Source organism: Castor canadensis, chromosome 2 (assembly GCF_047511655.1).
Source record: "Castor canadensis chromosome 2, mCasCan1.hap1v2, whole genome shotgun sequence".
NCBI classification, from domain to species: domain Eukaryota; kingdom Metazoa; phylum Chordata; class Mammalia; order Rodentia; family Castoridae; genus Castor; species Castor canadensis.
The window spans coordinates 171,975,003-172,047,091 of NC_133387.1; the positions used below are offsets into that span (position 1 = coordinate 171,975,003).

Sequence of the window (72,089 nt, forward strand, 5' to 3'; positions counted from 1 at the left end):
CTAAGCACGGAGGGAGCTCGAGGAGTCACCCATCTCATCTTTGAGGATGAGTCTCTTCCTTGTTTTCTTCTTTAATCTTAGTCAGCTCTCTACCTGGGGACTCCCAGGCCTTGGACTTTGATTCATGTATGAGCACTAAACGAGCAGGAAGTGTTGTTACCTAAACTGTGGTTTTCCATACTTATTATTCTTGTGCAGACCTGGAGTCCCAATGACCTATTAACCCCTAGATCAAGGTGAACTATCTTTGACCTAGCAGAAGGTCTGAGCATCAAAGGGGCAAATGTAGCAAGAAGGCAGGAAGGGGGAAGGGAGATAATGAGAGATAATGAGTGCTACAGTGAAAAAAGAAAAACCAGATTTGGGGAATGTCACCCGGTGTGAGACCAGAAAAGGGTCACCTACCTCTAGGGGTCACATGAAATAACATGTGACCATGTATGGGACAAGGTGTACCCCCCCATTTCTTTAACCTGCTCTAAATGGTATGTGTATAAGAAAGGCCCCCTTTGTTCTCGAGTCTACTGAGTTGCTGTCGGCCTGTTTAATAAACTTGGTTCCTAAAATCTTTGGTGCCCTGTCTCTCTGTCTGAGTCGTCCTACAACAGTAAAGCAATGAGAAAAATGGGTTGTGTTTTCTCATATATTTTATCATTTCTGCTGACCAAAATATCTTTAAGATCTTTCTTTTCAGCATGACTAAACTTCAGACCGGTTTCTTCCTGATTCTTGGTCCCTGACTTTCTTTCTTAGAACATTTACTGATAAAAATTTGTCATTGTATATCCTTTCCTTGCCCCTTTTCAGATGTAAATATTTTTTAAAGCTTCTTTTCCAATTTAAACTCTCAAATCCGTAGAACTATCTCTTTGAAATGTAAACTTTAAGAAAGAGAGCATCCCTAATTCCTTCTCTCTGTGGGAATATAGAAGCCTAACTGTAATAGCTACAAATCAGCAAACACAACTATAAGACTTCTACCTCTATTCCAGCTCTTCAGAACCCTCCAGTCTTTTGTTCAGCCAAGTGAGTGCAAACTGAGTTATGATTGAGGAGTTGCCTCTCTTCTAATATATGCTCTTCAATAAAATCTTCCTTATTTTCTGAAAAAAATAAAAAGCTCTCTTCGAAAACAGTACTCTAGAAAGTGACATTTGCATTTCAACTCATCTGGGAGGTCCTATTGCAGTGCTAATTCCTTTACAACTTCAATGCAAAAGTGAGGTAGGAATAATGCCACAGAAAATAGTGACTTGTTTCCAGAGGCAGGAAAGACTTCCCAGGACTCTTTTGGAGATGGAAGATTTCCCTACACTGCCACCCACACGAAGATCCTCCACCTCCTTTGTTTGCCTCTCCCTCAGCAATTTTGAAGAATTCACTTCCAATATACTCCTTGTTTTCAGTGGGAGAGGAATTCTACTCCCTTTAAGTTGTCCTTTATAATAGAGGAGGGTCTCTCACTCTGATGTGTGTGCACATGAATGCAGATACCAACTCTGTAAAGCTGTGAACCTGTGTCTGTGGATCCTAGCCTTGGGAATAATTCTGGTGAATAATTTTTGAAGCCTTAAGTTTGGCACCCACATGAAGCAAAATAGATAAGGGACCCTTCTTTCTTTCTTTCTGTTTTCGTCCCAAGCCAACCCTTTCTACCTTTGCAAGTAAAATTGGTCTGGAAAGAGAGATCAGATGCTGTGAATGGAGAGGGTGTCATTAATTTTTTTCTTCTGCACCTAAGGCACAGAGGTGTAGGCCAGAAAACTAAAACAACAATAAAGCAAGATTATGAATAAAAAAAATTCATCTTGTACAAAGTAGCTGCCAGTGTCCCAGAGTCAGGCTCTCAGTGTCCTAGAGCCAGGTGCTGTCAGAGGCTCAGAGCCAGGCACTGTCAGTGTCCCAGAGTCAAGGGCTGTCAATGCAGGCGCTGTCAGTGTCCTGAAGCCAGGCTATGTCAGTGTTCCACAGCCAGGGGTTGTCAGAGTCCTGTCCTGGTTGACAGGTGCTGTCATGTCACTAGTCGGAGGGACCCTTTCACCCACAAGAGCAGGAGGGAACCCAACAGCAGCTCGTTCAGGCCCAGCAGGCTGCCCCGCTCCAGGCCGCGGCCCTTGAGCTCGACTTTGATGCACACTGCCAGATGGGGCACCTACTCCTCGCTGAGGCCATCGAAGCAGAAGTCCTGGTCCAAGGCGGCCTGGTGGCTGCGCCCCAGACCCGCGCTGCGAGACGTGCGGTCGGCACCCGGCGCCTGCAGCACCAGGTTGAGGCGGCAGCCGAGGACGCGGGGTTCCAGGGCGCCTGTGGCCGGGTTCTCAGCGCGCAGCAGCCTGAGACAGAGGCGTCCAGTGCTCCGACAGTACTCGGCGGCCAGTCTCAAGGCACCACAGGCGCGGCCCAGAGACACGATGCCCTCGGCCTGCAGGCGCTCCGGCCACGGATGCGGGGCTGGCGACCCGCACGCGGGAGCCCGGACCGTGGGCCCCGGGGTGGTGCCGCGCTCGTCCTCGTCGTCCTCCCTGGACACGGAGCGGGCGCGGGTCAGACAGGTACTCGCGCGCGGCTCAGCAGCCAGTCGGGGACGCGCAGGAGGCGGCGGCGGCCGCGGAGCGCGGGGACAACAGCGTCCCGGGGCAACTGTGGGCTGGCGGGGGTCGCTCCCTTAGCTGTCCGGGACTCGAGGCAGGCACCGTCACCTTGTCCTCCATCGCCGTCCCCACTATAGGAGTGGGCCCTAGGCCGAGGGGCGGGCGGCCACAACAGCGTGGTGGCGCCGGGGTCCCCGAGAAGGAGTGACTCCTTGCTGCCCGTGTGCCGGCTCTCCACCAACGCGCAGAAGCCATAGGCTGTGCGCGCGCGGCGCAGGTACAGCAGCGAGAACGCGGCCTGCGGGCGCTGGTCCCAGTCAGTGCGGTCCGTGGTCCCCTCCGCCGCGCACGGCCACAGATCCGGTTCGGCTGCATAACGCCGAGGCAGGGCGCGGGCCAGGGGTGAAGATTCCGACTGATATGGCCAGGGCAGCCTTGGCGGGATGCAGAACTCGGGGATGCGGGCCGGGGTGAGCACATTGGAGCAGGCGGGCTCCGGGGCCAAGGAGCGCAGTTTTCCCGGGAGCCGCATCCTGGGGCGCTGGGCGGGAAGTGGTGTGAAGAAGGGCTTCTTTGGGGAAGAGAAACCGCTGAGTTTAGGCGACTGGAGCTGCTGGACTGAGCGGGACAGACTGGATCCCTCCTGCAGACCCACTGACAGTACCCACAAATTTAGTATCCCGTCTAGGTCGCAGCCACCTGCGCGCCCTCAGACCACCCTGCGGTCCACTTACCGATGCTGAATACACACACACATATATAGATAGATACCAGACCTCCTCCTCTTCAGTCTCATTACCTCTGGCTGCAGTTACAGAGCTGGTGATCTCCTGGTGTGACTGGAGCGCCAGCTTCAGCACTACAGCTGGGACAGTGGCACTCCTTTCTTATACCATGGCAAGAGTCCTGCCCCCCTGCCTGGAGCCCAACCCCCAGAGACAATGGACCTCCCCTCAGCCAACCCTCTCTACCCTGCCAGGAGCTTCTGCACTGGGTGCTCAGAGCTGAGCATAGTGTCGCTGGAGCAGGCACCTTCTGGCAAGCTCCAAGTACAAGCCTAGGGAAAACCTGCAGGTGAAGAGGGGGTGCCCGGTCATCCTTCCAAAGAATTGGCTTCTGAAAGTATCTGTGGCCTCTTGGAGAAGGTGAAGCAGGATGAGGAAACAGGAAATTCCATTTGGCTAGACACTGTGCATGTGTCCTTTATGTAAGTCCTAGGGACTACTATTTTTCTCTCCCCTCAAGGGCTAACGGAGTGGCTAGAGTGATAGAGCGCCTACCTAACAAGCTTGAAGCCTTGAGTTCAAACCCGAAACCCCAGTACTGCCAAAAAAAAAAAAAAAAAACAAAAAACAAAACTCAATTTTGGATTGGTGGAGCGGCTCAAGTGGTAGAGTGCCTGCCTAGCAAGCATGAGACTCTGAGTTCAATATCCAGTGCCACCTATAAATAAATAATGTAAATAAAAAAGTCATAAAGACTGTGCAGAAAATCAAATCATAATTAAGAGCTTTGACCTCTTCTAGAATATATTGGCTATACCATCAATCATCCTTACTTCAGCTTTTTACAAATAATATTTCATTATTTTGAAGCTGCAAGTGTGTGTACATGTGCATGTGTTGTCTAGTAGGGAAGACAGAGTATCATACTTTTAATATACTTGAAGTTTAAGTCTACCCAAAGATCATGCAGAAGACAATGAACAAAATATACACATACTTCTTTAATTTCAAACATGCCTAGAAGATTAATGAGCTCCTCCTTGGGAACTGCTGATCCTTTGAAGGTTTTAGCTCAAAGTCTCCATCTTCAGCATCAAAAAACTCTTCATCAGATTCTAAAGGAAAAAGACATTCATTTGAGAAAATTCCATTGAAAACTTGCAAGAAACACTCAAACCTAAATCTCCCCAAAACAAAATTGATTGATTAGATATAACCTTTATATCCAAACTTAAAATAGTTTCAATGCTTCTTTAACATAACCAGGCATGTGATAATAAAATTCAAATCAAACAGCACCACTATCTTCACTTCAATAACTCTGGGGTTTTTTGCCTTAGTTCCTTCATTCGATATTCAATAAAATATATTATTTGACATCATCTATCATGTGTTAGAATGTGTCAGTCACTAAAAACACTCCAGTGGCCAAGTCTTGTCCCTTGGTCTTGAGCAGCATCTGATGGAAGTAAACTCAAGTAAGAGCTTAATGCAATGATCCAGGTAAGAGATGATGGTGACTTTGCCAGTACAGTAACAGTGGAAGAAAAGAGTGATCGCCTGAATACATTGGAAAATAGGAGTCAAGAGATTTCCTGATATTGTGGATCAAAGTATGAGACAAGGGAGAAGCCAAAGAAGGATAAAGGTAGAAAGAACATCTCTTTAAACAAATACCAGGAATACCTAGATTTGTACAAAAAATTCAAGCCTGATATTTATGATATTTTAGAACAGGCTCTTACTTTGACATAAATGCATCCAACAAGGATCATCTCTACTTTTTATCTTTTGTGTTTTATTATCAAAGTAACAAAAATTCATTATAGAAAATTCAAAATATAAGGAAAAGTAAACTGACAAAATGAAAAACTAATCCCACCAACCCAGAGATGAACACTGTCCCTTATCAAAGAATGCATATACATCTAATTTTAAATGGAATCATTATGCCCTATTATTGTAATCTCTTTACCCCAAATAAATAATTCATTATAGATGTGTTTTGAGGGGTTTTTTGCCTACATGACTTTAAAAGCCTATAAAAACACGTTGGAAATTTAGATTACTTATACTATTCCAATTCATAAACATGACAAGGTAGCTAGTGTTATTTGCTCAAGATCCAAACCCTTATTTGATTGAAAGAATTCCGCCACTGCATTATGGCTTTCTATAAAATAATTATAAAATGTAAAAGTTATATATAATTCTTTCTCCACTATAAACTTAAAGGGTTCACCTCAATTCTAAACAACTGTGGCTTTGAACTGAGAAAGGAATCCAAAATATATTGTATCCTACTGCATCTCTCTGGGTGAGAGAACCTTGAGAAGGGAATAGCCAAGTACACTCTCTGGAGAGACAGCAGGCGTGTGCCCATTGTAACAGAAGCAGAGACAATCTAGAGTGATATATGGAAGGAGCAATAGCCATTCCTTTTAGTTTGGCCTGGGCACCCAAATATCTCAGTGACCAGGAGCACAAGCTCTAAGTTTAAAAACTTATTATTTCAGTTTTTATTTGTAATTATGATTCAGGGCAAAATTGTAGGGTGTTATTCAGCATCAAAAACTGAGTTAGTAATAGCTCTTCTTTGATTTCTTTTCTTTGTGTATGCCAAGATAGTCTTTTTATATTTTATTTTATTATGGAACTATATAATTCAGCATTTATTCTACCCTTGGTCCTTTATTTATAATCTCTGTACTGTGAAAGCTATGTATACTATGCATATGTGCTGTAAGTTTCTGTTTTCAAGATGTTTATACTGTAGTTGATCAGAGAGGACATTCAGAAAGTTAATAGTTCAAGAACTATGTGGCATATTGTATAACTCAAAGTGAGAAGGTACTGTGACATTAAAAATCTCATGGTGCCACGTAGGCTCAGTTGTGGGAGAGAATAAGCCCAGAGGGAGGAGGAGAGGCATGAGAGTGACATGAAAATGAGGACATGTGGTCATCTGTGTCACACGAGCTTTTATGCCTATAGCAGTGATCAGAACTTCTGTAGAGTTCTGAGCTTGGCTAAACTGGGTTTTCAAGTGGCTGGTGAGAAGTTAATAACAGCAGTAACAGCAGCAAAAACAGATTTTGTGGCTAAATGAATGTCATGCTCAGGGAAATAAATTTTAACTTTGAGTAATGGGTTATGTCTGGCTCTCAAAGGAGTTCTTAAAGGAAAACTTGTGATTTAACCCATTCCATTATAAAGGATATCATTGCTTCCCCTTTCTTAATTGGATCAGAGAGTAGAAGCAAAATTAGAACATTGGTATCCTTTTTGCATATTTTCCCTTTGCGTTCAATGTTTGGATTCAACTTAAAAAGCCTTAGGAGTGAGGAATTTCATAATTCACATGGGGGAAAAAAGCATGAGCACTTAGATGCTACTGAAAATGCTGACTCAAGTTCTGTAGCTGTGACTTTACCTTTGATTCATCCTGTCTTCACTCCAACCCAGTTAGTCAGCAAGGAGGGTGTGACTCACTACTCATTGCATTAGTTGTAGGCGGGCCCCACTGTCACTGATTTTTACTTTACAGTTTAGAGCTGGACTTACGTTGTCTGACATATATGAGGCCCTGAATTCAATTCCTAGCACTGCAAAAAGAAAAAGAAAACCAAGTTGATGGTCTTACTTTGAAACTATAATAATCAAAACGGGGGTGAGGGGGAGATTACCATAAGCATAGAGAAGAGTTCAATTAAAGAGAATCCTACAATATACCAGCACTTACAGAGTCAAATTATCTCCAAGCAGGGGGCTAATCCAATTCAACAAGAAAAATAGAAAAGCCTGACAAATACTGTTCAAGGAACTGAATGGGCATAGGGAAAAATAAGCCTTGTCCTTGATGCTATTCTAAATAACAAAATGAATTTAAGATGGATAAAAGACTAAAAATAAAATCCAGAATGGCATAAAATTTCTAGAAAGAAAACACAGGACAGTATCTTTGTGATTTTGAGGTAAACAAAGATTTATTGAACAGATCTAATGTTAGTGTTGTGGGCTGGTGTTGAGGGTTCTTGCCTTCACAGGTCAGAGAACTGGCTTGTGAGACAGCTGATTGACTTGTAGACAAGGCTGGTACACAAAGTAGCATTTATTAGAGAGAAAGGAAAGTCTACAGCTAGAGCAGTGCAGTGGAGCCCGGAAACCAGTGGCTCCCTGCTCAGGTGAAAGCTAGGGCTTTTTGTGGACACTTTAATCTGGGTTAGGGTAAGGGGTAGGTGGGCTCTTATCATTGGCTGCCGATTCCCACATGTGGGCTCTCTTAGATGAGCTGTCTGTTTGCCCCTTATTGGGGGGGAACAACCTTGAGAGCATCCTATCTATCAGCCCCATGGCAGATTTATGAGACCATGTATCTCCTCCTCAGAGTGCAGGGCCCATAGTGCTCTCCATGGGGGATGGGATACTGACTCATTCATCTGTCCTTTATGTTCCCAGACACATTAATACTAACCATAAGAGCAACCATCAAAATCCATTTTTCTCATAAAAAACCACAATTAAGAAAATCAATAGGCAAGTCACACACTGAGGAGTATATGTGTATAAATGACAATATTACGTAACTATACACATATATACATATGACAAGACTTATAAGCAGAATACGGAAAGAACTCCCACAAATAACAATAAAAAGACAAACAACACAATTTTTAAGTGGACAACAAATACTGTACTAGACATTGTGCAAATGAACATACAGAGATGTCAATAAGACATGAAAAAATGTGTTGCAGAAAAGGTACAGAAAGTATAACCGAGCAGCGAGAATAAGACTCAAACACTGGTGTCCACAGCTGTGGACAAAGGCCATCCATGGGTTTCTAACGAGATAGCTGGATGCAGGGTCCCCAGCTAAGGGGAAGGGCTTTATTCTTTGTTTCTTTTCCCAGCTTTGATCTTGCTCTGGCTTTCCTTATCATTCCCATCTATTCTCCATCATAATCCCTTATGACTATTTTGGGGAAGTCATCTAGGGGCAGTCTTTGGTACTGTCTCACTAACTGTAATTTAACAGTGTTTATCCAGTTGCTAATGAACCTGGTGAGGAGGTTTATCATACAAGGCCTAGGAGCAGTGGTAAGACTAACACAGTGAGTTGGCCTACCAGGGGGGCTACCCATGGGGCCCAGTTTTACCCTGCAAAAGACTTTGTGTAGAATCTCCTCACAGGAGTGGAGGTGTTCCCCCTCCTCTTCTGGCAAATACCTATTACCCAGGTTACTTTGGAAAGTTGGCATGAGGCATTACCATTTGAAATGGGAACTCAGGATAGAAACAACCAAAACCAATATCACATCCTGTTAGTAGGAGAGAAAGATTGTCAGAAAAAAGCCTCTTGATTTAGGCTCTGTCCTGTCGGGGCAGTTACTGTTATTGTTACTGACCAAAACAAGTTTATAATACCAAAGAGAGATAGGCAAGGGATGGCAGAACTCAAACATCACCATAGAGCATTGCCCATGAGAAACGACAGTGCATTAACTGTCTGTCCAGTTGACTTCTCAAGCTTCTGCCATGCGTAGACTAGTCAGCTTCCAGTTTGAGACTAGAGCAAGTCTAAGGTTCCCTCCCCAGGGTCAGTTTGAGCAGATGCTAGAGTCCTGGTTTGGGAAGGAGTCCCTGTTTGGGGTTATTTTTGGCATATGTTTGACATTGTTTACAAATATTGTTGGCTGGACTGGAGAGGCTCCTGGTTACTGAGATCAGGGCGGCTTAAGAAGACCTTATTAATCACCTCGACCTAGTCATGGTCTAGAGGCCCCCCAGTCAACAGGAGGACGGTCGCTGGGTTTAAAGTCTAGACAACTTTTAGCTTTACTTGTGGATTTTTACATAGCATACTCTGGTATCTGACTATCCTGGCATTTGTCAGCCAGTACTGTCCCTTGTATTTTATTAGAGTCACTACTGAATGTGGGACCCTAACAGTTATTTTTTCCCGAGTGTTAACTTTTTTTTCTGATATCAGGAAGTCTGTGGCTGCAAGAGCTCACAAGCAGGGAAGCCATCCCTTTGCCGTTGAATCCAACTGTTTGGAGAGATAAGCCACCTGCTGATGTCATGAGCCTAGGAATTGGGTCAGGACTCCAGTTGTTATGTCATTTCTTCCATGTACGTAGAGGAAGAAAGGCTTTTTACATCTGGAGTCCCAGAGCAGGGGCACTAACTAATGTCTCCTTGATGACATGAAGGAGAACATGAAGGATGACAAAAGATGGGCTCCCTTTTGTCCCCCCATCTTTGTAGCTTTATATAAAAGCTTTGTTAGCAGTGAGAAATTAGGTATCCAAATTTGGCAGAACCCAGCCATTTGTAAGAACTCACAGATTTGTCTTCTTGAAGTTGGAGTCAGTATTAAACAGGCAGCTTGTTTTTTTGAGTGTTCAGGTTTTTTTGGCCTTGGGAGATGTGAAACCCCAAATACTTGACTCGTCTTGACAGATCTGAGCCTTTTTAAAGATACTTTGTATCCAGCTTTTTATAAGAGACAGAGTGGGAGCTCTGTCCTTTTAAGACAGTTTTGGTGGTTAGTTAGCTGCTGCAAGGAGATAAAAGTGTGCAACAAGGTTCTTCTGCTGGGTATGTTTGTAAATCTGATGTCAGAGTAGTTTTAAAGATGGTTGGGGAGTTCTTGAAACCTGTGAGAGGCAGGTCCAGGTTAACTGTTGTTGTCCCCCTGACTGGGGGTCCTCCCCATTGGAAAGCAAAGATGGGTTTGCTCACAGGTGCCAACTGGATGCAGAAGAATGCATCTTTTGAGTCCAAGCATGAGAAGCAGTTTGTCTCTGCTGGTGTCAGGGCCAGCAAGGTGTATGGGTTAGGAACCACAGAGTGTAGAGCCACTGCTGCTTGATTGACTGCCCAGAGATTCTGTACTGGGAAGTAATCATTGGTGTCCATCTTCTGAACTGGCAGCAAAGAAGTGTTTCAGGTAGATTGACAAGGTCTCAGGATTCCATATTTTAAAGTCTCTCACCTGACTGACAAAATCAGGCCCATTGTGTGACCCAATGCTGCTAGGTACCCCAGACCAGTGAATGATTTCTTTGGCTAGTGCTCTTGATACCTCTGTAGCCTTTTCCATGTAGGTGGGGGTGGGCTTCCACCCAGCCTGTAAAAGTGCAGACAACCACCAGAAGGTACTGATAAGTTTTGCTTGATTGGATCTCAGTGAAGTCTATTTCCAGGTGTTGGAATGGGTAGACTTCTTTTTTTCTGGATGAGTAGCTGGGGCTTGGGCCCCTGTCCTGGGTTGTGTTGGGAGCAGTGCAGGCAAGCCTTGCTGACCAGCTGAGTTAGAGTCACCAATCGAGGAATGACCAGATATTTTTGTAACAGAAAAGAGAGGTTTTACCCAAATGGGTGATGTTGTGTCATCATTCCTGTCCTCTTTGACATTGTGGCCATTAGACTCAGTTTTAAGGGGCTATTTTTCCAGCCCTTCCTTCTTGGCTTTGTCTGTCATGGTGGCCAGGGCCAAGAACTCTCAGGGACTGTCTCCTTTATCCAGGTTCTCCTGGGTGGTGCACTTCTTAACGAGCTCCTTGGCTGCAGCCTGGAGCGTGGCATACAGACCTCTGGTGTTTGTCTACAGTCAAGTCCTCTGCATGGATCTCCTCTATCAGGATACCCAAGCCATTATCTGAAGAGTCCCCAGACTCACTCATCATAGACTGCCCTCCATGGCCCCTCTTTTTGTATTTTTGGGCCACCCTATGGCCTCTGGCTCTGTGTCTGCCTCTTCCACAGCCCTGGGGAGCTTTACCAAGGATGCCAGACTTCCCAGCCTCCTGCCCTAGCCTCTGTGCCTGGCTTTTTATATCCCCAGAGGCCTGGCTGAGCCTTTTATCCAGCAACAGGTTCCTCGGTTATTTCAGGACCTGTGTATCCTGTGCTTTGGTCTCATACAGAACCCTCCATACCCTGTCCTTGCCCAGGATCTCCCTGGGGATGGCCGCCAGATCCATGTCCTATACAAAGTCCACCAGGTCAGCCTTGGCCTTTCTTGGCTCATGGTACTCACCACCAGAAGCCTGAATTGACCCAGGGGCAGCAAGGTTGGCTGCAGGATGGCTTTGATGTCCACCAGTTTTAAGTCCTCTGGGATTCTGGTGACCAGCAGGGCCCTGTGTTCGTCCACATCCAGCTCTCTGCACCAATTCTATAAAAGGCTAACGGCTATTTTGCTGTCCATGGGATGTCAGTCTGGGGGCAGGGGTGGACTGCAGCTCATGCATTGTGCTAGTAGCACCTTAGAAGGCTAGCCTCTGGTTAGAGGTCAAGTTCAAGTGACTGAAGCAAGACTCGGTGATCTGGCTGCCTACTGGCCAGATGGACACAGTGACCTTCCCCCCTCTAGGTCCCTTCCCGATGATCTGTCTGCAGTCTGAGGATCTGTAAAGGCCTTATGTGTCTGCTCTTCCACCAGGCCAGGCTGTTCTCTTCCTTTGTTTTGAGTCCTGATCTATTTAATAATTATCAATTTGGTTTTGTCAGATGCTCTCTTTGACAACTGTGTTTTTAATTTTATGAAAACCAGTGAGATCATGGTAGTGTTGTAATGACAACACAGCATCACCTAACAACAGCAACCTAGAAAGGCAGAACAAAGAGCCCAGACATCTTAAAAATATCGAGCTGAAAGGTGTTGGATAACTTAGAGTCATCATCCATGAGCCCTGTAAAACCATCAATGGCACGTGTGACACAGCCTTTTGTCACTGATGTGTAAGCTGAGCTTGTCAGTGAACCATAGTCACATGGGGAGGAGCAGAAGCCAGGTCCACCCTGCATGGATACACCACCTTTAAAGTTTTTTTAGGTCCATCACATGACTCTGCTCCACCATCTGTGCATAGTACATTTGTCAGAGGCACAGTGAGCAGCAGCTTGGCCACATCTGTCATCTCCTCCTCCCCCTTGCCATTCTCCTGCCTTTGCTTCTGTTCCCTCCTCTTTTTCGGCTGGGGGTCAGCGCCCGAGAAGGGGTAACGCACAAGGCTGGAAGAGCTCAGCAGGGAAGGCATCTAGGCAGTTGCGGGGGAGGTTGAGGCTCTGTAGGCGTGGGGTGCAGCGCGCCAGGTTGGCAGGCTGCTTTTGTAGCTGGTTGTCGCTGAGATTGAGACTTTGTAGCTGTGGGAAGCCAGGTAGCTCAGCGGGGCCCAGCCCCTCTCCTGGAGTCAAGGCCCCTAGTGTAATTGCCCCATAGTTCAAGGACACATAGGGCAGGCAGTGGCCCTTACTTGGGGCTCAGACCCGGTCCTAATGTGTTGCACTGCAGCATGAGGCTGTGCAGCTGCAGCAGGCCCTGTGTCAAGCTACCGGAGAAAGTCTCAAGTGGCAGCCCTGGAGCTTGACAGATGGGGCGTGGCGCTGCTGTTGGGGCCCCTACTTTTTATTGTCAGCCTCTCAGAATTTGGTGACTTTTTTAATGGTTTATCTCTTCCTTTGAGGTCGCTGGAGGCAAAGGAGGGGTGTAATGAGGGAACTGCTGGATGACATGGGTAGGGGTCCAGGCCCGATGTTTTCTCTTTTTGATTGGAATCCCCTGTATTGGACTCAGATCTCTGGGAGGCTGGAGTGGGCTGGTGCAGGCAATAATAGCCAAATCTAGAGTGCCCTCTGCTGGCCACGCTGCGTTAAAGACAGACCATTTCAATTTACAGAATCTTGGAAGCTTGGCCAGTTTTGTTTTAACCCCACAGTCACCAGAAAGCCTTTTCTAAAAGTTAGCAAGCATAGTCTGGAGCACCGTCAGGCGCTTTGACCTAGAGGAGCCAATTTGTTAATAGACCCCTATACTGCAAGAGAGAATTTAATTCCAGATTGTATTTATGGCAGAATGAAACATGTGAAGGTCATTTTTTTAATTATCCAAATTTTAACATTTTTGTTGCAGACACCCTTTCTTTTTTTTTTTTTTTCTCCTCTGGTCTGAGCTGTAGTGTTAACCTCTGAATGCCTGTATCCTAGTGAGACCCAATTGAAATATGTTTGAAAACCTGTCTTCCCAAAAAGTAACAGCAGAACAGAGCAACAATTTCCATACTGACTCTACAATAAGAACTGCCCCAAGATGTTCACACATTCATGTGCAAAAAGCCCAAGTACTCCACAACAGAGATCTCCAAACCAAATACCCTGTTTTTTTTTTACCTTGAGTATCATATTAACCTTATAGCAGCATTTTAAGAACCATTTTGAAGATGTTTACATATACACACACATTGTGAGCACACCATTAGATGGGTGTATAATCTGACCAGCCAATGGCAAGGGAAACATAAGCATCTCATGACTGTCTCAATATCAGACCAAGCTTCCTACATCAACCTTTTGGAACAGTTTTTTACTGGCAACAGTCAAAGTTGGGTTTTTTTCTTTTTACCCCCTTTTTTATATTCATAACCCTTTTGTAGTATTTTTTTCTTTAAATTAGACCAAATCTTATGTATCAGTGCAAGTCCATCCTTTATGTGTTAATTTTTGTAAGAACTCAGTTAGTGTTGAGCTTTAGTCCTCCTTCAGGATGTTTATTTTATATGTGCCTGATAATTGCCGATGTCACAAGACAGACAAAGGAGAGGGGTGCCTCTCAGTGAGGCTGCACAGATGCTTGCCTGGTTGTAACCCCAGACCATAACGTCAGGTGTGACTTAGCTAGAGTGGGATCAGCCCAACAAGGTGACTTACGATTAGACGCTAGTCCAATCCCACTATAGACCATATTTCAATCACCGTGACTCAGATGGAGCCCACTCAGACTCTGTAGCCTCAGGGGACTTTGAGGGTGCCCAGCCATGGAGCCACAGATTTGAGCTTGAATCACCAGTGAGTCAAGCTGCTCATTCACACTTTAACCAAGTTGGCCAGAAACTGGAATCACATTGGCCCCTAAACCAGTAGTCCAGAATCACATTGGCCCCCAATGACTGGAATCACATCGGTGCCAGAGGAAGGGGATGCATCACCCTGGAATCAAATCAGGGCTCAGTTGGTCCCCTGCTGGGATCAATCTGCGCTGGCTCCTATACTGACTACCCCCGGGCTCCTACCTGGTCCAGATGTCTTTAGCAGGTCTCCATCTTACTCCACCAGTCCGAGGTCCCAGTCCTTGGCTCTGCAGCCTCCTTCAGTTCTCTAGAAGGAGATGCAGGAATCACATTGGGGATACACACTTCCCGGTTCCAGGAACCTCCGCAGGCTACAGGGTCAGGGAGCGGGGACCTGCTGCCCAACTGGGCATGGTGGTCTTATCTCGCTGGGGCCTCCAAAATATTGCAGGAGAGCATTTTATTTATCAGTCCCGTGGCAGATTTATGAGACCATGTATCTCCTCCTCAGGGGGCAGGGCCCATAGGCTCTCCATGGGGGATGGGATACTGACTCATTCATCTGGTCCTTTATGTTCCCAGACACAACATTAGTACTAACCATAAGAACAACCATCAAAATCCATTTTTCTCATAAAAAATCTGCAACTAAGAAAATCAATAGGCAAGGCACACACTGAGGAATATATATGTGTACAAATGACAATATTACATAACTCTACATGTACATACATATGACAAGACTTATAAGCAGAATATGGAAAGAACTACCACAAATAACAATAAAAGGACAAACAACACAATTTTTAAGTGGGCAACAAATACTATACTAGACATTGTGCAAATGAACATATAGCAATGTCAATAAGACATGAAAAAATGTGTTGCAGGAACAATACAGAAAGTATGACTGAGCAGCGAGAATAAGACTCAAACACAGGTGGTTGCAGGAAAGGAAGGTTTATTATGCTAGTGGGCCAGCACCTGGATATCTCTAAAATGGCGCAGGCCCTGAGACCAGGGTGGCTGAGGTTTTTATACTGAGAAAAGCAGCAGCAAGCAAGCAGGGAGTGCAGAAGCAGACTTGGCAGTTAGCCATTCAAGGTTACAATATATCATGTCAGCACAGCTGTGGACGAAGGCCATCCATGGTTTCTAATAAGATAGCTGGATGCAGGGTCCCCAGCTAAGGGGAAGAGCTTTACTCATCTTTCTCTGGGTTTCCTTATCAAATGTCCAGCATTATTAGTCATCAGGAAAATGCAAATAAGACCTAGAGGAGAATAGCATGTTGTCCCTACAAGAATGTCTAAAAGTAGACTTCCTGAAAATACCAAATGCAGTAAGAAAGCTGGGAACTGGAATAAGTGGTAGGAATATAAAACATGACAACTTGTTTCTGAAGAATTATTTGCCATCTTCTTAAAAAGTTACACATATACCTACCCTATCACACAGCAATTCTTTCCTAGTTATTTACACATCAGAATGGAAATGTATGTACACAAAAAATTTATACAAGACATATATGAAATAGGACAAAAATGTCTTGCAACTGTTCTAAGTGGAACTGGATGAGGCTGGGGGAAGAATGGTGGAGGTAATTTTATCAATATACAATGTAAGGCTATTCAGAATTTGATACAATGAATCCCCCCTGTACAATGAATATTTGCTAATAAAAGTGAAAAAGATCATACAAGAATGTTCACAATAGTCTTATTAATAGCCAAAACTTGAAACAGCAGAAATTTTTATATACAGTAGATGGATGACAAGTTATTGTATTTTCACACAATGAAATATGATTCTGAACTAAAAGTAAGAATTTACTGAAGCACACAAAACATTTGGTTGAATATCCAGAACATTACTTTATGAACAAAGAAAGTATAAACAGGAAAAAGTTCACAGTGGTGATGAAGTGGTTGCTTTTGAAAAACAGGAAAAGAAAAATGACTGGAAAAGGTCACGTGGGAACTTTTGGGGAGGATGGAAATGTTCTTTGTCAAAATTACCTTACGATCTGTAATGTTTATTGTATGTAAATTCTACCTCAATCAAATTACAAAGATACCATTTATAATAAAAGAGATTCAACTTCTACAGAGAAAACTACAAGACTTTACTGAGAATTCTGGAAAAGGCAAATAAAGAGAGGTGTATGCTATGTTTACAGCTTAAAAGACATAAAACATCAATTCTCTCTCAAATTAATTTATACATTCAACAAAATCCCAATGAAAATCTCACTATTTTTATAGAAACTGACCAGTTGATTCTAAAATTTAAATGGAAATTTAAAGAGAAGAAATAATGCAATCATAAAGAAGACCAGAATTGAAGGACTTAGGCAGCTTGTTCATAGGACTAATTACAAACTTATGGTAACAAAGAGAGTGCATACAAAGACAGACAAATGGTAAGTGTAATAGAACAGAGATTCTAAAAGTATTTGGATCCTTTATTTATGATAAAGGGTTAATTAGAGAGCAATGGAGAGAACATGGACATTTCAGTAGTGGGTGACAAGTCAAGTAGACAGCCATAAAGATGACCATAAATCTAAATATATAAATTAAAATAATATAAAGCTTCTGGAAGAAGAATAGTTTCACAGCCTTGTAGTGATGAAAGACTTTTTAAACAGGGCACAGAAAGGCAGTAGATATAAAGGAAAAGATTAATGAATAAAGTAATGTGAAAAATATCTATTCATCAAAAGATACCACTAAGAGAATGAAAATGAGATTAGGTCAGTGGTAGAGTACTTGCTTAACATGTATAAGGTCTTGGGTTCCACCCTTAGCACTGAAAAAAAAAAGGTGTGAAAACATGCATGGTGTTTCTGGAAAAGATGCAAAACAACTAAAATTAAAAAGGCAAGTCACATTGTACTGGAAAATATTAACAGTACATCTGATAGCAAAGGCCTCATGTCCAGAACAACATACACAATTCCAACAAAGTATTAAGAAAAAGACAACCTCATAGTACAGAAGAGATTCAAAAGCCACCTCTCAAAAAAGGATATTAAAAAAGCCAACCAATAGATGAAAAAGTGCAAATCCTGTTTAGTCATCTAGTAAATACAAATTAAAACCATAATGAAATACTATTACATACTTAGACCACTAAGAATGGCTAAAATTTAAAAGACTGATAGGGTTGGGAGCGCAGCTCCATGGTACAAGGCTTGCCTAAAAGACTGATGATGCACTGGGTATGGTGGTGGATGCCTGTCATTCCAGCACTCTGTAAGCTGAGGCAGGAGGATCACAAATTCTAAGCTGGCCGGGGTACACAGTGAGACCTTGTTTCAAGAAGAGAATGATGATATCAAGTATTGGTGAAGATATACAGCAAGAAGAACTCTCAAACTCTGTCGATGGAAATGTTTCTCCACATTCAATATTAAATGTACTTATATCCTATAAACTAGCAATTTTACTTTTAAGTAGATATTGTTTGGAAATTTGTACATATGAGCACTAAAAGATACTTGTAAGAAGTTCATAGCAGCATTATTCATAATAACCAAAAAGCAGAAATAACCTCAATATTCATAAACAAGTGCAAGTTCATCCCCTCCATCATTCTCCTCCCCCTCCCATTCCTGGAAGAGTTTCAACAAGTATCATTTTTCCATTTACGTACATGTGTACACAGTATTTGCACCATATTCACCCTCCTTCACTTTCCCACTGGTACCAGTCTCCCAGACAGGACCTGTTCAAATTCTGTGATGAATGTTAGTGGAATTTAGATGAGAATTGCATTGAATATGCAGAATATTGATGTATTTTAATTATTTTTCATCTATATTGTGTGTTTTTATACATATTTTGTTCTGTGCATTTTTCTGGGATTTTTGAAAACATTTTATTATTATGTCTGTTTTAACCTCATAACAACTTTATTCCAATTGCATGCATACTTAATACTTTGCCTTCCCTGGTTGTCAGAATGATGTCAGATTTATTCTTTCTATATTATATTTCAATGATGAAGTGCATGTGGCTACAGTTATTATTACTACTTTGCCTTCTAATTTATACAGTTGTGTTAAAAGTGATTAGCATGCCACCATTCCAGGATTATATTCCCTGATATGGTACATTTAATTCCAGCATTTTCATTTTTACTTTTATATGCTTTTTTGTGTTATTTATCATCATTTTGCTTCAACTTAAAAAACTCTCTTTTGCTCTTTTAGATAGGTCTCATGATGATGATCTCCCTCAGTGTGTCTAGAAAGGTCTTTATTTCCCATTCATTCTTTTTTAAAAAATTTATTTATTTTTTAAAATTTTTTCTTTTATTCATATGTTCCCATTTATTCTTAAAGTGAAGTTGCATTGGATGAATTATTCTTGTTTGGCATTTTTCAGTCAGTATTTTGAATTTATCACCAAATTCTCTCTTGTTCTGTAAGTTTTCCACTGAGAAAATTGCTTTTAATCTTACAGAGTCCCTTTTATATGTGACAAGTCACTTTTGTCTATTCTTCAAATTTCTGGCTTTGGTATTTCATAATTTAATTTTAATTTTTGTTGGTGTATACCTATTTAGCTTTTGACTCCTTTGTCTTTCTGTTCTTTTCCTGGTATTCCCAGAATGCCTGTGCTAGTTTTCTTGAGGATGCCCCATCAGTCACATTGCCATTAAAATTTGTTCCATTCCCACGTACCCATGTCTTTCCAATTAGGCTTTTGTTGTCTTTATTTAGCCTGGTAGGTAATAAGTCACTCAGGGAATATTTAACACCATATCTCCTCTCCCTTGGAGTTCACCTTTTCACTCTTGCTCTCCTGCTACTCTTAGCAATTGAATTTGCTTCATCACAATTCATCATTCATTGATGCCAATCTTGGTACTGTTTTATATAGGAAATAACAAATTTAAACCTGATGCTGGAGAAAATGAAGAGGAAAACGGAAAAAGGAAATTTTGATTCCTATAATACACAATGTATCAGATTTTAAGCGCATTGCCCTGAAGACAAGGTTCTGAATTGCAAATGCCTTAGCAAAGGATTTAAAGATCTTAAATTTAAGGCGTGAGACCTTACTCCAGTATATAGCCGATCTCTTTATTTTTAGTCCTACAAAATCGTATGCTGATAATAACATTATTAAATTCCTTAATTTCTTAGAGTTTGAGGGTTAGAAGGTCTTTTCACAAATGGCATAGATCTCCTAATGAAAGGTAAAGTGTTGAGGCCCATTTTAATTTCAGAGAAATAAACTCATGCTCCTAAGGAAAAAAAGAGATCCCATTAAAACTAAGGCCACCTCACACAAAGAAACAGATAAGTCTTCTGGGGATGACTGAGTTCCATAGGAACTGGATCCCTGGCTTTTGGTTAATAGCTAGTCCCCTTTGCGAGACAATGCAAGGATCTGATTGTGAACACCAGGAGTGGTAGGAAACAATGGGAAGCCTTTCCAAAACTTACTCAATGATATACAGGTATCCTCTCTAGCCCATATTTAGATAAGCCTTTCAATTTTATATATAGCTAACTTGCAGGGTATGTCGTGAGGAATTCTTATTTAAAAGTTGAATGAAATTCCTCGGGTTGTGGCACATTTTCCAAACCAGTTCATTACCACATGAAATAGACAACAGATGAATTTAGCTGCAGGAATAGGATTCCTTGTTTTTGGCCTGGGGAGAAATGGGTAGAAATTTCCAGTCAGGAAAAAAACCAGAATGATATTGTCTGCAGGCTTCAAAGGTTGACAAAGTATTACAAAAATTCTCTGAAAAATTAGGTTGGACCATTTTAAGCAGGCATGCATTAGATTTTCTACTTGCACACTGTAGTGGAGTTTGTATAGTCACCTTTGAAGAATGCTGCATTCATGTTAAAGATTTAAAAATATATATAACTAAGATCATTGACTAAATAAAAGTTGATGAAGGGAGGTTTTGAGGACCAAGATTTGGGATAGACATATGTTCTATTGTCATGAGTTGGTTGTTAGGGCTCGTCATCTGTACAATATCCCTCAATGTACTATACTGTGGATGACAATTTTTACAACAGATTTTACGTTCCCTTAATTTTTTTTATTCTTCAGTCACTAATCAAACAGGTATTCCTGTTATCTTCTGGTCCTGATCCTGACAGCTCATCAACTGAATTTCCTTTCTCTCCCATTGGCTTAGATGGAAAAACAGCTTTTGGCTCATCATGCTATACAAGATCAATGTCCAATCTAACAAGAAATACACTTAGAAAATGGATTTTTGTCACTTTCAAGCCTTTTTTTGGATTAAAAGGAACCAAAGTCATTCAGGGAGTAAATGAAGCAAGATGCATAGGGCTATAAGTTGACATAAAAATCCTTTAAAAATTTTTTAAAAGGTCAGAGTCAGAAACTAAGACAAAATCAGCAAGAAATGCTGAAAATCACTAGAACAGCAAGGAATTGAGTGTACTTCTATTACTTCCATACACCTCCCTTTCTTTAGCTGCTAAGTGAGTTGCAATCTCCCTAAATGGGTGATTTAGTATAAGAATACAGGTAAATCTTTGACCAGAATGGAAAACTCATGATCACAAAAAGCAGATGTCCATGTCATTACACTCATTACCTCTGTGTCTGTATGATAGTGAACCAATCCCAACCCAATTGTCCCCACTTTAAGAGGAAAGTGATTCTAAACTCACTGTCTCCATGTTTGATTGATAACATCAAAACAGAAATTTAGCAAAATGATTGAGGCTTTAAACTGCCTTTCCCAGCTTAGTGTAGAGGAAATAAATACACCTGGAACAAATAAAGAGCCTTTTTGCTCCCACCTGCTGCATGTCAGGAGGTGCTCATCTTCCCTTTTCTGTTCTTCTTTCTTTTGTACTGCTTTAATAAATAAATCTGCTGGACTTCTACTTGGTGGACTTGCTTTTTTTGTGTGTGAACTTCTTCAAAATGATTTTTGTTATAAATTTCAAGAGCTTCTTGTTAATGTGTGAGTCGGGAGAGTGAGTCAAAGATTTTTCTTTTCTCTTTTAATCAGAGATCCTCTTTGTCCCATTCCTTTCTCAAGTGACAAGTCACATAACACCTCCTTACTCTTTACCTGCACAGAGCCCTGTTTTGGCTACAATCTGTCAGAGAAACCAGACTCAAACTTCAACTATACAAGGTCATAGTGTTGAAGTCACCATTAATACTGATCAGAAGATTTTTGGTTCTTGCACTTTGATGAAGAAGAATCCAAGCAGAACATGTGGATATAGTAATAGAAATACAGAGTTTTATTCAGGAAAGAGGGAAGGGGATTGCAGGTGTGGTCTCTTTCAGGTGGAATGGAGGAGTATGAAGGAAAAAAAGAAAAAGAATGTCATTTTAGGTTGGTTTTATTGTTCTTTATATTCATTTACAGGGGGGTGGGATTTGAAGTGAAAATTCTTATCAGACTTATATTGTACATTATTTACATTGCCCCCATTGTCTCTCCTTTTCAGCCCCCTCCACATCCTACCCAAAGCAATTGTAAGAGGTTTTTTGGTTCTGTTTCATACAGTCATGTGAAGTTCATCAACCATATACCATCATCTTAATCTCTTTCCTTCACCATCCCCCTTCCCACTAGTGCCCCCCAACTACACACACTGTGCCTATTTTACAGTCCTGGTTTTTGTTATTAATATTTATGTTGACATTCAAAGGGGTGTTTCAATGTATGCCCACTGTGGGTATCCTTTATTTTGGGCTGTTTAATCTCTTTTATTGCTCTCATTTCCACCACTCTTAACTTGGCGGTGAGGAGAAAATCTGAGTCACAACCCATCTCCATTGGCCTCAGCTGGGGGAAAAACCTACACCTGCATACACTTACGCTAACTTTCAGGTAAGTGGAAGTAGAAGGAAATTTCCACTCTTTCTAGATTTGCAATTGAAAACTAGCCATCTGAGTTCAGAGGGTATATGAGAAGGAGGGGTCACTGAGGTCTCTAAATCAGGCTATACAAGTTTTGAATGTTCCTAACTTTCCCTAGTTTCTGTCCTCCTTCAACACCTCACTGACCTCTCAATAACTTCATCTGTGACACATTGGCAATTCTGTCTTGAATGCTGTCCTCACCTTAATTCATGAAGGAGAAAGGGAAGTATGAAGTATCTTTCACTAATAAGTCAATGCTGGTAGTATGTCAAATGAAAGACCTGATGATGTTTTAGTTTCTTTGGGTGATAGGTAAATAGAAATTATGGTGTCATAAGAGAATAGAAGTGGGTAACAATATTCATATCCAAGTTACACAAATATTTACAAAATTCAATAATTATAGAGTAAGTGTATGTGTTTTAAAATTATTTGATGTGTAATTTACTTATTATAAAATTTTTAATTCCAGACTTGAATTTATACAATTTTAAATATAAATACTACTAAATGTGGTTTTAATTACAAAGTTAAATCATTTCTACTTGCTTGATCACTAGTATAAATTCCACCTATAAAAGGAGCCTGTTGAATTCACAGAACAGATTCAGGCTATTGGGCGACTCATTTTTCACCAGGCTGTGTTTCTCCCTGAAATATTGTATTCACTCCATAATTAAGTGCTGCACCGGTGATTCACACTTTAGTTTTTATTAAGTATCAGAGCTTTATAGACATTGATGTTACACACTTCATTTTATGCCTTCAAGAATCATTCCATGTCTTTATTAAAATGTGTACTTCAAAACAAAATTCACACAAATTTTAACAACTGTGTTTTAAAATGTATTTTAATAAATGTAATCAAAAGAATAGAAGTAAACACTAGGCATTCAGACTCTTCTTGAGGACTTAAATTTTAAACACATTATAATAGTAAGATAAATATTATAATAAATATACTTATATTCCTTCTCCAAACACTGTAGTTACAGTCAGAGTAAAGTTCTTCTAAGGCTGTTATTATATACCAATGTTTAGAACTTTACAAAAATCATATCTTTGCATGAACATGAAAGTCACTAATGGTTATCTAATGGTTAGCCCACAGGGCCAAGAATATGCTTAGTGCATTCAACATCCTGAGTTCAATAACCAGAACCACTTTTTAAAATACAGTGATCTAGCCAAAAGTAAAATCACCAATCAGAGGGTAAATTCCTCACGTTACCAGCAGCATGAGAATGCTATTTCATAGTGAAAATTTGGAGAGAAGAAAGCGCATATTATTTCACTTACCCTGAATCACACTCACTATAGATGACAAGGGCAAGACAAAGTGAAGTGGGCAAAGACATGGAATAAAAAGGGCATAAAAAGAAGGTGTTCCTGCTTCTTGGTTGTCTATTCTAAAAACATTGATGCTAAACTTTGTCATCAAGAAAGGAATGTGGAGCAGTTTTTTTTCTATTACGTTGTTGATTTACATTGAAGTTGCAGTTAAATATACTCCCATAATCTCTTCCTTCCCTCCCTTCTGCAGCCTATAAATTAGTTCAGGTTATCTCAGCTCTCCACTCTTATCCACTTTGTAAGTCATCTCTGGGCTATAGGTATTTTGACTAAGGTTTTCATTTCCATACACTCCCTACTATCGAACTTTCTAAAATAAATCTCCAGAAGTTTTATCCATTCCTTTGCAATTCTACTTTTTGTTTTTCACTTCTTCAAAGCATGCACAGTGGGTCAAACCTGGGCTCTGTATCATTACTTCTGTGATTTTAAGCAAGACACATAAATATTTCTTTATCTAGGATTTATACAGAATATGACTCATGGTATGGACCATGAAGTCAAATTATTCATATAAGAGAAAAGAAGAAAAATCAAAATTTACATTTTGAAATAGCTACAAGTTAGGTATGACTTATGTCATATGTTTTCATCTCTTTTTTTTGTGGTACTGGGAATTGAATCAAGTTCCCATGCTAGACAAATTCTCCAACACTTTCTCAGAACTTTGTGCTTTAAAATGAAGAAAATAAACATTGCTTTGCAAAAGAAAATTCCTGTATGCCCTCAGAGAAAAAAAAGAATCTTGATTTTACATGCTCTGTAATTGTGAATATATTTTTCATATATTATCATAGTATAGTTTTGAAATAAAATCACAGATACAATCAACAGATACATTGAAAAAATGATTCCAACCTTATTGCCATTTATGATCAAATAGGAAGTGACCAATAAATTTTCATTTTTGGTAGGCTTTGAAAAAGATAGGTAAGGTAGTGGACATCATCTATCCACATACATCTACAAGAATGTAATAAAAGTTCAATAGAGTGCACAGATATACTACAAATGGAAGATTAAAAATGCAAGAAAAACAATGATTATCAAAAGGACCCTGTAAAGATTTTGACATTTTTGTAACTTTGTCATATCCAGAAGTTTGTCATTTTTCTATTTTAATGCAGTTATAAATAATTAAAAAACTCTAAAAAGGAAGATTTTTATAAAATTATTTTAGAAAAGCACAACATAAATAAATTGTCAGAAAGCACTCAAATTTTTGGCTTTCCTTTAAAAGAGAAAGTAAGTGAGCTAAAAATAATAACTAGTGTTATCTTTATATAGGAAAGGATAGCAACATGGGGTCTCCGTCTGGTACAGAGGATAAAGAACAGGTTGGAGCCACCTTGGGACCGAGGATAAGTCTCAGAATCAAAAACAGGCAATAGGTGGGGTGCTGCTGTAGTCTCAACTATTTGGGAACCTGAGATTGGGAGGATCTAATTTCAAGCCCACTTTAAGCAAATGATTTACATAATCTCATATCATAAATAACCAGAGCAAAATGTATTGGAGGTGTGGCTCAAACATTAGAGCACCTGTTTTGTGAGACCATGATCAGCAAGTATGTAGCCCTTAATTCAAACCTCAATCACTCCTCACCCCCGCAAAAAGAAGAATAAGTCCACAAATTTTCATGCCATAAGTATAAAGAATATTGCAGTGGTAATCCTGTCCAAAGTACAGGACAAAAAGATGAAGAAAAGAAAAGAAGAGGAGCAGAAGGAAAGTAATAAGAGGAACAAGGAAAAGAAAAAGGACACAAGAATAGCTACATGGAAATGACAGCCCAATGGCTCATTCAGTTTGTGATTCTCTTACAGGTTCTCTTCAGAGCAAGTTTGACATCCTTGTTCCTGAGGCTATAAATGAGGGGATTTAGCATGGGCACCACAAGAGTATAAAATACTGAAAAGTATTTCCCCTGACCCACAGACTCAGTAGATTTAGGCTTAACATAAACAAGTATCCCAAATCCGTAGAAGAGGCCAACAGTTATTATGTGAGAACCACAGGTGTTCATGGCTTTGAACCAACCCTTACCAGATGACATATGAATGACATTAAAAAGAATCAATGCATATGAGATTAAGATAATGAGGCAACATAAAATGACAGCTGTACCTACAACTATGTAACTCACAAGCTCATTGATGTAGGTGCTGCTGCAGGAGAGCTGGAGGAGGGGGAAGATGTCACACATGTAGTGGTTGATGGTGTTGGAATCACAAAAGATGAGCCTGAGCATAAATCCTGTGTGGACCATGGCACAAGCAAATCCCATCAAGTACGACATGACCATCAGTAGAGAACAGGTCCTAGGGGACATGATGACTGTGTACTGCAGGGGCTGACAGATGGCCACATAGCGATCATAGGCCATGGTTGTCAAAACATAGGACTCAGAATTGACAAAAAAACAGAAGAAAAACAGCTGGGTCATGCATCCAGTGAAAGAGATGATGTTCTTCTCTGAAACAAAACCCATCAGCATTCTGGGGGTAAAGACAGATGAATAACAGAAATCAATGCAGGACAGATTGAAGAGAAAAAAGTACATTGGTGTATGAAGGTTTGAATTTAGACAAATTAGGTTCAATAATATCAAATTTCCACCCACGGTTACTATATAGTTGACCAAGAACAGGAAGAAGAGGGGCATTTGGAGCTCAGGTTGGTCTGTTAATCCCATAAGAATAAATTCCATCACTGAAGAAACATTTTCCATAGCCATTTGCTTCACAGATGGGATCTGTAAGAACAGGAGTAAAGGTGACATTTACAATGAACCCAACTGGTTCTTAAACTCATAAAGAGAGTTGGAGCTGTTGGTTTCTAAGCTCAGGGTTATCTGTAGGCACATGGTAAGTCATCTAAACAGTTAGGACTTTTCCATGTTGATACTTAAAAATTCCCATTTCCTATTTCTCCTACCCATGATGTATGTCTCTAGCCACTAATATGTGATAAGACCTTTTAGTATCTCTGACCTCATTTCCCCCCTTCACTTCTGTCTTTACTAATGTTTAGAAGGGAGAAGAGCAATAATAAGTAATGTTCTCCAGAGCCGATGATTTATAGAGCATTGGGTAATTATCAAGACAAAGATGATTCAATGCTCACCATTGTCCTCCAAGAAACCTTAACTGTTTCTGGACTTCAAGACCTTTCCTCCTCACTGTACTAATGGGTCCAACTTTGTGTTGACCAATGGGCTAATGATAGTCACCAGCATAGTCACAGTTCTGTCTCTGACCTGCTAGAAGAAGGAGCCTGGGGAATTTGCCAGGATAATGTCTCCAGAAGGTTCTGTTTACAGCAAGAAGGAAAACAAAAACCTTATATGAGACTCTAAAACATGACCTCACTCTAATGCTACCTATTTCATGCCCCAAACTTCAGGGAACACTTGACTAGAAGCACAGATTTATTCTCTTATGATTTCCTCTGAGGTTGTTTTTTCCCTTGAGGTTAGAAATTATTGAGCTTACGGTTACATTGTGTGCTATAGACCTAGTATTGGGTCTTTTGAGAATTAAAGTTCGACTCAATTCATAATTTTATACCAGGAATACCTAGTCCCCATGACAAAGTAGCCCATGGCCCTGTTTGTCATTATGCTGATCATACCCTCTGTAATTTTCATGAAAGGTGAAAACAATATATGATGTGAAGAGAAACAAGAATATCCCCTATGCAGTCCTAGAAGAGAAAAGTCCAGGAGCGCATAGCTATAAAATGAGGCTCATGAAAAACTGTCACATTGAGTTATGAGAAACAAATAAGATGATTCATGAAAGCATTAGAACTTTGCTTCACACAAAAAGAACCTGATTGGTATTGGTAGCCTTTCACCCTTCTCTTTGCTCCATGCACATATTTACAAAAATCAGGGAATCTCATCCTTGGTACTATGGACATGAGCATAAGACAAGTTTTGTCGTGTAGTACAGTATGTTTAGTTTAGAATGACCAGCATCCTTAGCCTTTACCCATTGTGTAACAACACTATCCCGACCACAACACCCCCATATACAAAATGCTACCTGGGACCATCAAAACTTTCTCTAGACATTGTCACATATCCCTAGCATGCACTTGGGGCTCAGAAAATAATAGTCCAATGTGTAGCACTTTATATGCTGAATATGTTGAACTGAAAGACATTGGAAGTGTTCAGAACACAGTATTTTTCTCACCTTTACTTAACAATCTTCCTCCTGCTCCCCATGATCCCTAAAGACACATCACAGAAACTAAGAATTCTTCTGTAAGGAAGGTCACAAAAACTGTAACCACTTGCTGCCACACTTACTGCCAGAGTGTATGAGGGATACAGTGCCTTCCTAACAAACACGAGGCCCTGAGTTCGAAACTCAGTGCTGAAAAACAAGACTATATCCCCTCTCCCCCAGTGTTAATCATGAAATATGGAAATATTATTCCAACCTTTTTTCACCTTTCTATGTTAGTGCTGCACATAAGAAATTACCTAACCTTCCTTGTCTGACAGTGTATTAGAAAACCCTCATTCTAGAAGGGGTTTGGCACCTACCCTGGGGAAGGAATGTAACACAGAGGGTCCAAGAATATTCAGAACTGAAGCACTTGCTGACTTTCCCCTTTCTGCCTACTACAGTAGATCATAGTTTTGGTCCAATAGTATTTCTACATGGTTGTCCATTCTTCATGAAATCTAACTACAAAATAGGCAGTTTCCCCTAACTTTGGGTCTACATTTCTTCAGACTCCTGTTTTATATAAAACTTTATTCAAGTACTCTACTAAGTCTTCCCCTTATTAATCTGTGTTTTGAAATAAATATTTTAGCTTGAGTTCTTATGAAGGTAGAGAAAGCTTTCGCCCCTTTCATACACAATGGTGAGAAAATCATCCATTTTGTCCCATATTTAACTCACAGACAGTTCTCTTTTGCACTTATTTTGTATCCAATGCTTAATCTACATAATGTGAACTCAGCCTTTCTTAGCATTCTCAGTCCTCCTCTTCCTCACCTCATCATTTTCTGTTACTTTTACCACAACTAATATACAACCTAAACTTCATCACCTCATCTTCTTTCACGGTCTTCATCCAGTCTGAGAGTAACAGAGGACCCTTTTCATTCAAAGGTTTGGACAATACTTTCACTTGTACAGATTTTATAGTCTCTCTTCACCTTATCAGTGGGCTATTCTTGCAGTTTTCTGACTGTTACTCCTGATGAAAATGAGAATTTGATGTTTGCACCCACCCACAAACATTGCATAGACATACCTTTTTTTTCTTGATTCTGACTTTCAGTTCCTGCCACTATTATTATAATTGTGAATTCAATTACATTAATATTCTGGTACTTATTGCAACCACTGTAAAATATTCATAGCTAACCTATTGATTGTTTTCATTTCCATAACTCCTTTTTTGGGTGATTTTCATATTATTCTGTGTACTTTCCTGATTCATTCCTCACTTCCCCATGTTTTTTGTCTTTTTTTAGTACTTTCATTCACAATATCCAATTTCATTTTAAAAAGAATTCTAAGAAATTTTTAACCAACTCCTCACTTGATATTTTGTCTTCTGACTGTGATGTAAAATATGTATACTTGAGACCTTTCACCATCATCATACTAAGAATCCCTTCATCTCTAACATGTACTGGTTCCTCTATTGTGTCTCTGTGTTTTGTTTTACTTACTCACTTTTGTATAAGGTATATTTGGTTTCTTGAAAAAAGGTGAGTGGTCATGAAACGCAAGTCTTTCTGACTCATAGGTCTTCAAATATCTCTTTGCACTATCCTGTTTATTTGCAACTTCATGGAAATAGCAACTGATTTAAAAGTCACTGTTTTCAAACTTTTGAAGGCATTGATCAAATCTTGGGGAATGCTTCCTTCTCAAATTCTTGACTTTTTATGAAACTAATTATTTTCTCTGTTTTTTTTTGATACTTTTAAGATGTTAGGAAGGAATAGAGACAGTGTGCTTACATTCAGTCTGCCATCACTAACCACAATCCTCTGGTTGCATGGCTGGGTCAACACTAGGGACACTGAGCCTGCAAGAGCCAGAAGACTCACAGTTAAAACTCTCAGGCCATGAGCAGTTTTGTTCTATTAGAATAAGAAGTCCAAAAGTTCTGAAATCCCATAGTCTCTTTCCCTTTTATTTCTCATTGTGAATATACAGTGAGATATAGACCTTGCCCATAGGTTTCTCACGCTGATCAGTCAGGCAAACAAGGAAACCAATATTTACACCACCATCAGTTACCATTTGGCAGCCACAGTGCTAAATACTTTATGTACTTTCCATCATCTCACCTTACAATCACCCTCTGAACCAGGCATCCCTCTCTTGCACATAAGAGCTCAAAACTAGGACAAATTAATTTATGCTTATAAGAACAAAATTACAAGTGGAAGAGCAACTTTCATTCTTGGCACACAGTCAGTAAAAGTATCAGCTGTCATAATGCATGTTCTTAGATCATATGGTAAATCATAACATTCACCATAATTTTTTCACCTTTAATTCCTGTATTCCCCTATAATTACTATAAAGACAAAGATCTCATTGCCTACTTATGACTTTGGTTAGTGCTAAGTACAGTACGGCTACATAGTATGATCTCCTAAAATATTTATGGAAGATACGGTCTCTGACAACCTTCACAATCTTTTCCACATTTCTCATATACATAGTAATAGAGTCAGTAACCACAATGAATGCCAGCCCTTTATCTCAGACAACATGCATGACCAAGCACATCTTATTTATAAAGTTCAAAATAAGCAAATCTATAGACACAATATGAATTTGTGGTTGCTTGGGGCTTGGGATATTTTAACTGAACTGTACTACTGAACTTCACAGTCCAAAAAGAGTCCCACATGTATCAGGTCAACTGATTTTGGCAATAATGTGTAGGTAATTTCGTGAAGACATTTAAAGTTTTTCAAGCAATGAGGACGGAAAAATTACATAGCCACACAAAAATATAAATCAAACCAGCCTGAATTCCTACCTCATACCACTAAAAAATTCTCCCAAAATGAATTATAGATGTAAATATAAATATTAATACATTTGTAACATAACCAAAGGCAAAAGCTTTGTGACCTAGAGTTAGCAAAGATTAAGGTAAGATAACAAAAGAAAAATCAATGAAAGAAAAAATAGTGAAATTGGACATTATCAAATTAAAATGTTTTCCTCTGAGAAATACTATGTTATCATAATGATATGATAAGCCAAACATTGGGAAAATAGAGCTACAAATCATATACATAATTAAAAAGTTTTATCTTGAAAACATAAAGAACACTTAAAAATCAAAAATAAATATAACACCTCAATGAAGAAATGAGCTAATAAAGTGAAGAAATACTTTATCAAAGAAGATATCAGAATAATAAATAAATGTATCAAGATAGTCATCATTAAGAAACGTAGGAAATGCAATTAAAATTATAATGAGATTCTATGTAAAAACTACTAAATATGCTAAAATTTAAAACAAAAACCCTAAATTTTCAGTGTTGGTGATTATACAAGACAACTGGTATGCAGCTACATTAGTGTGGGGATACAAAATGGTGCTACCTCTTCAAAAACAAAAAACAATTTAAGAGTTTCTTAAGAAGTTTCTTCAGATAAGTGTGTTGACTCAAGCCTATAATCCTAGTTTCTCAGGAAGTGAAGATCAAAAATATCAGCGTGAAGCCAGACCAGGCAGTTAGCGAGATCACACCTTACCCAATGACAAGCTGGATGTGTTGGCATGTGCCTGTCATCACAGATGCAGAAGATGTATACATAGCAATATTGTGGTCCTGGTTGGCTCAGGCATAAATGAAAGATGCTATTCCATAATTAACTAAAGCATAAATAGGTGGCAGCAGAGCAGAAGTGGAAAAAATCAATATTAAGCAAGTGAAAGACCCTGAATTCAAATCTCGGAACCATGAAAAAACTATAACAATTTAAAAATTAAAACAAATAAGTTCCCTCTATCCAAATATTTTCCTAAGTAAATGAAAACACATGCTCACACAAAATCTATATATGCTTAGAGTAGTTTCTTATCTTTATCTGGTGAATGGAGAAGTAAACTATAGTCCATGGGTACTATAAGAATCCTACTCAGCAATAAAGAGGAAAAAATGACTGACACATTGAAGACATGGATGTATCTAAATCTTTTCATCAAAGGAAAGAAGCCAAAGTAAAAGACTCTGTGATTCCATTTATATGAAACTGATAATGCGAAACTGTCAATAGCAATAGAAAGAATGTCAGAAACTGGCTTAACCTAAGAATCATTTTTAAAAGAATTAATCCCAATACTCTCTTCCCAAAAAGGTAAAAAGGAGGGAAAAGTTTTGAAATCACTTTATAAGGTCAGCATTAACAAAGTCTGACAAAAATATCATAAGAATTTTTTTTAGTTTTTCTTAGATTAAAGGTTACTTAATTTTGTTTTGCTTGTGGTTTTGGCTTTTGAATTTTTTCTGTTCTTTGGTTGACTCATTTCTAATTAAATTTTTATTATTCTTTTTTCCTTCTTCTTCTCTGGCTTTAACAAGCTAACTTTTTTGGCCTTTTTTCTAGTTCCTAAGATACAAAGTTGTGTTGCATTTTAAGATTTTTTTTTCCTCTTCTAACATGTGTCCATTGCTACAAATTTCCTTTTTAGTACTGTTCTTGATGTATCTCATAATTTTGGCAAGTGTTTTCATTCTCTTTTGCCTAAAGAGTGTTTTAGTTTTATTTTATTTTCAATTAACACTTAACAATTGTACAAATTTATGGAGTACAATGTGATATTTTGATATATATAAATATTATACAATGATCAAATCAGGGTATTCAGCATGTCCATCATCTCAAACATTTATTGTTTCTTCTTGAGGAACAGTGGAAATAATCTCTTCTGTTTATTTTGAAATATGTAATTGACAACAGTCATCCTACTGTGCACTGGAACACCAGAATTCATTCCTCCTATCTATCTGTGACTTTGTACCCATTGTCCAACCTCATATTATCCCTCCTTCCCATGTCCTCTCTGTCTCTGATAACCAGTATTCCACTCTCTACCTCTATGAATCTGCATTTCATGTATGAATGATGTCAAACAGTATTTCTACTTCCAAACCAGGACTGCTTCACTTAAACTAGTATCCTGTAGCTTCATCCATGTTTGTCACAGTTTACAAGATTTCGTCTACTCATGGATGATTAATAGTCCCTTGTGTACAGCAGCTACATTGTCTGTTGTACATTGATGGATGCTTAGATGGATTCCAATTCTTGGATATTGTATATAGTGCTGTAGTAAACATAACAGGTCAAATATAAAAACACATTTAATTACCCTTTGATTTCCTTTTTGGCCCAATGTGGTTCAAGAATATATGCTTTCCATAATTTTGGAATTCTCCCATTTTATTACTGATATTGATTTCTAACATTTCCCTTTGTGTTTTTAATAGATATGGAATGATAATGATTGTCTTGAGTTTTTTAAGATTTGATTTCTGACCTAATATGTAATGTGTTTTGGAGAATGTTCTGTATTTACCTGAGAAGATTGTATGGTGCTGTTTGATGGAAAGTTCTCCATATTTCTCTTAGGCCCATTTGTTCTATAATATTGTTCAGTTCTGCTGTTTCCTTATGACTTTTTTCTGAACAATATGACCATTCCAAAGAGTTGGAAATGAAATCTACCACAATATTACTGTCTATTTCTGCTTTCAGATCTGGTTTTGTACCCCAGTTTGGTTCATCCCCTCCATTATTCTCCCTTTCCCCCCCATCCTCTTCTTAAAATGACTTTGTCAGATTTTAGTGTTACATATTCATACATGGGTAGAAAATATGTCAGCCATATTCACCTTCTTTTACCACCTTCACTTGCCCTTCCCTCACTAGTACCTTCTCCTCAGCATGACCTGCTCTGCATTCCTGTTCTTCACTGTTTAAGTGTCTGTTCATTGTTCAGTGGGGTTTTGCTGTACACATATATGAAAATGTCCCAACAAAATCCTCTGCACAACTATTATATACTAATAAAAAATCTAAAAAAGGGAAATCAATTAGTGCAGAGCCATAGTAACGATAACAGCATAGTAACAGTACAAAAGCAAACCTAAAGAACAGTGTAACAGAATTGGAGATCCAGAAATAAACCCACACAGATAAAACCATCTGAACTTTGACAACGGATTCAAAATCATACATTGAAGTAAAGACAGTCTCTTCAACAAATGGTGCTGGAAAAACTAGTTACCCACACAAAAGACTGAAACTAGACCCCTATTTTCACATTTAAAGTGGATCAAAGATGCAATATAAGATATTAAAATTTTGAAACTACTATAGAAAAATAGGAAAAATACTGGAAGATACAGTTATAGTCAATGATTTTCCAAATAAGACTCTAATTGCCCAGAAAACAAGAGCAAGAAATAGCAAATGAGATTAGATCAGATTTAAAAAGCTTCTGTACATCCAAGGAAACAATTGCAAGAAACAAGAGACAAGGCACAGAATGAGAGAAAATCTTTGCACACTATTCAATGGAAAAAGATTAAAATCCAGAACATACAAAGCTCAAAAAATTAAACAGCAAAAGAACAAATGCTCCAATGAAGAAATGAGCAATTAAATTGAAGAACTCAGTAAAAATACATGAAGAAATATTCAATATCCTTAGCCATAAAGGAAATGCAAATCAACACTACACTGAGATTCCTTCTCACCCACTCACCATGGCTATCATCAAGCAAACAAACAACAACAAATGCAGAGGAGGATGTGTGGGAAAAAGTAACCTTCATACACTGCTGGTGGGAAAGTAAGTGTGCAACTACTGTTAATATCAATATTAAAGTCCATCAAAAAACTAAACATAGAACTACAGTATGGCCTTGCTGTACCCTTCTTGAATGCATATCAACATACAAGGAAGGCACCTCTACCCCCATCTTTGTAGAGTTATTGATCATAATAGTCAAGCTGTTGAATCAATGTAGATGTCCAACAACAAATGAATGGATTAAGAAAATCCATGTGTATACAATGGAGTATTATTCAGTCATTAATAAGAATGAATTTATTTCATTTGCAGAAAAATGGAAGGAACTGGAGATCATTTTGTTGAGAAAGATTTGCCAATCTCAAAAATTCAAATATCACATTTTATCACTCATTTGTGGGCTCTAGGCCTAAGGTAATGATGATGATTGTGATGATGATAATGATAAAAATAATTATGGAACATGAGTACAAAAGGAAGCCTGAGGGTGATCAGTGGGGGACCAAAAGAAGAGGGTATGGAAGGGATGAAGAATATCTAAGCATATAATATATATGATACATATATATGCACATATGTGTATATATATATATGTGTGTATATATACATATAGATGTATGAAGATAGCATAATGAAACCCACCAAAATACTCTTAAAAGGGGGGAGTGGAATGGGTGTTAAGGGAATATAATAGATAGGGTAAACTTGTTCAAAATACACTGCACTCATCTATTGAGTTATTATCATGAAACCCCCTTGTACTATTAATATATAGTGATTAAAAATGGGAAAGCATAAAAAATCTGTTTTTGTTTGCTTTATATACCTAAGTGGTTTGATGTTGAGTATGTATATATTTAGGACAGTTACATCTTTCTGTTAAATTGACATATTCATCATTATGGAATTATCTTCTTTAACCCTTGTCACAATTTTTGACTAAATTCTATTTTGTCTGATGTGGTACAGCCAACCCTAGCTGTTTTGACTATCTTGTGAATGGAATATGTTTTCTCTACTACTTCCCCTTTGGCCTATGTATATCTTTAACTTTGAAGTGAGTCTCTCATAGATACTACATAACTGGATCTTGACTTCATTTTATCAATTTACACACCCGATGTATTTTGAATAAGTTTAGTCCATTTATTTATTCTTGATATTTTCCTGTTTTCTATCAGTTTTTCTACTTTCTTGTTCTTTCTTTATTGCATTTCTTTGTGATTTTATGAGGTTTTAAAAAATATTGATGTTTTTAATTGTCTTCTCTTCATATTTTCATCTATATTATGTATTTTATACATATTTTGCACTGGGGTTGTCAGCAAACATTTTATAGTTGAGTGTTTTAAAGCTCATAACAACTTACCTTCAATTTCCATGAATACTCAATACTTTGCTATTCCAGATGTCTGAGTTATTCTTTCTATATTTCATTTTGATTCAGAAATGCATGTGGCTATAGTAACTATTAGCCTTCTTATTTATGTAGCAGTGTTAAAAGTGATTCATATGCCACCATTATAGGATTATGTTCTCTGATATGTTAAATTTATATTCAGCGTTGATATTTTTACTTTCACATGCTTTTCTGTTATTTATCATGTTTTTCTTTCAGTTTTTACATTCTTTTAGGCAGGTCTCAAGATGATGAACTCCCTCAGTTTATCTAGGAAAGTCTTTATCTTGTTTGACATTTTTCAGTAAGTACTTTGAATATATCATCAAATTCTCTCTTGTTCTGCAAGGTTTCCACTGAGAAAATTGCTTATAATCTTATAATGTCCCATTTGTATATGACAAGTTACTGTTGTCTAATCTTCAAATTTCTGGCTTTGGTATTTTGTAATTTAATTGTAATTTATGTTGGATCATTTGACTCTTATTTTGTTCTCTTCTTTTGGTATTCCCAGAATTCATATGCTGGTTTTCTTGACAATGCCCAATCAGTAACATCGCCATTAACATTTGTCCCCTCCTCGCATGCTCATTTCTTTGCAGCCAGGTTTGTGTTGTTGTTTATTCATCCTGGCAAATAAGAAGTCACTCAGGAAATATTTAACACCATATGTCTTCTCCCTTGGGTTTCACCTTTTCACTCTTCCTTCTTGTTACTCTTAGCACTTGAATCTGTTTCATCATAATTCATCAATCATTGATTTCAATCTTATACTGTTTTTTTATAGGAAATAATAGCATTAACCTGATGCTTGAGAAAATGAAGAGGACAAATAAAATTTTTGATCTTCAGTGCACAGTGTATCAGATTTTAAACGTATTGCCCTAAAGAAAAGGATAACAACTATAAATGGGTTAGAAAAGAAATGAAAGTTCTTAATTTTAAACTGGGACCTAAATCCAGTAAATAGATTATCTCCTTATTTTTAGTCCTACAAAATGGATTCTAATAAAACACTATTAAAGTCCTTAATTTCTCCTGGTATGCAGGATACCAGGTATTTTCAGAAAAGACACAGATCTCCTAGTGAAAGGAAAAGTATTAGGCCACATTCTGACTCCAGGGAAGTGGATTCTTATCTCTAAGAAAAAAGATATCCTATTAAAACTAAGTCCACCTCAAAGAAAGAAACAGAGCAGAAGTTTTCTGAATTCTATAGGATCTGATTCCCTGGTTTTGGATTAATAGCCTGGCCCCTTTATGAGGCAATGCAAAGATCGGATTGTGAACACCAGGAGTGGGTGGGAAATAATGGGAAGCCTTTCCAAAAATTACTCAAAATTTTGCTACTATCCATCTAGCCCTAAAACTTCCACATTTACATAAGCTTTTCAGTTGTATATGTAGTTGAATGGCAGGGTATGTTGTGAGGACTTTTTATTTAAAAGTTGGATGAAATTCTCAGGTTATAGCACATTTTATAAACTAGTTCATTACCATCTGAAACAGAACAACAGATAAATCTAGCTGAAGGAATAGGATTCCTTCTTTTGGGTAGGGGAAGAAGGTAGTTACCTCCCTCATTATGAAAAAACAGAATGAAATTGCATATAGTCTTCAAAAAATAGGATAGCCTAATTATTACAATTAATCCTACAAGAAGTCTCTGAACTCTGAGGTTTCACCCTTATACACATGCATGCAAGAGATTTTCTATTTGCACATTGGGGTGAAATTTGTAAAGTCCTCCATAGAGAATGATGCATAAAAGTTAAAGATGTCTCAAAAAATATAACTCTGATAATTGACCAAAATTGCTGAGAAAGAAATGTTTTGATCCTAGAATTTGGGGAAAACATGCATTCTCTTGACCTAAGCTTAAGTTATTTTTGCTGGTTGTCTTTATAATATCCATCCATGTCCTGTATAGTGGATAGCAATTTTTTGAACAAACATTACATTCCCTTGATTTTTTTTCCTTAAAACTCTTACACTTGAATGTTGTGTTACTTTTAAAAGTTGATGCTTACTGGTTTCCTTTTTAAAATTGTTCTTTCAGTCACTAATCAAGGAGATATTCCTGATATCTTCTGGTCCTTATCCTGACAGTTCACGAACTGAATTTCCTTTCTTTTCCCTTAGCTATGAAAGAAAAACAGCTTTTGCATCTTCATATTAGACAAGATCAATGCCCTATTTCAGCAAGAAGCAGACTTAGAAAATGAATTTTTGTCCCTTTATAACTTCTTTTAAGATTAAAAGGAACCAAAGCCAATTCAGGATATGAATGAGGCAAGATACACAGGTCTGTAAGTTGATGTGAAATCCACTTAAAACAATATATTTTTTTAAAAAGCCAAAGTCAACAAATGTTCAAAATAGCTAGAACAGCAAGGAATTGAATGCACACACTTACATTACTTCCATACACCTCCCTTTCTTTAGCTACTAAGTGAGTTGCAATCTCCCTAAATGAGTGATTTAATGTAAGAATAGAGCTAAATCTTTGACCAGAATGGAATGCTCACAATAACAAAAATCAGATGTCCATGTCATTATACCCATTAATTACCTCCATGTCTGTATAATAACAAACCCACCCCAACCCAAATGTCTCCACTTTAAGAGGAAAGTGACTCTAAACTCACTGTCTCCATGTTTGGTTGATAACAGTAAAACAGAAATTTAGCAAAATGATTAAGTTTGCCAAGTGACATGACAACTTATCTAGGAATAATTAAAACCTCATTTCCCATCTTAGTCTAGAGGAAAGAAATACACCTAGAACAAATAAAAAGCCTCTTTGCTCCCACATGCCGCATGTCAGGAGGTGCTCATCTTTCCCATTTCTATTTCTACATCCTTTTTTCTTCTTGGATAAATAAATATTTTCTGGATTTCCACTATGTGAGCTTACTTTTTGTGTGAACCTCCTCAAAATGCTTTTTGCCATAGATTTCAAGAGCCTGTGATTACTGTGTGATTAGCGAGAGTGAATCAAAGATTTCTTCTTTCTCTCTTATCAGGAATCTTCTTTTTCCTTTCCTTTCCTTACTCTTTTCCTCCATAGTGCCCTTTTTTGGCTACAATCTGTCAGAGATACCAGATGCAAACTTCAACTATAGCTGGTCACACCTCACAGGTATACTCTCAATACCTTCACCTGTGACTCATTGGCCATTGGATCTTATATGAAGGAGTTAGAAAGCTCTGTCCTCACCTTGATTCACTGAAAGAGAAATAATGAAAAATTTGAAGAGATATGAAAATCTTTCATTACAATGTTGGCATTGATGATACATGAAATGAAAGAGGTGATGATGCTTCAGTCTCTTTGGGGGTATGACAAAATATACACCCTTCCATGAACATCAAATTATTAAGTTTCTGAGATTTCTGATTTCATGATTTCCCTGAAGTTACTTCCCTTTTAAGTTCATATTACTCAGTCTACTGAAAGCAACTTAAAGTTAATATTTTATTTTGTGGTTTCTACACATTAATATGGAATTTAAAGTATGTAGAAGAAAGTTTATCTAAGTCAAATTTTGTGTATGGAGAAATTATGGTGCCACAAGAGGACAGAAGTATGTGACAATATCTATATCTTTACCAAATTACTTACACAAGTCTTTAGAAAATTCAATTATTACATAGTAAGTTTATATGTTCTAAAATTATTTGATGTGTAATTTACTTATTATTTTATTTTAAACTACAAACATGAATTTATACAATTTCAGTTATTTATAACTACTACTCTATGTGGTTTTAGTTACAAAGTTTAATCAATTCTATTTGCGAGGTCAATCATATAAATTCCACCTATAAAAGGAGCTTGTTGATATTGAGTGATTCATTCTTCACAAGGATGTGGTGCTCCCTGAAATATTATATTCAGTCCTTAATTAAGTGCCATACCAGTGAGTCACACTTTACTTTTTGTTAAGTACTAAAGATTTATAGACATAAAAGAGAGGTATAACCTCTCCTTTTAAGCAAAAGAGTAGAAGTAAACACTAAGCATTCAGACTCTGCTTGAGAAGTTAAATTTTAATTACATTATGATAGTGAAATAAATATTAGAATAAATATATTTATATTTTTTTCTCCAAAGAGTAATTATAGTAAGGCTAAAGATCCCCTGAAGATATTATTATACATCAATATTTTAGAACTTTTCAAAAATTGTATCTCTGTAAAAACTTGAAAGTCACAGTGGCTATGAGTGTAGCTCACAGGACAGAATGCTCGCTTAGCATTCTACAGTTCCCAGACCCAGTTTTTTAAACAAAATACTTACAATATTTTATAATAAAGAAGTGTATTCTGGCCATGATATATCCACAGAAAGGAGTGTTTCCTGAATTCGTTCAAGGTAGTGGTCAGCAATGGACAGTTTACATTACACGTAACATGCATGATTAGGACATTTTCTAGAGCATTATGTTCTCTTATATTTATTATAAAATAAGTCTTAGTTACTCCAAATAGTGGCATAGAATCTAATAAGTGTGTGCTACTAAGAAAATAGTAACATCTATCCATAGAAAACATTGCCCAAACTACTCCACCTCACCATCCCAGAAAAATGATCACTATTACAAACAGACTGGGTTTGAAATATTTCTTTGTATCCCACTATGAAAACTGGTGCTCACTATAGAATATGAATTCTGCAGGGGTATGTGTATTTTTCTACTTGGATATCAAAGACTTGATTAAAACAAACATTTGATTCTAAGAAGTTTCTTTAATAAGTAGTTTATTGTTCTTTAAAAGATCTAACCAAAATTAAAATAACCAATCTTAGGATCAATTCCCTAAGCTACCAGCAACATGGCTGGGTAAAAGTTGGAAAGAGATAGGATATTTCATAATGAAAATTTGGAGACAAGAAAGCAAATATTATGTCACTTACCTTGAATAACACTGCTTATAAGTGACAGGAGCAAGACAAAATGAAGTAAGCAAAGACTTGGGATAGGAGGACAGACATAAAGAGAAGGTTTTCCTGGTTCCTGGTTGGTTGGTTCTAAAAGCAAAATGGATGTCACTTTGATGCCTAAACTTCAGCATACAGGAAAGGAATGTGGAGCAGTGTTTTTTTTTTCCCTTTTACTTTATTGATTTAGGTTGAAGTTGCAGTTAAATAAACTCACACAATCTCTTCCTTTGATTCTGCAGCCTATAAATTAGTTCAGGATATCTCAGGGCTCCACTCATCACTTTGTAAATCATCTCTGTGCTACTGACATTTTGGCTAGGATTGTCATTTTCCATATAATCCTTTTTTTGAACTATTTCTAAAACAAATCTCCAGAAGTTTCCACTATTCCTTTATAATTATCCTTTCATTTTGTTCACTTCCTCAAATCATGCACAATTGGTCAAACATTGGGCTTTGTATCATTACTTCAGTGGTCTTAAGCACATCACATAAACATTTCTTCATCTATAGAACTGGATAAAGACACCTATATTTAATAGGATTTGCAATGAGTATGACTCATGGTATTGATCGCCACCTCAAGTTATTCATCTAAGAGAAAAAAATCAATCAAAATTTACATATTGAAATAATAACTACCAATTAGGCATGCTTTATGCCACATATTTTCCATTAGTGTCTTTATTCTCTTTTTTCTGGTACTGGGAATTAAATCAAGTTCCTTGTACATGCCTGACAAATGCTCCATATTGAGCTACTTCCTCAGAACTGAAAAAAACAAAAAAAGAATTTTGGCATTTCATGTGATACATGTAATGTATCACAAATACAATCCACAGATACATTAACAGAACGGCTCCAACCTTAGTAGCATTTAGGATCAAATAACAGGTAACCAATGTGTTTTTAAACTTGATAGGCCTTAAAAAAGATAGACAAAGTGGTAGACATCACCTATCCTCATACCTCCATAAAAATAGAATACAATTTCAATAAAGTACACAGATACATTACAAATGGAAGATTAAAAATGCAAAAGAAACAACAACTACCTAAAGGACCGTGTAAAGATCCAGACATTTTTGTAACTTTGTCATGTTCACAGTTTTATCGTCCTTTCTATTTTAATGCAGTTATAAATAAAAACACAAAAAATGAAACAGGAAAAGTTTTATAAAATTGTTTTGAAAAGCAAGACATAAATAAATTTGTCAAAAAGCACCCAAATCCTTAGCTTTCCTTTAACGGAGAACATACACAAGATAAAAAGAGTAACTAGTGTTATTTTTATATAGGAAAAGACAACAGCCCAGGGTCTCCATCTGGTACAGAGGATAAAGACCAGGTTGGAGCCATCTTTGGACAGAGGACAAGTCTTAGCATCAGGAATCAGGCAACATCCTTGTGAACCTGTGGCTCATGACTATGAGCCTAGCGACTTGGGAGGCTGAGATTGGGAGGATTTTAGTTAAATGACAACCTGAGCAAATGATTTGGAAGAGAAACATAAATACAATAACCAGAGAAAAATGATTGGATGTCTGCCTGCTTTGTGAGCATTCTTTTCAAGTGTGAAGGCCTTAGTTAACACTTCAGTTCCTTGTACTCCCCCAAAAAAGAATAGGTCCCAAAAGTTACATGGCATAAGAAAGGGTAATGTAGTAGAAATACTGTCCAGAGTATAGCCAGAAAGATGAAGAAAAGGAAAATGAAGAAAGTAATAAAAGGAGCAAGAATGGGAGAAAAGACTCAGCAACAGCTATAGGGAAATGACAGCCCAATGGCTCATTCAGTTTGTGATTCTCTTCCAGGTTTTCTTCAGAGCAAGTTTGACTTCCTTGTTCCTGAGGCTATAAATGAGGGGATTTAGCATAGGGCACCACAAGAGTATAAAATACTGAAAAGAATTTTCCTTGGCCCACAGACTCAGCAGATTTAGGCTTAACATAAACAAGTATCTCAAACCCATAGAAGAGGCCAACAGTTATTATGTGAGAAACACAGGTGTTCATGGATTTGGACCAACCCTTACCAGATGACATATGAATGACATTAAAAAAATCAATGCATATGAGATTAAGATAATGAGGCAACATAAAATGACAGCTGTACCTACAACTATATAACTCACAAGCTCATTGACGTAGGTGCTGCTGTAGGAGAGCTGGAGGAGGGGGAAGATGTCACACATGTAGTGGTTGATGGTGTTGGAATCACAAAAGATGAGCCTAAGCATAAATCCTGTGTGGACCATGGCACAAGCAAATCCCATCAAGTATGACGTGACCATCAGTAGAGAACAGGTCCTAGGGGACATGATGACTGTGTACTGCAGGGGCTGACAGATGGCCACATAGCGATCATAGGCCATGGTTGTCAAAACATAGGAGTCAGAGTTGACAAAAAAAACAGAAGAAAAACAGCTGGGTCATGCATCCAGTGAAAGAGATGATGTTCTTCTCTGAAACAAAACCCATCAGCATTTTGGGGGTAAAGACAGACGAATAACAGAAATCAATGCAGGACAGATTGAAGAGAAAAAAGTACATTGGTATATGAAGGTGTGAGTTTAAGAAAATTAGATTCAATAAACGCATATTTCCCACAGCAGTGACAATATAGTTGACCAAGAACAGGAAGAAGAGGGGCATTTGGAGCTCAGGTTGGTCTGTTAATCCCATAAGAATAAACTCCATCACTGAAGAATCATTTTCCATAGCCATTTGCTTCACAGATGGGATCTGTAAGAACAAGAGTAGAAGGTGACATTTACAATGAACCCAACCCATTCTTAAACCCATAAAGAGAGTTGGAGCTGCTGGTTTCTAAGCTCAGGGTTATCTGTAGGCAGATGGTAAGGCATCTAAACAGTTAGGCCTTTTTCATGTTGATTCCTGAAGAATTCCCACTTGCTCCTTCTCCTACCCATGATGTGTGTCTCTGGCCAATAGTATGTGACAAGACCTCTCAATATCTCTGACCTCATTTCCCCCCTTCACTTCTGTCTTTACTAATGTTTAGAAGGGAGAAGAGCAATAATAAGTGATGTTCCCCAGAGCCCCTGATTTACAGAGCATTGGTTTTACAGGGTCATTATCAAGACAAAGATGATTCAGTGCTCACCATTGTCCTCCAAGAAACCTTACTGTTTCTGGACTTCAAGACCTTTCCTCCTCACTGTACTGATGGGTCCAATTTTGTGTTGACCAATGGGCTAATGATAGTCACCAGCGTAGTCACAGTTCTGTCTCTGACCTGCTAGAAGAAGGAGCCTGGGGAATTTGCCAGGATAATGTCTCTGGAAGTTTCTCTTTACAGCAAGAAGGAAAACAAAAACCTTATATGAGACTCCCAAACATGACCTCACTCTAATGCTACCTATTTCATGCCCCAAACTTCAGGGAACACTTGATTAGAAGCACAGATTTATTCTCTCTCATGATTTCCTCTAAGGTTGTTTCTGCCCCTCGAGGTTAGAATTATTGAGCCTATGTTTACATCGTGTTCCATAGACCTAATATTGGGTCTTTTGAGAACTAATACTCTGCTTAATTTATAAATTTCCACTAGGAATACCTAATCCTCATGACAAAGTATTCAGTGTCCCCCTTTGTCATTATGCTTTCCATGCCCTGTACAGTTATAGAAGAGGAAAGTCCAGGAGCATAGTCACTTGCTATTTCACATTAAAATATTATATCATAGGTTTAATACTTTGCAAAATAGTTTTGTAGCAAAGAGTTTGGCAGAATAGGAACAGATACTCAAGTCAGTCTGAGTTTAAATCCAGAGTTTTGAACTTACTATGAGACTGTCAACAAGAAATGAAACTTCTCTGATCCTTGATTTATTTATACTTATATATACATGAAAGTGTGTCTATGAAATGAGACTCATGAAGAGCTATTACAATGAGTTATTGTGGGAATTAAGTGAGATGATTCTCATAAAGTATTAGAACTATGCTTGGCCTAAAAATAGAATAATTGATGTCAGTTAGCATTCACTCCTTCCCTTGCTACACACACATATTCATAAATATTAGGGAATCTAAGCTTTGCACTATTGATACATGAATAAGAATAGTTTGCTGTGTTGTAAAGTCTATTTGATTTAGGTTGAATAGCACCCCAATGTTTGCCTGTTGAGTAACAAAACTATGCTCACCACAACACTGCCACACACACACACACACACACACACACACACACACACACAAAATGCTACTTGGGACTATCGAAAACTTCTCCAGACATAGTCATATGTCTCCTGCATGGCCATGGACTCAGAAAATGATACCTTAATGTCTGGCACTTTGGCAAGCTTAGTACGTTGAACTGAAGGACACTGGAAGGACTAAAAGTGTTTTTCTCATCTTTTCCTAAAGGTCTTTCTCTTGCTCTCATAATCCCAAAAGCCATTCCTCTTCTGTAATGAAGGTCTGAAAATTTATATCCCCTTTCCCACAATGTCAGTCATAAAACCTAGAAATATTATTCTAACATTTTTATACCTTTCTATATAAACAATTCACATAAAGAAAATAGCCTGTCTGCTTTCTTGTCTGAGAGTAGATTGTAATACCCTTATTCTAGAATGCACTTGATCACTACTGAGAGTGAAGCAATGTAACACAGACTAACTAGAAAAGAATCAGGACTGAGTGTTGCTGGGTTTCCACTTTCTTCACAAAACTAACCACAGTTTCCCCTGATCTTTGGGTGTACATTTCTGCAGGATCCTCTGCTATATGAAATTCTGAACAAATAAATCTAGTAAGTCTTTCTCTTATTAACCTGTGTTTTGATATAAAAGTGTTATCCTGGACCCTTATGATAGTAAAGAGCAGTACCATACTTTTCCCACCCTACAATGGGAAAATATCCATATTTGTGAGCCAGTGGAATCTCTGGACACATGAACTTCTCCCATATCTTCCTCAGAAAGTTCTGAGTTGTACAAATTTGTGTCTAAAGTTTAATATACATGAAGTGAAGTCAGACTTTCTCATGCTTCTTAATGCTACCTTTCCCTCATCATTTTCTCATTTTCACCACAACCCAAGAAATTAATGAACTACTTAAACTTCATCACTTCATCTTCTTTCATTATCGTCAAAAAATCTCCACTTACTAGAGGATCCATCCCTTTCACTTGTACAGATTGTGGAGTCTCTCTTCACCTTATATGTGGGCTACTCTACAGTTTTCTAACTTGAACTTCTATTGAAAATGAGAATTTGATGCTTAGATCAACCCACAAGCATTGCATAGACACACCCCTTTTCTTCCTAATCTTGACTCCAAGTCCCTGCCACTATTATAATAATAAATTGGATTATATTAATATTCTTATACTTATTATACTTAAGGCAACTATAAATATTATTCACACCTACCCCATGGATTATTTTCATTTCCATAATTCCTTTTTATGTGATTTTCATATTATTCTCTGTACTTTCCTCAATTCTTCCTAACATCTTCCTCATGTTTTATAAGTCTCTTCTTAGTGCTTTCAGTCACAATATTCAATTTCATCTTCTTAGACAAGAATTCTAGAAAAATTTTGACCCACTCCTGGCATGCTATTTGTCTTCTGACTGTGATGCAAAATATGTAATCTTGAGATCTTCCACCATCATCACATTAGGAACCTCTCATCGCTATCTTGAATTGGCTCCTCTGTAATCTCCATGTGTCTTGTTTTACTTACTCATTTTGTATATGATGTATTTTGTTTCTTGAAATTAAGGGGAGGGTCCACGGAATGTAAGTGTTTCTGACTTGTAGTTTTCAAATATCTCTATGCACCACCCTGTTTATTGGATTCTTGCATGGGAATAGCAACTGCTTTAAAAGTCACTGTCCATCAAGATTTTGAGGGCATTCAAAGCTTGATACTTCTCAGTTTATTGGTTTGTTTTTTTTTAATGAAACTAACCACTCTTTCTGTATTTTGGATGCTGTTAAGATGTCAGGAAGGAATAGTGACACTGTGTTTACATACAGTCTGCCATCACTAACCACAGTCCTCTGTCTGCACGCCTGGGCCAACACTGAGGAGGACATTGAGCCCACGGAACCAGGACAATGATAGTTCAAGCTCCCAGGCCATGAGCAACTCTGTTCTATCAGAGTGGGAAGGCGAGGAGGTCTAACACCCCATAGTCTCTTGTACTTTTATTTCTTCTTTTCTTAGTATTTTGACTGGATCTCAAGGTGAATACCAACAGAGTGAGATATAGACCTTGCCCATAGGTTTCTCAGTCTTTTCAGTCAGACAACCAAGGAAACTGACATTTGCTCCATCTGTTACTGCTTGCCAGTCTCACCCTTATAATCACCCTCTAAACCAGGCACCTCTCTCACACATAAGAAGAGAAAGCTAGAACAAATCCATTGATGCTCCAAGGACAAAACAATTAAAAGAGCAACTGTCATTTTTGGAACATAGTCAATAAAAATAGCTGCCATAATGCACGTGCTCAGAACTTAGGATACATCATAAAATTCACCACATTTTTTTCACCTTTAATTCATGTGTTGCCCTAATAATTACTTTAGGGACAAAGATCATGCTGCCCATCTATGACTTTGGTTGGTGCTAAGTACAGTACAGGCTAGCACATAGTAGGATTTCCTGAGATATTTGTGGAAGATATGTTCTGTAACTGAAAACCTTCATAATCTTTTCCACATTTCTCATGTTCTTAGGAGTAGAGTCTACAAGCACAATGACCTCTCACTTAGCACACATGACCAAGGATATATTTTTATAGTTAAAAATAGGTAAATCTGTAGATACAATATGAATTTGTGGTCACCCAGGGCCTGGGATAGTTTTAACTGAACTGAGTTACTGAACTTCATAGCCCAAAGGTATTCCCACATACATCAGGTCAATTGATTATTGCAATACTCCATAGGTAATTTAGTGAAGATATTATAAGTTTGTCAAGTAATAAGGATAAAAAGATTACATACCTATACAAAAATTAATAAAACCAGACTCCACCCCTATCTCACACCATTAAAAATTTTTACAAAGTTAATTATGGATGGAAACATAAACATTAATACATTTAGAAGACAGCCAAAGGTAAAAGCTTTGTGACCTAGGGCTTGACAAAATTAAGACACAAAAAGAAAAATCCATGAAAAAAATACATTAATGGGATGTTGTCAAAAAGATTTTCCTCTGAGAAATGCTATATTATCAGAATGAAATGACAAGGTAAACATTGGGAAAATAGTTCTGAAAATCATATACTTAATTTAGAAAACATTTTCTGAAAATCTCAGCTACAGGTTATGTGTAAGTAGGAATATTGTGATCCTGGTTAGCCCTGGCATAAATTAGAGACTTTATTCAAAAAGTAACTAAAACATGATAAAAGAAAATTAAAACATATGCACACAATGATTTTCTACATCACATCTTCAAATCGACTAGGATGGCTAAAATGGAACAAAGAGAAGGAAAAGAAGAAAAGTCTAACCCAGGTGTTGATAAAGATGTGAAACAGTTTCTACTTGCATGTGTTGAAATACATGTTATGTTTGAAATACCTAATAGCAAATCATTTGAGGAAAGAAATAGAAATTGGTACTTTTGTATAAAGCCAAAGATATATTTAGTTATACGATCCAATAATTCAACACCTAATTATCTCCTAAAGAAAATTAGCTCCAAGAGAACTTACACATATATACTAACTTCTTTAATAATTGTGTCCAAAATCTGAAATCAACCCCAATGTCCATTAATGAGTGAAAGGATAAACAATTGTAGTGTGTTCATGCAATAGAACAGTCCAGTAATAACGAGTGAAATCTCAAAAATACGGTACTAAGTGAAAGAAATCATGAATATATATACATCTGACTACATATTTATGAAGTTCTAGAACAAGGCAAAAGTGACTGCACATGATCAAATCCTATCCACATAGGTCTGGGCGTAAGTTGTAAGGCTTTCCTACAACTAGCAAGAAGACATTTTCCTTCCCATGGACCTAGTCTACACCATGTTCTTGGCAGAACTGTAGGGATATATGATCAGAAGGAAGTAAGTTAAGTACTTAAGATTTGTGCATGTGTACTACATGTGAATTACACCTCAAAATCAAATTTAAAATCTGAATATTTTGTATAGCTCAGTATATTAGATGATATATTATTCAAAAGATTCATGTTACACAAACATATGATGAAACTTAGTTCACTCTCTCAGTATTTTTATAACATTTAAGTAAACTCTAAATTGACAACTCTTATATGTTACCTTCACAGACATATCTTTGGGCTAAGTAGATGGTTCTACCTTGGATGAGACTCTGATATGTCCAAAAAAGAAATTCTGAATTTTGCTAAACCCATTCCTAAAACTGGAAGAAAAACTAGTGAAGTTAAGGAGGCCACATAGTGGGAACAAGAAAAATCTCAGTCAGATACAATTGGAGTGATTCTTCACTTCTCACCTTATACCTTTCCCAAGAGTGCCACCTGTTATCACAATAAATTCCTGTTTTTATCACCAACAGTGGCAGCTAAACATTGATCTATGTGATATGCATGACAGCAATTTCAAGTGAAACCATAGCAAATTTTATGATTTGAAAACTAAAACCACAACTCAAAGCTAGATATGAAAACTGGAAGAATCAGGAAAATTAGATTTGATTTCAAAAATCAAAATTTGTTAATAACTTGATAAAATTATAATCCTATACAGTTCTAGAATCTTAAAAAACTATAAGATTATTCTTAAATTACTGATCAAACTATCAATAATGTTTTGTGGCACTTTCAATGTGTATGACATATTTGAAGCTAAACTGAGAAAAATCAGTTTTTTTAATATATATTCATATTTATGAAATTATTTGCCACTAAAAATGCACTTATGATTAAGAGAATTATGATTATTTCATTTTTATTAGATGATATTTTCAATGAATATTATTAGATAATATTTTAATGAATGTTTGTGGCTGCTTCTGAAACAATTTTTCAACCAGGTTTATGAATTAAAGTTTTACTTATAATTATTGGTAAGGAACTCTTAATAATTATAAGCAGCAAATTTTTACATCACCCAGAAGACATATTAAATGTAAAACTAGTAAAAGTAAAATAGCTTTAAAGAGCAATCAAAAATTAAATTAAATTATATTCAAATAAGGTAAGAAGTTTTTCTTTCATCCACAAAATTTGTGTTGAATTGATTTGGAAACAATTTTGCCTTTTCATTTCATCTATTTCCAAATAACAAAGAAGCCTTAACTTGCAGAACACAGGTTTTTACAGCAGTCACATTAGCTTCAATGTTGCTGGGATCTTAAACTGGCTGGCAATGGACAGAGGTGTCTGATCTGGGAGACAGACACTGGATGTGTACACTCAGGCTGAGGGCTATGCTTCTTGAATACCTGAAACACAGACTCCACCCACAGCCCCAGAAGCCCACAGGGAGCTCTGCTCGTCTCTGCCTGTGACTGCTACCGCTGCTGTCCAGGTGGTGGAGTGACTTTTGTGAAATAAGTTTATATGTTCTAAAATGATTTTACATATAATTTACTAATTATACTAACTTTTAAAAACTTGACTTGAATTTAAGCATTCTTATTACATATATACTACTAAATACGGTTTTAACTGCACAGTTAAATCAACTACATTTCCAAGTCAATACTAGAAGCTCAGTACATAAAATGAACCTCATGATGCATCACCCGGCTGTGCCGCTGACATCATGTGCACAGACTACACGACGACATGTGCTGCAGCTGTTACTCACATTTCACTTTCTGGTAAGTACCAAACGTTTATAGACACAGGTGTTATATATTTCACTTTATGTCTTTAATAGCATTCTAGGTGTTTATCAAAATAGTGTTTCAGAATGAAATTCAAACCAGTTTTTAAGCAGTATATATTTTTAAACAGGCACTATAATGAATATAAGTAAAAGAATAATAGACACTAGGTATTCAAATTGTGCTTGAGAAATTAAATTTTGTTTAAAATTTAATTAACAGTGATATAATAACAAATATAAATACCATATATCTTATCCAAAGGCTATAATTTTCATCAGACTGAAGTCTTAACTGCCATCATTATCTTCCAAGGTTTTTCATACATACCAGTGTTTTGAACTTTTCAAATATGGTATCTTTGCATGAACATTAATGGCCCAATTTATCTGCAGGCTACCTGAGTGATTGGCTTCTAGCTCACTTGTGTCAGAGCAGTGACTGAATCTGACAAACTAAGAACAAAGACAGCTGATGAATTCTACCATTTAAAGAAGAATTAATGGCAACAATTCTAAAGCTCTTCCCAAGAGAAGAAGAGGAGGCAATGCAGGTGAAATGACTTTATCAGGTCAGCATTACCAAAGCCAGACAAAAATGTAAAAAGAATGTCTTCATTTTTCTCCCTTAGATTTAGGGTATTTCAATGTTTTTTAAATTCATATTTTCATATTTTTCCACTGATTTTTCATTCTTTGTTTAACTTACTTCTACTCAAGGCTTTATTCTTTCTTTCCTTCTCTTACCTTTGACTTTAATAAGCTAATTCTGTTTGGGCTTCTTTTTCTGGTCTTGACAATGCAAGGTTAGGTTACTTGTCTGCGATCTTTTCTAATGCAGGCAGCCATTGTTTCAGACTTTCTTCTCACCACTGCTTGTGCTGCATCCTTTAAGTGCTCATAGGTTGGGTTTTCATTTTTGTTTATCTAGAGATTTTTTTAGTTATATTTTATTTTAATTGATAATTAATAATTGCACAAAATCATAGGGTACAATGTAATGGTGTGTTTTGCTTATTTTTTGGAGGTACTGGGGTTTGAACTCAGGGCCTTGCATTTACTAGAAAGGCACTTTACCACTTCAGCAATTTTTTTGTTTTAAGTTGCTCTTCAGACAGGTTGTCTCCTTTGTGCAGGCTGGTGTCAGACTTCAATCATTGGACATATACCTTCTGTGTAGTTGGGATTAAAGATATATATACCACCACACACAGCATATTTTGTTGAGATGGTGTCTCTCTAACCTTGTTCCCAGGCCAGGCTTTTTTGCAATCCTTCCTTGTGCTAGAAGTACCTGTGATTTCAGGTGTGAACCACCACCCTTAGTCAATGTGATGTTTTGATACATGTTTTGTGATGACTGAATCAGGGACAATCAGTCTGTGCAGCATCTTAAACACTTACTGTCTCTTTTAGAGGAAGCTTTATAAATCCTCTCTTCTTTTTATTTTGAAATATGTAACATATTATTAATGATGACAATGACCCTACTGTGCACTAGAGCATCAGGACTTATTCCTCTATCCAACTGTAGCTTTGCATCCTTTGACCAAACTCTCCCCATCCCTCCCCATCCTTTAGTATCCATTATTCTGCTCGGTACCTCTATGGAATCTGCCCTTCAGATTCTGTATACAAGTAAAAAGAAACAGTATTTATCTTTCTGAACCTTACTTATTTCACGTAACCTAATGTCCTACAAGTTAATCTATGTTTGTTACAGATTATAAAATTTCATCTTTGTGTGGCTTAATACTATTCCATTGTGTACATACTCCACATTTCCTATGTTGGTTCATCCATTGATGGACCACTTAGGTTGATTCCATATCTTGACTGTTTTAAATAGTGTGGAATAAACATGGGAGGGCAGATATAGATACTTTTAAAAGTCCCTTTTAGACCAGGAACTAGAGAAAAGGTTAGATCAAGAAGAATTAACTAGAAGATAACACACATGCACAGGAAATCAATGCAAGTCAACTCCCTGTTTAGCTATCCTTATCTCAACTAGTAAAAACACTTGTTCCTTCCTATTATTGCCTATACTCTCTCTTCAACAAAATTAGAGATAAGGGCAAGATAGTTTCTGCTGGGTATTGAGGGGGTGGGGGGAGAGAGGGAGAGGGCAAGGGGGGGTAAGGGAGGGGGTAGCAGAAGAGGGGAGAAATGACCCAAACATTATATGCACATATGAATAAAAACAAATAAAAAATAAAAGTCCCTTTTAATTTCCATTTTTTCTTTTCTCTGTTTTTTATTAGCATCAATTAATTGTACAAAGGGGTTTTACTGTGATATTTCCTTACACACATATAACGTGCCTTGGTCAAATTCATCTCTTCAATTACACTTCCTCCATGCCCATCCCCCCTTTTAAACAGTTTTTAGTGGGTTTTGTTATGCTATATTCATATACATATGTATAAATATATGATGTACTTCAACCACATTCACCCCCATCACCCTATCTTTTCCATATTCCCCCTGCCACTGATTATTCCCCAAACAGACCCCTTTTATAATATTTTATTACTTTTTAGTGTACATTCCAGTATGAGTGGAAACTTACGATATTTGTCTTTCTGAGCATGGCTGTTTTTGTTCGACATGATGACGTCCAGTTTCATTCATTTTCCTGAAAATGGCAATAGTTTCATTTTTCTTTGTGGCTATCTACAAAACACTTACTATAGAATTAGGGACACACAAAAGCCAAAAGTCAAGTGGTAGATAGAGATAGTCTGCTCAAATTGAAACCAAAAGAGGGCTGGTGACTCTACTCACATCAGGCAAAAAGGCTTTAGTCAAAGAGTGTCACAAAGTCAAAGATGATTGTTCTATAATGAGAAATGTGGTAAGCCAACAGTAAGATGCAACAGTTATAAATATTTATGCACCAAACATGAAGCACTGAAGTATATACAACAAAGAAAGATATGGGGGAAGAACAGAGAATACAGTAGAGCAGATTTCATTCACCTTTCTCTACAATGGATCTATCATTCAGACAAGAAGTTAATAAGGAACATCAGAACTGAACAATACCACAGACCAAATGGGCCTAAAAGACACATGGAGCACTTTCTACCAATGAGCAGAACACGGTTTCCTCAAGCACATCCTGGACACTCTCCAGGATGAATTACATGTTAGGCCACAAATTAAGTCTTGACAAATTTAAGAAGACCAAAATAATTTGAAATATCTTTTATGATCACAAGGGAATAAAACTTGAACTCAAAAGCAGTAAGAAAATGGCATGGAAAATTCATTTTCAATCATAAAATCTTTTTATTTATGTGTTTGGAGAATGTGAGGGTACACAGGAATGGAAAGGGTTGCTTAAAAAGTCTACTCAAAATGACATGACGACCATTTGTCAAATGCTCATTAGGCATCACAGGAGGCACTTTTGTCCCTTTTTAAATGTTTTAAAACATTTTTATTTGTATGTGACATTTCCATATATAGATATATTATACCCTGGTTTGCTTTATCTCCTCCAATATTCTCCCTCCTACTCCACTCCCCTCCTTAAAATAACTTCAACAAGTTTCACTGTTCCATATTCATACCTGTACAGAAAGTACATCAACCATATTCACTCTCTCTTACCCTCATCCTCCTGCTAGTGCCCTACCCTTAACATGACCTGTTTTATATTACTATCCTTCATTGTTTAAATTTCTGTTTATTGTTCAGTGGGGATTTTGCCTTGGTATGTTACCGTAAATATATTGTGCTTACATCAGTCTAAACCTTTCCACTACTCCTCCTCACCCTTTTCCCCTACACTGTATTGTTCAACAATTTTCAGTGTGTTTAATTATGCATTACGCCTACACAGATGATATGCATTTCATTATTAATCATTCTGTCATTCTTTTCTTCCTCTTTTGGAAATGTTCTAATTTTTGGAAACATGTTCTGTATATTTTCCATGTACATGTGAAAATGCTTATATTTGTATTGGATCTATCGTCTATATATGAGAACAAACATGTGATATATGTCTTTCTGAACTTGGATAATTTCACTTAAGATGATGTTCTCCAGGAAATACTGAGCAAAAGGAGCAACACGGGAGGTATCACAATACCCAACTTCAAACTGTACTACAAAGCTATCACAATAAAAACAGCATGGTACTGGCACACAAACAGACACAAAGATCAATGGAACAGAAGAGATGACCCAGTTGTAAATCTACACAGCTATGCCCACCTGACTTTTGACAAAGGAGCCCAAAACATACAATGGAGAAAAAGGAAGCCTAGTCAACAAATGTTGCTGGGGAAAATGATATATGCATGCAGAAAACAAAACTAGATCCATGTCTTTCACCCTGTACAAATATCAATTCAAAGTGGATCAAAGACTTTAATATAAGGCCTAAAATTTTGAAAGTAGTGCAGGAAAGAGTAAGGAATACACTGGAACAAATAGGCATAAGGAAAAACTTTCTACATTGAACTTCAGTGGCTCAGAAACTAAGAGAAAGAATTGACAACTGAGACTGCATAAAACTTAAAAGCTTCTGCACACCAAAGGAAATGGTTACCACATTTAAGAGGAAACCCACAGAATGGGAAAAAAATCTTTGCCAGCTATACATTTGACAAAGGACTAATAACCAGAATTTATTTGGAATTCAAAAACTAAACTTCCAGAGAATCAACAATCCAATGAGGAAATGGGCAAATTAATTGAACAGAAATTTTTCAAAGGAAAAAGTACAAATGACCAAAAAACACATAAAGAAATGCTCAAAATCCCTGGCCATAAAGGAAATAAAAACCACATTAAAAATCACACCTCATCCCTGTTAGAGTGGCTATCACCAAGAACACAAACAAATGGAGTTGTATTCAACCATAGAGAAGAATGAAATTTTGTTGTTCACAAATAAATGGATGGAACTGGAGAATTATTCATTCCTGCATAAATATATCAAAAAGGAATTTAACAAACATTTCCAAAAAGAAGTACAAATGGCAAATAAATACATGAAGAAATGCTCAACATACTTAGAAATAAAGGAAATGTAATCCAAAATAACATGGGCATCCCATCTTACCTTGGTCAGCATTGCTATCATCAAGAAAAGAAACAACAGCAAATACTGTGAGGCTATGAATTAAAAGGAATCTTTATGCACTGTTAGTGGGAATGTAAGTTAGTGCAGCCACTATGGAAATCATATGATTCTGCTATATCACTCTTGGGCATATATGCAAAGAAATATAAGTCAGCATACAATGAAGATAACTGCACAGCCATATTTGTTGCATCACTATTCACAATAGTTAGAAATTGTGGGATTATTCTAACTGCCCATCAATCAATGACTGAATAAAGAAAATGTGGTACAGAAGGAGTTGAGCATATACGTAGAAGTGCAATTGCTCACTTACGTGTTAATTTTATTTTTGATTTTCTTTTTGTGGTTCTGAGGATCAAACCCAGGGTTTCATGAATGCTAGGCACACACTTTACCACTGAACTATGTACCCAGACCCTAGTTTTACTTTTGCAGTACTTTTCCCACTGTTTCCTATAGTGTCTGTACCACTTCTGCATTCCTGTCATCAGTCAATTTGGGTTCGAATTTCTCAAGGTCTTCATCAGCACTTGTTTTCTTTATTTTTTCCCTACTTTTTGTGTTTGCTTTGGTTTGGTTTTTTACGATTTTGTTTTAGGCTGATCATCCTAATATGGAAAAAGTGGCATCTTGTGGCAATTTTGGTTTAAATTTCCCTGTTGTGTAGTGATAGTGTTTTAAGAACACCTTGGCCATTTGTATGGTTTCCTTGATGAAGCATGTATTCAAATCCATTGCTTATTTTTTTTTATTTTTTTATGTCCAGGCTGGCCTCCACTTGCCATTCTCCAATCCCTACCTCTGAGTAGCTAGGATTACAGGTGTGAGCTGCCATGCCTAACTAAATGGGTATCTTACTGTGGTAAGCAGCAGTTAAGGTAAAACTTACCATTGGTGGTTTTTTAGCATATTTATGGTGCTGTGCAGCCACCAAAGCCACAGGCTCAGCGTGCTCCCTGCAACCCAGAGGAGACACGTCTGTTTGGCCATCCCCACACCTCCCTAGACACTGGGGATCTCCTTTCTTTCTCTTTGCTTTTGGATTTTGCATCTAGGCTGTGTGACAAGGACCATCAAGCCTGACAAAAATTATCAGCCATGAAAAAGACGTGGACCCTAGAGAGATGGAAGCAATCTCATTTTTCTCATTACCTTCCCCAGATCCATTCACACTTCCTGCAAAGAACCAAACACACAAGTCCAAAAAGAATTTTGCATAAGCACAAAAGCTAATTTTTGATTCTCAACAAAATATCCTCCCCTAATTTGTGTAATTAACAACCTAAAGGTGTGTGAGTGAGGAGGGCCATCTCTTCAGACTTTTCCACCATCAAGTCAGCTCATGGGGCCTCCACCCTAGGGCCTCTGTCCTGGGGGACATTGCCCAATTTTTAATCAATTCTTTGTTGAATTCAAAGAGTTTTCTCTATATGTTGTGGATGTTAATCCTTTTTCAGATTATAATTTTGAAATAATTTCTTCTATTCATTTAGTTACTTTTTTACTCTGGTGATAGTCCTCTGATGAACATTTTTGTTTAGTTTTTCTATGGTTGCCTGTGTCATATTGAGAGAATCATTGCCAAACTCACTCTTGTGAAGCTTTTGCCTTGAGTCTTTCTTGTAACCACTTTATAGTTAGAGTTTTGGTCAATTTTGCATTTTTTTTAATGTTGTGTTAGATAGCAGCCCAAATTTATCCTTTTACACATGACTATTCCATTTTCTCAGCACAACTTATTAGAAAAAAGGTCCTTTCTCCTGTTAAGTTGTTTTTCCACTTTTATTAGATACCACTTGGCCACGTATCTAAGGGTTTGTTTCTGGGTTTTCTATTCTATTCCTTTGGTCTACATGTCTGCCTTTATTTCAGTACTACACTGTTTTGATTAATATAGCTTTTAAGAAAATATTGAAATCTGAAAGTCTGATTCCTCCAGCATTATTATTATTTTTAAAGATTCTTTGTATATCCAGAGCCCTTTGTGTTTCCAGATGAGTTTTAGTATTTTTTTCTTTTTCTACAAACTTTGATAAGGATTACGTTGAAGCTATAGATTATTTTGTGTAGTTTTAACATCTTAACAATATTCAATTTCCCAATCCATGGACAAAAAGTATGTTGCTAGATAATTTTTTTGAAAAGGAAAACAATTTTGTCAAAAGAATTTTTTAAAAAGGAAAGTCCAGTCAAGATCTATGGTTCTGTATAAACAAGTATACCACAAAAGTAAACTCATTCCCTAGGAACAGGAAATGGGTTATCAGTGTTTGTTTAAAACCAGCTCAAAGCTTGTTTTAACATCTAGAAGCAAACAAGCAAACAAACCCCTTACAAAACTTTCATCGTGCACAAATACTGAGTGATGACATTTGTAAATGGTGAAATAGAAAATGTTATTACAAAATGTTAAAAGTTGAGTTTGTCACTTGGTAAATCAGATTAATGATTTTTACAGTGTTTATTCCATTACCAATTTTTAAAAGAAACACCATATTATTAAAAGATAGACATTGACATAATTTATTCACAAAATGTTTTCTTTTTCAAATTACTGTTGGTCTCCCACCTGTAACTTGATGATTTCATCCTTTAAATTTCATGTGTTAGTATGTGGAAGCCAACTAATACAGAGATGATTTATTTTGTGTTCAAATGTTCCGGCCCTTTGAGTTTATCTTTTCTTTAGCATCCAATAACTTGAGAACTTTGTCCTACCCAGAAAACTATTTTGATCCTCCTAATAATTTTAGGAATTTCCAGAAAAGAAAGAGGAGGCATTGCAAGAGATTTTCATTTTCTTGCTATGTTATTTCTGAAATACTTCTTCCTAACTTGAGGTACGTTTACCACTCACTGTTTTGTTTCCTGATTACAGTGCACTTATTCTACTTGGATCCCCATAAATGTAGCCAATCTTCATTAACTGTGTCTTTATTATCCAAATCATTGCTAATGTATGGTCATTGTGCATTTTAAGTATTACAAAGATTTATGACCACTCCACAATAATTACACTACTCTACAGGAAAAGCACAAATTCAGATTGCAATGAAAATTTTGAAACTTCATTGGCAATTCACTACAAGGAGAATGCTTATTTATTGGTTAGGTTATGAGTCTGTTTGTGTACTTGTCTACTGTCTATTTTTGGGTTCTTTTCCTTTTTTAAGACAGGGTCTCACATTATAGTCCCAGTATTGGATTCCTTTCTGTCCCAGGTCTTGTTCTCTGAATATCAGGAATCTAAATAAACATTCAAATTCTTTTCTTTTTAAATTTTTACATAAAGGCAGCTCCATATTCCAAAATATCTTATCTATTTCAACATAATAAATCATAGAAACCAAAATAAAACAGCAACCACCCTGAGAGAAATTTATGTATTATCAGAAACAAAGCTGGTCAACATTCAAAATAGAAGTATATTTCATGATTATATATCATAAAATAAAATACTAAACTGAATTATGCATAATGTATATTAGGAAAATAATAGGTTGGATTCAATGTGAAATAGCAAATTCTATGCTGTGCATTAAGAAGTTCTGTGATTTCACTAAATATTTACCTTCTCTGAGCATCAGTATCTTGTACATATTAAAAATATAGGTTAACAATCTAGTATGTGGTACTTGAGTTGTTCAGAGGCATAAAATCTCCGCAAGAAAATCTGAGTACACATATAGTTACAAGCATATAGTTACAAGATGAATTATATTTATAGTCTCTTTTGAAGCTTTGCCCTGGCAATGAAGGAGACATGTTCCTGCCCAACTTGGAGTTAAAATAGTGCTGGGTCTCAAAGCATGCCCAAATGCTCAGTCAAGTGAGCAACCTTCAACTACACATTTCTACTGAGCATAGGATGTGGTCTTGTTCTCCCTGAGCACTGACACCATTTATTCTGTGCCTCTTCCTACAATCCTTTCCAACTACAAAACACAATAGTAGTAAAATGGCTAAGGGAATACATACTAGGACATGGCCTAATAATATGCAATTGGAGACCCTGTCCAGTATCTCTGCCACATTGAAACCACTGTCTTAGTGGTCTAACAGGCAACAGAGCCCATCAGAGCCCATCCAGCTGCTCCAGGCAAACTCATAGGGAAGGCAGCAGTTTAATCATCTTGAGAACACAAACCCAGACTTTGGCTTTCTGGGGTTGTCACCACCTGGTTCACCCAGAATTAGAATCAAAGTCTAGACTAAATAAAGAAGGTCTGTCTCTGCAAATGAATGAATGAATGAATGAGTAAATAAATAACAAATGGGAAATATAGGAAGATGCAGCAATGTCCTTAAATGAAAAGGTTCCAAGGTAAGAACACAAGAATTTCTGATACTCGGGACATCATGTCACTTTAAAAAAAATCTAACAAAGCTCCAAAAATGGAACCTGTGGAAAGGAGATGTTTGAAATCACAGGAAAGGGGTTAGTAATACTCCCTGAATTTAAATGAACTGTAAGAAGTAATGCTTAAAATTAAATAAAAGTTGGAAAACTATATATGAACAAAGTGAGAAGTTTATTTTAAAAATAAAGCTACAAAAGAAAAATCATCTCTAGGAGAAGCCAAGGTCAATGATGGAGAGAATGCAAGGGAGTGTAAGATTGCACAGAAAGAGACTTAGACAGACCCTGAGACTCTGATTACTGGAACTAAAGGTGAGAAACAGCACATAAGTGCTGAGCTCAAGGTGGCCTGGCTTCATGGAAGAGTGAAGGGGAATAGAAAGGAAAAGAGGGAGAGATAGTAGGGAACAATTGACACAGAAACAGAAGCTAAAGAGAAAGGTAATCTTCCCTTAGCTGAGCTGGCAGCTGCATAGCAGATTGATACTTTAGAAGTGCTCTGCTTTCCTCCAGATAAAACAATGATGCTGTAATAGGGAGACAACTGAAGGATGTTGTGCCCAGACTTGCTATTTTGAGAATTAAGTCCCTACATTGTCCTTTCCTGTAGAACTCACAGACTGTTTACCATGACCTGCTACCCAGCATACACCGTGTGCCCCCAGTGTGGTCCTGGCAGAATATAAATGAGGCAAATTCAGTTGTTGGCACTGCAGTACAAGTAAAGAGGACTGAGACTGAGCAGATGCACAAGATTGCATGCAAGGACTATTCCACAGTTTGGGGTGGTAGAAAACAAGGGACTTGCTGCATGATCTCCACCCAGTAAGGATTGCTGCTATGATCCTAGGGAGGGATTCAGGGTGAAGGATGAAATGCAGGTTCACAGTGCAGCTTAATGCCAGTTCCACACTTGTGGTATGTAGAGATAATCTTTCTGGAGTAACCTCCAGCTGAGGGAATTTTAGTTCCATGCTACCTTATACTAGGTAGCAGGATAGCATATGGATTCCAACCAGGATAGTCTCCAAACCACTGCCACTGACCTACTGGTGAACATCAGGAAAAAGACAAAGGACTGAATCTCCCCTCAACCGTTGCTCTCTTCAAGGGGCAAATTATGCAAGAAGTCCACACAAAGAGGTGCAGATTGGGTTAGGTAGTGCATATTCACTCTTGCCTGCACAACCACCCAAGTGTCTTTATTTATACTTTTTGCTTTGTAAATTAACATTTTTTTTCATTTGCTGGCAAATTTGTATATGTGTGCATATATAGGTGTGTATAGATATACATATATATATATTCTTTTTTAACATTTGTATTTTTCCTTTTATTATTCTCTTTTTGTTACTCTACTTTTCTTCTCCTTTAAATATTCAAATTATTTCATTCTCTTTTTCTGCTATTTTGCAATTAAAACCTTCACATTCCATCTGCTTTTTCTCTTTTCACTTCATTTTTCTAACTCTTCTTTTTCTTTCCCATTCCCATTTTTCTCTCTTAACTACTTCTTCTATTTCTTATCATAAATCTTTTGAAACTTTTTGGTTTATATTATTTCTGTCTTTACCATTCGTATTGTTGTACTTGTTGTGGAAGTCACAGTTGGTGCTTAGTTTTACTTTATTTCTGTATCTGAGCAATTTCATTGCTCTTTGTTGTTACATTTGTTTTCCCCTTTCTATCCAGGAATGGAGATTGATCAGAGTATTTTGAGTACATTGTGTAGATGTTCTGCCACTGAGCTACGCACCAAGCCCAGTGAATAGTCATTATAACTTGCTTTGCACACACCATTAGCTTGAAATTCAGCAACTATTTTAACTCAAAGAATAGGGGAGATGAGAAGATGGCTTCAAGAAAAGAAAAGTATTGGACTGGTTTGAAATCATGCTTATTGTCATCCACCCCTATCACAACAGCAGAGAAAAACATGAAGATTGGATAACACACCTACAAGGGATTGCAGCATTGGTAACAACCATACCATGTCAAATGCAATATAGTTGTCAAGATTACAGGAGCAAGCATTGGAGTTGCCCCCTATGCAGTTAACTCTCTATAGCACAACTGCCTGATTGGCTAGAAGTATCACACACTTATAAAATCCACAGAACAAAACAGGACCCTCAGGCACCAACACTATATGCACTGTGTCAAAAATATTCTAGCCCCAACCAAACAAGTAACAAGGAACTATACTACAATATTCAACTGGAAATATATTCAACACTTCACAACAATCCAGTACCTCATGACACATCCTCAAGAAATGACTGTGTCCTAAAAAGACTCTCACATAAGACTGGAAGACGTATCTATCCCAATGGATCAACAAATCTCAACATAGAAATATAAGAATATGAGAAAAGAAGACATAACCCTTCCAAAAGCTCATAATGTAGCCACTGACTCAAAAGGTTTTAAAAAGATGAAATGCCAGATAAAAAAATTCAAGAGAATAATTTTAAAAATCAATAAATTCTAACATAGTACAGAAAAAAACAACTGAACAAACTAAGGAAGAAAATCAGGATTTGGTTCAATGACTTTTCCTTTCAGCCACAGTCTGAGTTTTTTACGAATATCTGGGGCTGACTATTAGAAATTTATCTTTGAAGAGAACCTCTCTCACTTGTGACTCTGAGTCCACCATGGTATGCTTGCTGATAGTGTCCTTAAGTTGGTGCAGAAAGAGAGCTGCAAGTGGAAGCACAAACTGCAAGTGAAAGTTGGCAAAACACATCATAAATATATATTGAAGAGAATTCCAAGATGGCGGCTAGAGGGAGGAAGCAGAAATCGGACTTCCTATAGTAAAATCTTGGAGAGACACTGGAGAAACACTTTGCAGGCATAACCACTGAGAAAAGGCATAACTTTGACCCTTCCACACCTCCTGCCGGCACAGAGAATCTCCACTTCACATTAAATGGAGAAACAAGGAGGGCCCCTGGGCTGCCAGTTGCCGGCGCCCAGACGGCTTGGGAAGATGCGGACCAGGTGAGCTTCGTGGTACCGCAGTACTCCCACAGACAAGCCTGGGCCAGAGCAGCATAGCCCCCTGGACAGACTGACCTCCACCCAGGGAAAAAGAGAAACTGAGTAATAAGCATTAAGAACAAATAAGACAGGCAGGAAAGAGGGTGGAGCACAATAAGCACTGAAGATTGGGGGAAGGGAATCCTTCCCGGGACTGTAAATAAACAAGCCGGGCGGGCCGGAGAGCCTCTGGCGGGAGCAGGGATGCATGCACAGCAACCAGGAGTGGGAAAGCTGGTGAGAGTGGCAGAGGGAGGAAAACTCCACAGGAGAGGAAGGAAGACCCACTTCCCACGTGAGCTGTAAAGAAACATGGTGGCTGGCAGGAGCAGCACCACCGCAGAGTAACCAGGAGCGGGAAAGCTTGTGAAAGTGGCGGTGGGAGGAGAACTGCACAGGAGAGGGGAAAAGACCCACCTCCCACATGAACTGTAAATAAACATGCAGGCCTGAGAACACGGGTGCAGTGTCATCTTTCCCAGTGCTTGGAAAGGGGAAAGCTTGTAGCAGAGGCTCACACACAGGAGAAATCTGAGCAAATAAAGCCTGCGGGGCCAGGTGAGTGCTAAGCTCACCCCAGAGATCTGCATAAATAAAGCTTCCAGCAACAGCAGGCTAACAACAGCAGGCAGGCAAGCCACAGTTGCAGAAACCATTCTCAGAACTGTCTCCAGATTTTTTTTTTTTGTCTCCCTACCTTTGATGAGAGAACAACCGAATTACACCTGCAAGCTGAAAAACTTACTGAAACTGTATTGCATTTGAACTTGGGACACTTGGTGGGGTTATTTTTGTGTGTGTGTGTGTAGTTTTGTTCTTCTTTATGAGTCCCCTTTGACGAGACAACTACAGAACAACATCTGAGGCACCATCTCCACAATTTGGGACTGAGACTTCACTGCATTTGAACTTGGAGGTTTTTTGGTTTTTTGGTTTTTTTTAATTTTCTATTTTTTCATTTTTTTAATACATTTTTATAAATAGATTTTTCTTTCATTTATTATTTTTTATTTTTATTCTTACCTTTTTTTAACTTTTGATTTCAATCCTCTCTCTGTTTCTCTAATGTCTGTTCAGCTTACTGTCGATTATTACACTAAAGCTCCCTGTTTATACCTTTGAAATCTTCTTGTCTGACACTGTGTTCTGTTTTCTCCCACCAGTCTGTGTGTTTTTCCCATTTCTTTAACTTCTTGCTTTCCATCTCAGCTCACCCTTCCATTCTAAATAATAAAATTGTTATTATTACAAGCTAGAAAATACTTAACTGAACACAGTACAGGGACAGTAACAACACCAAAGACAATGATGGGAAGACAGAAAAAACAGGGAAACCAGTTTCCCCACAGCAAAAAATTAGTATAGGAACCAGAGGGGAATGAAGAAAACAGGTACTCAGATCCAGACTCGAGCAAAATGAAGATAAACTATGCCAAAGGACCCAATGAAGCCCACAAGAATAATTTAAAAGAAGACATACTACAGGTACTCAATGAGAATTTTATAGAGATGATACTGGATAGGGTCAACCAAAATGTACAGGAGACACTCAAGAAATTCCAAGACAACAAAAATAGAGAATTTGAAAAAGCAAAAGAAGAAATAAAGGAAACCATAGAAGCACTGTATAAACACCAAAGTGAAACAGAGAACACAATGAATAAATAGATAAATGAACTCAGGACAAAAATAGACAACATTAAAGAGGAAAACAACCAGGATATGGAAAACCTCAGAAAAAAAGAATGAAACAGAACTGCAAAACAAAACAGAAGGCCAATCCAGCAGAATAGAACAAACAGAAGACAGAATCTCAGAACTTGAAGATGAAATGGTAATTAAAGGAAAAACCGAAGAACTATTAATTAAACAAGTCAAGACCTGCGAAAAGAAAGTGCAAGAACTCACTGACTCCATCAAAAGACCAAACTTGAGAATCATGGGCATCGAAGAAGGAGAAGAGGTGCAAGTGAAGGGAATGAGTAATATATTTAACAAAATAATAACGGAAAATTTCCCAAATCTAGAGAAACATATACCCATACAGATGCAAGAGGCCTCCAAGACACCAAACAGACCAGATCAAAATAGAACTACCCCAAGACATATCATCACTAAAACAACAAGTTCAGAAACTAAGGAAAGAATATTGAAGGCTGTAAGAGAGAAAAAACAAGTAACATACAAAGGTAAACCCATCAAAATCACAGCAGACTTCTCAACAGACACATTAAAAGCAAGAAGAGCGTGGGGTGAGATCTTCCGGGCACTGAATGAAAATAACTTCAACCCCAGGATACTCTACCCAGCAAAGCTGTGATTCAAAATAGATGGAGCAATAAAAGTCTTCCATGATAAGCAGAAACTAAAACAATATGTGACCACAAAGCCACCACTACAAAAGATTCTGCAAGGGATTCTGGACACAGAAAGTGAAACCCAACTTAACCATGAGAAGACAGGCAGCACCAAACCACAGGAAAAGAAAAAGCAAGACAGTAGGGAGTAATCTCAACATAGGTACACACAACCAAACCTTCAAACAACTATGACAACTAAATGACATGAATCACCACATACTTATCAGTACTAACACTTAATGTTAACAGACTTAATTCACCCATCAAAAGGCACCGCTTAATGAAATGGATTAAAAAGGAAGATCCAACAATTTGTTGCTTACAGGAGACCCATCTCACCGACAGAAATAAGTACAGGCTAAGGATGAAAGGCTGGAAGAAGATTTACCAAGCCAATGGCCCCCAAAAACAGGCAGGAGTAGCAATACTTATCTCTGACAAAGTAGACTTCAAACCTACATTGATCAAATAAGATAAAGAAGGACATTCCATACTAATAAAAGGGGAAATAGACCAAAAGGAAATAATAATTATCAACCTGTATGCACCCAATGTCAATGCACCCAATTTCATCAAACATAACCTGAAAGACCTAAAAGCATATATAAATGCCAACACAGTGGTTGTGGGAGACTTTAACACCCCATTATCATCAATAGATAGGTCATCCAAACAAAAAATCAATAAAGAAATCCAAGATCAAAAATATGCAATAGATCAAATGGACCTAGTAGATGTCTTCAGAACATTTCATCCAACTACTACACAATATACATTCTTCTCAGCAGCCCATGGAACCTTCTCCAAAACAGATCATATCCTAGGGCACAAAGCAAGTCTCAGCAAATACAAGAAAATAGAAATTATACCATGCATACTATCTGATCACAATGCAGTAAAAGTAGAACTCAACAACAAAAGTAAAGACAAAAAACAAGATAACAGATGGAAACTAAATAACTCATTACTTAATAAAGAATGGATCATCCATGAAATAAAAGAGGAAATTAAAAAGTTCCTAGAAGTCAATGAAAATGAAAACACAACCTACCGGCACCTATGGGACACAGCAAAGGCAGTCCTGAGAGGAAAGTTTATAGCCATGAGCACATATATTAAAAAGACTGAAAGATCCCAAATCAATGACCTAATGATACATCTCAAACTCCTAGAAAAACAAGAACAAGCAAATCCCAAAACAAATAGAAGGAGAGAAATAATAAAAATAAGAGCTGAAATCAATGAAGTAGAAACCAAAAAAACCATACAAGGAATTAATGAAACAAAAAGTTGGTTCTTTGAAAAAATAAACAATATTGATAGACACCTGGCAAACCTGACTAAAATGAGGAGAGACAAAACCCAAATTAGTACAATCAGGAATGCAAAAGGGGAGATAACAACAAACACCATGGAAGTCCAGGAAATTATCAGAGACTACTTTGAGAACCTTTATTCAAATAAATTTGAAAATTTTAATGAAATGGACAGATTTCTAGATACATGTGATCATCCAAAACTGAACCAAGAGGAAATTAATCACCTGAATAGATCTATAACACAAAATGAAATTGAAGCAGCAATTAAGAGTCTCCCCAAAAAGAAAAGTCCAGGACCTGATGGATTCTCTGCTGAATTCTATCAGACCTTTAAAGAAAAACTGATACCAGCCCTACTTAAACTGTTCCATGAAATAGAAAGGGAAGGAAAACTGCCAAACACATTTTATGAAGCCAGTATTACACTTATCCCAAAACCAGGCAAAGACACCTCCAAAAAGGAGAACTATAGGCCAATCTCCTTAATGAACATTGATACAAAAATCCTCAACAAAATAATGGCAAACCAAATTCAACAACACATCAAAAAGATTATTCACCACGACTAAGTAGGCTTCATCCCAGGGATGCAGGGGTGGTTCAACATACGAAAATCAATAAACGTAATAAACCACATTAACAGAAGCAAAGACAAAAACCACTTGATCATCTCAATAGATGCAGAAAAAGCCTTTGATAAGATCCAACATCATTTCATGATAAAAGCTCTAAGAAAACAAGGAATAGAAAGAAAGTTCCTCAACATTATAAAAGCTATATATGACAAACCTACAGCCAGCATTATACATAACGGAGAAAAACTGAAACCATTCCCTCTAAAATCAGGAACCAGACAAGGATGCCCACTATCTCCACTCCTATTCAACACAGTACTGGAATTCCTAGCCAGAGCAATTAGGCAAGAAGAAGGAATAAAAGGAATACAAATAGGTAAAGAAACTGTCAAAATATCCCTATTTGCAGATGACATGATCCTATACCTTAAAGACTCAAAAACTCTACTCAGAAGTTTCTAGACATCATCAATAGCTATAGCAAGGTAGCAGGATATAAAATCAACATAGAAAAATCATTAGCATTTCTATACACTAATAATGAGCAAAATGAAAAAGAATACATGAAAACAATTCCATTTACAATAGCCTCAAAAAAAAAAATCAAATACCTAGGTGTAAACCTAACAAAAGATGTGAAAGACCTCTACAAGGAAAACTATACACTTCTGAAGAAAGAGATTGAGGAAGACTATAGAAAGTGGAGAGATCTCCCATGCTCATGGATTGGTGGAATCAACATAGTAAAAATGTCGATACTCCCTAAAGTAATCTACATGTTTAATGCAATTCCCACCAAAATTCCAATGACATTCATTAAAGAGATCAAAAAATCTACTGTGAAATTTATATGGAAACACAGGAAGCCACAAATAGCCAAGACAATACTCAGTCAAAAGAACAATGCAAGAGATATCACAATACCTGACTTCAAACTATATTACAAAGCAGTAGCAATAAAAACAGCATGGTACCGGCACAAAAACAGACATGAAGACCAGTGGAACAGAATAGAGGATCCAGATATGAAGCCACAAAACTATAACCAACTTGTCTTTGACAAAGGAGCTAAAAATATATGATGGGGAAATAGCAGCCTCTTCAACAAAAACTGCTGGGAAAACTGGTTAGCAGTCTGCAAATAACTGAAACTAGATCCATGTATATCACCCTATACCAAGATTAATTCTAAATGAATCAAGGATCTTAATATCAGACCACAAACTCTAAACTTGATACAGGAAAGAGAGGAAATACTCTGGAGTTAGTAGGTATAGGTAAGAACGTTCTGAACGAAACCCCAGCAGCACAGCAACTAAGAGATAGCATAGATAAATGGGACCTCATAAAACTAAAAAGCTTCTGTTCATCAAAAGAAATGGTCTCTAAACTGAAGAGAACACCCACAGAGTGAGAGAAAATATTTGCCAGCTATACATCAGACAAAGGACTGATAACCAGAATATATAGGGAACTTAAAAAACTAAATTCTCCCAAAACTAATGAACCAATAAAGAAATGGGCAAGTGAACTAAACAGAACTTTCTCAAAAGAAGAAATTCAAATGGCAAAATATACATGAAAAAATGCTCACCATCTCTAGCAATAAAGGAAATACAAATTAAAACCACGCTAAGATTTCACCTCACCCCTGTTAGAATAGCCATCATCAGCAACACCAGCAACAACAGGTGTTGGAGAGGATGCGGGGAAAAAGGAGCCCTCTTACACTGTTGGTGGGAATGTAAACTAGTACAACCACTCTGCAAAAAAATTTGGAGGCTACATAAAAAGCTAGACATTGATCTACCATTTGATCCAGCGATACCACTCTTGGGGATATACCCAAAAGACTGTGACACAGGTTACTCCAGAGGCACCTGCACACCCATGTTTATTGCAGCACTATTCACAATAGCCAAGTTATGGAAACAGCCAAGATGCCCCACGACTGATGAGTGGATTAAGAAAATGTGGTATCTATATACAATGGAATTTTATGCAGCCATGAAGAAGAACGAAATATTATCATTCGCTGGTAAATGGATGGAATTGGAGAACATCATTCTGAGTGAGGTTAGCCTGGCCCAAAAGACCAAAAATCGTATATTCTCCCTCATATGTGGACATTAGATCAAGGGCAAACACAACAATGGGATTGGACTTTGAGCACATGATAAAAGCGAGAGCACACAAGGGAGGGGTGAGGATAGGTAAGACACCTAAAAAATTAGTTAGCATTTGTTGCCTTTAACGCAGAGAAACTAAAGCAGATACCTTAAAAGCAACTGAGGCCAATAGGAAAAGGGGACCAGGAACTAGAGAAAAGGTTAGATCAAAAAGAATTAACCTAGAAGGTAACACACACAGGAAATCAATGTGAGTCAATGCCCTGTATAGCTGTGCTTATCTCAACCAGCAAAAACCCTTGTTCCTGCTGGGTATTGAGGGGGTGGGGGGGGAGAGGGAGGGGGCAGAGTGGGTGGTAAGGGAGGGGATGTGGGCAGGAGCTGAGAAATGACCCAAGCCTTGTATGCACATATGAATAATAAAAGAAAAAAAAAAAGAAAATCAGGTTGGGAATGAGATTTTTAATAAAAAGAGATAAAAATATAAAAGTCTTAAAAATGAATAGTTCAATAAATCAAGTAAAAACAACAGTGACAAACCTCACCAATCGACTAGGTGAAGCAGAAGCATGAGTTTTGGGACTGGAGGCAGGGTTGATGAACTAGAGCAATAAGATAGTAATAAAGAAAGAACGTGAAAATATGAAAAGAATGTGTAGGATATTTTTAAATGATTAAAATCCCAAACTTCTATGTTTTTGTGTGGAAGAAGCAGAGGTACAACAGACTAGGACATTAAACAACTATTCAATGAAAGAATAGCAAAATTTTCCCAAATGGTTGGAAAAGATGGCTATGCAGGTTACAGGATGCATTTAAGACTCCAGATAAATTTAACCAGAAGATAAAACTCCTCGTACCATATTACTATACAATTCCTAGATGACAAAACAAGGAAAGTATATTAAAAACTAAAATAAGCACCAGTTCACTTTTAAAGGCAAACCAATCAGAACAACAGAAGATTTCCCAAAAGAAACTCACAGGCAAGGAGATCATGTAATGATTACATACAAGCCCAAAAGTAAAATCACTGCCAACTTAGGTTATTATAGCCAGGAAAGAAATCCTTCAAAATCAATGGGGAAATACCTTCTAAGAAAAGCATAAACATAATTTATTACTATTTAGCCAATATAACAAGTATATGTAAATGTATACTGCACCCATGAGAGGAAGGTAAATACAATTGAGCACTGGAGAGAAGAAATTCCACTAGAAAAGTAGGTAAGCAAAGTAACAGAAAAGAAGTAACATCAGAAAACAACTAAATGATAGAAATTAGTAGACATATTTAATATATAACACTGAATGCTAATGGTTTAAATTCTTCAGATTGAGATTAGATCATCAGATTCAAAAATAATATCCAACTGCTTGCTGCTTACCAGTTACACATCTCATTGGCACACAAAAATACAGACTGAAAGTGAAAGGATGGAAAATGTTATATATCAAGCCAATGGAATCTGGAAGCAAGAAGGAGTATTTCTATTCATATCCACAAAACAAGTTTTAAAATTTTAAAAATACAGATTTCAAGATAAAATTTGTCACAAGAGTAAAAGAAGGTCACTATGTATTGGTAAAGAAACAATACATAAAGTAATATGGCTATGAATAGATAGATTAGAAAGACAGAGACATAGATATTGATATAATAAAGATATAGATAGAGACCCTAAATGCTATTGCCTAACATTTCACTAAGCAAAACACTAATGATTTAAGGAGACAGATAAGATCAAACACAAAAACAGTGGCTAAATTCAAAACCAATAAATAGAGCATCCACATAAAAAAATCAACAGAGAAACTTCAACATTAATCTAAACTATTAATCAAATTGATAGAACAGACATTTAGAGATGTCTATTATATTACAGAATACACAATGTTTTCAGAAGCTCATGGGACATTATCCACAATATATCTCATATTTACCTATAAAATAAGTATTAGCCAAAGCAAAAGAAGTGGAATAAATACTGACTTCTTATCATAGAGTGAACTAAAACTAAAAACCTATTGCCAAAGAACTGCACAAACTACATAAACAAATAGAGGTTTGACAATAAATTTTAGAATGATCAGTGTATCATTGAAGAAGTCAAGAAGAAAATCGAAAAGTTCCCAGAATCACATGAATTTGTAAACACAAGTTCAGAGCTGAACTCAAGTGAAATAGAAAACCGAACATCATGTTAGGTAAAGTAAGGCAGCTCAGAAAGTCAAAGGTTGAATGTTTTCCCTCATATGTGAAAGATAGACCTACAAGTTAAATATATCCATAGATACATATTTGATCTGCATCTACATACCTATCATCTATCTATCAATCATCTATCTATCTATCAATATCTATATATATAGTGAGACAGAACTCCACAGTTCATATAAAATTTTTCTATATATATTCTTCCATGTGAAAAGTCCTAGCCCGGTCCTATCTTTCTACTTTAATATGGGAATTAAATTTCAACATAAATTTTAATAGAACTTCAAACCATAACAGATAATGTGGAAATTATGAATTGGGAATTCTTCCAAAGATACTTACTAGCTAGCAAAGAATATGTATGCCTTTGTATTAGTTAATGTTTATGGAACAAAGAAAATAAAATACAACATAGTCAAATATTCAATAGAACAAGGAAACAAATATCTCAATATGAAACAGAGGAACATAATTCAATTAATATCCACAACCCAATTTATAATATAAATATGCTATATTAAACCAAGCTGCAAGCTTAATCATTTTAATTCTT

The 72,089-nt window shown here is 37.4% G+C and overlaps 1 protein-coding gene and 2 pseudogenes across 1 annotated transcript; all 3 read right to left on the reverse strand.

Annotated features, from left to right (window-relative positions):
- Positions 1-293: 293 nt before the first annotated feature.
- Positions 294-3,539, reverse strand: LOC141417555 (C2 calcium-dependent domain-containing protein 4A-like; annotated as a pseudogene).
- Positions 3,540-25,181: 21,642 nt separating this feature from the next.
- Positions 25,182-26,185, reverse strand: LOC141417557 (olfactory receptor 8C8-like). Its single transcript, XM_074056795.1, has one exon. It carries the CDS (start codon positions 26,159-26,161, stop codon positions 25,229-25,231), a length of 933 nt encoding a protein of 310 aa, XP_073912896.1. The 5' UTR covers positions 26,162-26,185; the 3' UTR covers positions 25,182-25,228.
- Positions 26,186-42,396: 16,211 nt separating this feature from the next.
- Positions 42,397-43,333, reverse strand: LOC109677260 (olfactory receptor 8C8-like; annotated as a pseudogene).
- Between the last annotated feature and the right edge of the window lie 28,756 nt (positions 43,334-72,089).

Coding starts and splice junctions, on each gene's coding strand:
- LOC141417557 (XM_074056795.1), bottom strand. CDS start 26,161: ATGGCTATGGAAAATGTTTCTTCAGTGATGGAATTTATTCTTATGGGA.